General features: G+C 36.7%; 1 protein-coding gene across 1 annotated transcript; it reads left to right on the top strand.

The window, feature by feature from the left end:
* Positions 1-11,005: 11,005 nt before the first annotated feature.
* Positions 11,006-51,368, top strand: mapk13 (mitogen-activated protein kinase 13). Its single transcript, XM_028796542.2, has 12 exons — positions 11,006-11,299; positions 26,206-26,335; positions 26,694-26,752; positions 26,857-26,962; positions 29,328-29,357; positions 29,930-29,977; positions 32,968-33,082; positions 40,639-40,710; positions 44,217-44,296; positions 44,894-44,972; positions 49,306-49,479; positions 50,494-51,368. The coding sequence occupies exons 1-12, from the start codon at positions 11,181-11,183 to the stop codon at positions 50,571-50,573; spliced, it is 1,092 nt and encodes a 363-aa protein (XP_028652375.1). The 5' UTR covers positions 11,006-11,180; the 3' UTR covers positions 50,574-51,368.
* Positions 51,369-52,418: the final 1,050 nt, after the last annotated feature.

Here is a 52,418-nt window from a genome sequence, read left to right as displayed (position 1 = left end):
ATGGACGCACACAGGGGTTTTGTTAAAGAGGACAGCCTCATTGTATCCATTATTTCCAATCACTAAAATTTCAGTTTTATCTTTATTTAGCTTTAGAAAATTACTATTCATCCATTCAGAAATACAAGTAAGACATTGTGTTAGTGAATCAAGAGAATCGGGGTCATCATGTGCTATTGATAAGTTTAGTTGTGTGTCATTGGCATAGCTGTGGTAGCTCACGTTGTGCTCTGAGATAATCTGACCTAACAGAAGCATGTAAATCGAAAACAGCAGCGGACCCAGGATAGAGCCTTGTGGAACACCATATAGGACATCATGTGTCTTTGAGTTGTAATTACCACAACTAACAAAGAATTTTCTCCCTGCCAGGTAGGATTCAAACCAATTTAAGACACTGCCAGTGAGGCCCACCCATTGACTAAGGTGATTTCTAGGAATATTATGATCAGTGGTGTCAAATGCGGCACTCAGATCTAGGAGGATGAGAACAGATAAATGGCCTCTGTCTGCATTTACCCGCAAGTCATTTACTACTTTAACGAGTGCAGTTTCTGTGCTGTGATTTGTTCCAAAACCTGACTGAAATTTATCAAGAATAGCATGTTTATTGAGGTGCTCATTTAACTGTATAATGACTGCCTTCTCTGGAATTTTACTTAAGAAAGGCAGGTTAGAGATGGGTCTAAAATTTTCAAGAGCAGAGGGGTCAAGATTATTTTTCTTAAGTAGGGGTTTAACTACAGCAGTCTTAAGACAGTCTGGGAAGACCCCCGTATGTAATGACGAATTTACTATGTCAAGAATATTATCAATTAGCACGCCCGATACTTCTTTGAAAAAACTTGTTGGTATTTGGTCAAGGACGCAGGTGGAGGGTTTCAGTTGAGAAATTATTTTATGTAAATCAGGTAAGTCTGTCCTAGTGAAAGAATTTAATTTGTTTGTAACGGAGTACTGGGGCTTAGGAGGATCCTCAGTGTTGGGGAGATATACTGTGTTATTTCTAATATCATTAATTTTTAGATTGAAAAATACAGCAATAGCCTCACAGGTTTTACTGGAAGTACTTTGAAGGCATTCCTTTGAGTTACCTGGGTTTAACAGACGATCAATCGTCGAGAATAAGACTCTGGGATTACTAGCATTGTTATTTATAATCTTAGAGAAATAGCAGCGCCTCTCAAGACGAACTGTATTATTGTATTCTGTTATTTTAACTTTCAATATTTCATAGTGGATAGTTAAGTTTTCCTCCATTTACGCTCAGCTCTACGGCATGTTGTCTTTAAATCAAACACTCATTGGGTCTTCCATGTTATAACAATGATAGAAGATTTTTTAACTGTCTTTTCAGGTGCAACTATGTCTACAGCAGCTCTCACTTTAGTATTAAATCTTTCCACCTTACTATTTACATTATCCTCGCTATTATATTTGGCACTATAAACGGACTGATCGCTTAGAATGTAAGTTTTAAAGCTGCTGGTGAGTCAAAGAAGCGTTTTTTTAACAATATGCTTCTCATGAATGTTTTCTATCAATATTTATAGTAGAAGAAAATGGTCTGATAGACCCGTATCAATGGCCTGCTTTACATCAACTTTTAGTCCTTTAGTAAATACTAAGTCTAACGTATGACCTGCTTTATGTATAGGCTGATTAACGAGCTGTCTCAAATCAAAAGAGTCCAGGAGGTTCATGAATTCTTTTACAAACAACAAATCTTTTAATTCTCACAGATGCACCTCTTCATTGGGAAGAAACACTACTTTTCCCTGATGGCAACACGAATTAGACGATCTACAAGTCTCCAACTTAAAGTTTAAATCCAAACAATATATTCGATCTCTTTTCACTGTTCCGTTATTTCACTGAGTAATAATTTATTTGTTTGCGCTAACACAATCTTTACTATCATTTTTTTTGAGATTTTAGTACTTTCATTAACTCTAACCTGCTCTGCATGTGTATCGCTCCAACGTTTTTTGAATTCTTTACGACGTTCTACTTTGTCATGTACTCTTTGTCTTTTATTTCTGGCCCTGGGTGTGGTTAAATCTCTTGGCGCAAAGTCTCGTCTCGTGGGACGTGAAAGTATCTCTCTGAAAACGTTACGTCTCATTCCAGGCTAAAATGTCTCGTCTTGTCCCTGGATTTTTTTTTATTATAATAGAGAGATTTTATTAACACATTTTTCCTTTATTTACTCCTCTGCTGCACAGCTTAAAATTACAAATCAAACAATTCAAACAGACTACAATGAAACATTGTGCAAGGTATTGCACGGCTAAGTAGGAGGATTAAAGCTTTTTGGCCGAGCCATCCATCACCAGGATAGCTAGCCAATCCTGTCTGCATCACAAAAGTCTGGAGTCCCATGTGGATATTTGACATAAATAACGGCCCCTCTGAGGAACTAAGATAGGTGCGACGTTGAAGACTCAGATACAGTTTAATTTGCAAGTTGAAGAAAGCAACTCATGTATCAGCCCAAATGCTTCTTCAAAAGCAAACAACAACACCCTCCTTTGACACTGCTGCTAATTTTCATTAAGCTTTCTAAGACTATAGATATCCAGATTTTACTATACAGTAATCCCTCACTTATCGCGGGAGATAGGTTCCAAGGCCGACCGCGATAACTGAATTTCCGCGAAGTAGGGGCACCATATTTATTTAATTATTTAACGTCTATTTGGACGTTTTTAAACCTTCCCTGTATTGTTTACAACCCACCCTTTACTCTATTAATAACAGGGACAACTGCTAAACAATATGAAATCGGTAGATAAGTTTACACTTACTGTATAGCGAAGTACACGTAGCAGCTTGTAGGCGGTCATGACGTCGTCGACCTTGTTGCAAAGATTCCTAAAGCAGATTCCATCCAGACTACTGCCTTATCACGTCCACTTGCAACTCGTTTTGCGCCCTGGTTAAAGGACACTGCGGCCGTAGATCTTACATGCTTTTCCTCCTTTTTAAATAAAAAGAATCGTGGACTCATTGAAACTTTTACCTTTTCTGCAATCATTTGCATCTTCTGTTGGCGCTTGGACACGGCCCCTGAAGCAGTAGCACGTTAATGCTGAATGAGTGAGATGAGACTTCCTGGTTAATGCAGCACTCCGTCGCTGAGCCAATCAGCAGCACACAGAAAGTTAACTGTGTGCTCTGGTTGGGTAGCTTCTCAGCCATCCGCCAATAGCATCTCTTGTATGAAATCAACAGGGGAAACCAACTGAGGAAGCAAGTACCAGAAGTAAAAAGACCCATTGTCCGCAGAAACCCGCGAAGCAGTGAAAAATCTGCGTTATATATTTAGATATGTTTACATATAAAATCCGCAAAGTCCTGAATCTGCGAAAAGTGAACCGTGAAGTAGCGAGGGATTACTGTATTTTCTTCTATTGCTATTATTCTGTTTTAACTAATACTACTTTACTTTTAAATTTCTATACTTGGCCATTATATCTAGAGAGACTGAAGCAATAAAGTAAACACAGGGTATCTAGTGTGAGAAGATGGCCGCTGTCTTTCCCACAGGTTTTACCAGGCTAAGGGGGACACCTCAAGAAGAGTGAACCTTGCAAGAATTGGTAAGTTCTTTTAACGTAGACTTTCTAAGTTATTCATGGAGATCTAGTTTATGACATTTACAGCGGCTGTGGTGCATCTGTTAGCAAAGAAAGATTCACTGCTCTTGACTTTGCTCACGATGCTGTGATCTTCGTGAAGTCAATGGAGGCTCTAATTGGGGCACTCGAGAGACTGAGTGAGGAGTCTGAGTGTCCGGGCTTGTGAGTGTCCTGATAAAAACTGAGACCAGGCCTTTAATGGCCTCTTGGGGACAGCCATCAGCAGCTCAGCGTAGAGAATGTTGACCTCATCATTACTTTGGCAGTGACATTCATGTCTCTAGTGACTCCTCCTATGAAGTCAGTAGACAGATTGGGAGAGCATGGGGGGTCATAAGGTTGCTGGAAATGGGGTGTGTGGCGCTCCTGATATGTCTGCAAAAGGATGAAGGTCCAAGTCTTTAGAGTCCTGGTGTTTCCTGTCTTGCTATAAGGTTGCGAGACATGGACGCTAGCCAGTGACCTGAGACGAAGACTGGACTCCTTCGGTAGTGTGTCTCTCCTTGGGTACCGTTGGTTTGACTTTGTGTTGAATGAGTAGTTGCTCACAGAGTCCTGAATGAGGCACATTAACTGCATTGTGAGGGAGTGTCAGTTACGGCACTATGGCCACAAGACACGATTCCCTGAGGGTGATCCGGCTCACATGATCCTCATTGTTGAGGACCCAAGTGGCTGGTCCAGGCCAAGGGGTCGCCCATGTCAAACCTGGCTGCAGCAGATAGAGAGTCATTTCTGGAGGATGGGACTGGACCACGTGTCTGTTTGGGGGGTTGCCAGCCAGGATCCCGAACTGTTTCACCGTGTGGTGGGTGAGGCAACGCACTGTACCAGTGCATGCTCCCCAACCTGACCTGACCTGACCTGGCTAGGTTATTCTCTGGAACCAAGGTCTGTCAGTCTTAGGTCTAAGTTATATCTGGGGACACAGGTTGTCAGCCTTTGTGTGTCTTAAGGTATTCTCTGGGACCAAGGTAGCCTTAGATCTAGGTTATATGTCCAAGAAGCATTTATGTGTCTAGGTTATTCTCAGGGATCAAGTTGTGCCAGTGCTAGATCTATTGTTGGTTAGTTCCAGGGACAAAGTAAAAGTGTGCAAGTCTTCATGTGTCTAGGGTATTCTTGGGGACCAAGGTAGCCTTGGGTTAATGTGTCTATAGTGGTCTTGGGGATCAATAGGTGTAGGTTGTACCCAGGACACAGTGATGGTGTGTCTGCCTTTATTTGTCTTAAGTTATTCTCTGAATTCAAGGTAACCTTTGGTCAAGGTTCTTATCCGGGGATACACATGTGTTGTTCATGCTATCACTAGTGAGTCTTGTTGTGGAGCAATGATGAGTATCACGCATTATAGGCATCACTTGTCCTAAAGTGATTTGTGTGAGAGCAGACCAACCCTAACTTGGTGAACTCCAATCATCAACTGTAACACAGGATGTGTGTCTCTTTAGCCTGGTCACAGGTGTGTTTTATGGGTTACCTCTGATTCAGTGCTGACAGATTTTGTATGTCGTTTTGAACACATTTTACAAGCTGTTGTGACTGCCATATTTAATCCTTGTTCCAGCACAAATGGTTCATGTCTACATTGCTGTTTAAGCCTGATACTTGACAGACTGAGGGAGGCTTTAGTGAGTATGACCTAACCAAAAACTAACTGACAGGTATTTTGGTGACATCTGCCTTCGATCAGAATGTCAACTGATTCCACTGCCTACTTGTGAACGTTGACTTTCAGATTGATACTGATGAATTCTGATGGTGTAGCAAGCCTGTTGGATTTTTACAGGATACTTGCACAGATGTTTGGTGTAACTGTCACCTATGAGGCTGATCCTGAAGAAGAAGCCCAATACTAACAGGTTATTGAGGTGTGTTACATGTGTTAATATAGGGTGTCTAGTCTTTTAAAACCATGGTGGTATAAATCACTAAGTGATCATTGTAACAGTTGACAGCTCTTAATGGAGTGGAGGGCTTCAGGAACAGGGTGGGGCTAAACGGTTGAGTGACATCAGTGAATTTGAGAAAGAGGGCGGAGCTTTCATAGAAAATGTGTGAACAGAAATACCCTTCAGACTTTAGTAGTGTGCTTGTCTTAGACTCAGTGGATAGCAGGAAGGGATGATAGTTGGTAATACTGGGGTACCGACAGCATTCACCTTGCACTGTTTAACCATGACAACCATTAGGCTTCTGCCCTCTGTGATCCTAACTAACCTGAGCTGTTTTGCTTTTCTGTGTCATGGTTGCGATTTTATGCTGTTCCCTTACAATACAGAGTGCGGGCGCAGAGTGCTGTGAACAATTCTCAGTTAAAATAAAGTCTAGATTTCACAAATTATTAAATACAGTACCAGTGCACATAAAATTACAAATTTGTTAAAACACACAGAAAATAAACATAAATAGAAACCAACTATATCTGTCTATTAATTTATTGAATGAACTATGGTCAGTTGAGAGCAGAGAATGAGAAAATCAAAAATAAAATCACTTAATCCACATGATGAAATAACCGTTTAACAATGCACACACAGCTTCTGAATGTGCATGTGTGTCTCCTGACAAGTGGCTGTTTATTGTAAATTCCATAGCACCAGACTGGATTTCAGTGTTCAGCCAATTCTGCTGCACTTGATGGGACCCAGAAATATTAAGATTAACTTGATACACTGCCTAGTGACCTGTTTTTACTGCTAATTAACTCCTTTTAAATTAATTTTAACTGACTTGCTCTTGAAGACTCAGACCCCTTAATTGTTTCTTTTTTCCTTAATTAGCAGAAAAACAGTCATGAGATATAAAATGAGCCAAAACAGGACCAGCAAACTGTGTCTATCATTCAATATCTGAAAATAAAGAAAGATGAAGGTCTCAGGAATGTTGATCTGCTCAGGTCCCCTAAACATTTTAACAGAGCTCTTAGAAAAGAGAAAATCAACAATTTCAGAAATGTCTGCTATTGCACAATGAGAGCAGCAACAAGCCACAGAATTAAAGAACGGGTTTAATTAATGACAAGACTTAGCACCTAATAAAGCAACTGATTGGAGTGAAATTGGTTGGACTTTGAAGCCCTGACTTAGTTGGTTTTCTGTTGCTCACTCACTTCCCATTTCATTTCTGTTTGGGTGCCATTTAAGGAAAGAAATGAAGCAATTCAGAGGAACCGTGAAAAAATTCAGGGCAACAAATCTTTAAAAAGCAAGTCAATTAAAACAAAAGGTCACTAATTAAGAAAAGGGTTAGAATGAAAACCTGCAGCCCTCCAGGACCGGAGTTGGGGACCACTGCTCTAGAACAGGGGTGGGCAACATCGGTCCTGGAGGACCACAGTCGCGGCAGGTTTTTATTCCAACACAGTTGCTTAATAAGATGCACTAATTGCTCAAGTAACACTTTTCTGCTTCATTTTAGTTGTCTCGCTTGTTAAGATTTTGAATCCTTATTGCTTATTTTAGTCTTAAACATCTGTATTCTCAGTTCGGAATTGCACCTTATTAGCAATAAGATGTAAATGACAAAAGAAATCAGTAGGTCTCCATTTAGCTTGTTTCCTTTTACACCTGTGTGTATTATTGTGTACTATTTGGTTTAATTAAATACTTGGAAGGAAAGTGGAGAGAAAAAAGTGAAGGACTGAGACTTCAGATCATTTGGTTGATATCCTTAGAAAGGAAAAAAAAGTCTAGGATATGAGAATGACCTGACACAACTGGGTTGGATCAAAAACCTGCAGCCACTGCAGACCTCCTGGACCGACTTTGCCCAGTGCCCACTCCTGCGCTAGAAACTACTTAGATGCTCACCTGTAATAATAATAATAATTCTTTACATTTATATAGCACTTTTTTCACTGTTCAAAGTGCTTTACATAGTTAGTGGGGAGCCACTTCAACCACCACCAATGTGCAGCATCCACCTGGATGATGTGACGGCAGCCATTTTGCACAAGTACACTCACCACACATTAGCTGTTAGGTGGTGAGGTGGTGAAGTGGTGAGAGAGAGAGCGAATTAGAGACAGGGGATGATTAGGAGGGCCAGAATGACCAGGCCGTGGTTGGCAGTTTAGCCAGGACATCAGGATACACCTTATTTTTTATGATGGATGCCCAAACATTCAGGGAATGATGACCACAGAGGGTCAGGACCATGGTTTTACATCACATCTGAAGGACTGCACCATTTTTATAGCAGAGTGTCCCCCATTACTGCACAGGGGCAATGGAGTCCACGCACAAACCAATGGGTAAGCACCCCCTGCTGGCCTCACCAACAACCCAAGCTTTTTCTGGTTGGTCCTTCCATACAAGTATTGGCCGGGTCTAAACACACTTAGCTTCAGGTGGATGACCTCTTCTGAAGTGCGGGCAGCGTCCAGTGACATGTTATCTTTAAACCCAGGATTTTAATTTAAAGGCAGTAGGCATTTTAATGAATCTGGCATTTAGGGTTTAATTACAGTGGTTTGAAAAAAAAAATCACTTCCTTCAAAAATCTTAGGTATGTATTCTTTGTAGATCTGAGGATCTGAGTACAATCCTGGCAACTGAATTGCTCTATCAAGTCCATTTTATAAGATTTAAAGATCCATCCATCCATCCATTTTCCAACCCGCTGAATCCGAACACAGGGTCACGGGGGTCTGCTGGAGCCAATCCCAGCCAACACAGGGCACAAGGCAGGAACCAATCCCGGGCAGGGTGCCAACCCACCGCAGGACACACACAAACACACCCACACACCAAGCACACACTAGGGCCAATTTAGAATCGCCAATCCACCTAACCAGCATGTCTTTGGACTGTGGGAGGAAACTGGAGTGCCCGGAGGAAACCCACGCAGACAAGGGGAGATTTCAAGATTTAAAATGAAAAACAGTATTTTGGAGAAAAGTTATATTTTTTCCAATTTTAAATAATTAATGTTAAAAATATATAAATAACATATTTTTGAAATATAAGTATTACTTACAAAAAGTAGGCACTTAGTCAAATCCTGGTTCTAAGAGAGAGAGGTTTAACATTTAACTTTTAAATAGAATTGATTATTATAAGTATTCACTGGTTGTTTTTTTTTTTACTTCCATTTAAATGGAAGATTGTTAATGGGGTCAAAAATTTGCTATCAAGTTAAGTTCAGATTCTGATTCAATGATGTTTGAAATGCCAAGAAAAAAGTTGATTTTAGCAGTGTGTGTGTGTGTATGAATGGGTGTCTGGTGAAACCCACGTAGAACAACTTCTGAAAAAAACAGACAAGTTCCATCTTGTCTGTCTTGTCACAGGTTTCAGGCCTAATGGTTGTGGTCCAATGTGTTCCAGTGCTTATTTCCATATCCTTCAAAAGTGCTTTGACCTATGTCCACTGATAACTGCTGTAGAAATTATGCAATTTAACTGGGATTTTTGCAATCTGTTCTATTTATTCATGGGAGCAGACCTATTGATTTGCAAAATTTTTGCATGAGTAATTTTTCAGATACATACTTTTTTAAATATTAGCTGTGCTACCCGTCAAAGATGGGTTGAGATCTAAATAACGTTTGTAGTGCACAATGCAATGTATATGTTTCTGTTATATGCCATTTGGTATTGGATATGTAACAGCAGTGTTAATGTATGTGATGCACAATCTGTTGGAATGACAAATGAAATGCATTTTAAGGCTACAAACGTGTGTGATGTGCCATCTGTTACAAAGACAAATGCAATGAATATGTCTCTGTTATATGCATTTGGTATGGGATTCCTAAAAGCAGTGCGTCATCTGTTGGGATGACAAATGCAATGCATTTAATTGCTACAAATGTTTGTGATGTGCCGTCTGTTGGAATGATACAGACATAGCAACCAGAGCAATACACATCCTTTTATTGAGGTGGATAATCTGAACAATTTTCTGTGCTTATTTTTGTTTCTTTGCTGTTTTTGTAAGGTATGCTGTATTATTTGATGACCAGTAACGGCAGACTGCACGATAATGTGCAGTGAATACACTTGACTTATAGTTTTCATACTCTTTCTCTGTACGTTTAGCATTCAGAGGTTGATGAGCTTGCTGCTTCATGAGCAGCTCTTCTTTTCTCCACCCTAGCGGCCTGCTTCTTCTGTTGGCATCTTTTCGCATTAAAACTGATTAAGTCTGTTTTTGTGTTGCAATTACTTACTATGTTTTTCTTAATTTTTCACTTAACCTGGCACTTAAGTGTTAAATCTGCCTCAAGAATGATTTAAGATATGAACAGGTAAATGACTGCGAAGGTGGTAGGGATGAGAACAGCGCCCGTACACATGTGCCGCACAGCCGCCCTGCTGCTCACTGCCGAGAGTTGATTCTACAATAAAATAAAAGTAATAAAAATCATCACCCCAAAAGCAGACAGCAGAGGTCACGTAGTATATGCGTACGGAATTTCAGGTCAATAGGTCAAACGGTTTGTGAGCTACAGGGGATTTAAAATCCTGGACAGACAAACAGACAGCCACGGTAGCATATTATATAAGAAGATGGTTTCTTTGTACACTATGAAAGTTGATAGTGAAGAGTTCTCTATGACTCCAAAATCATTCTCATATGCAGTACTTTTAATTTTCAGACCCCTCATTGTGTATCAATATATAACATTTTTATTTCCAACGAGTAATACTTTGCATTTGCTTATGTAAAAATTAATCTGCCACAAATGTATCCAAAACAGTATGCTGTCCAAGTCCCACTGCGTTGATTCAACAGATTACAGATTATCTGACAATCCACCTACTTTGGTTTAATCTGCAAATTTAACCATTTTACCATTTTCATTTCTATCCAAATCATGTATTTGTATTAAAAACAGCAGTGACCTCAACACTGATCACTTTTAACATCACTTAATTCTGGTATGGTTCCTCACACCATCACCCTCTGTTTCCTTAGTTTCTATTCTAAATATATAGCCTAAAAAGAAAACTTCTAAGCACATTTCAAAAGTCAGTATGAAAAATGATTTTTAAAATACTCCAAAGTTATTCAGTGACTAAATCTTTGTTGATCAGTGTAATTAGTTAAATTACTGAGGGAAGCGCATTACGTGTTTTTGCACTAACATCTAGAGGTGCTATGTTCCACTGAGGCGTAATGCAGAAATACCTTTCAAAAAACGTGATAACGTTTCGTTACTTTGGAGGGGTTTGTCAAGCGACAATTAAATTCACCTACCACAGCTTAGCCTTTACTTCGTCCAGCCGTCCTCTTTTTTGGAAATCAAAATGTAGTCAATCTAATCGTGGATAAATATAAAATGAGAGAAGAAATGTCAATCACGTGTGAAGCGCTTCTACTTAGGACTTTTAAAACCACAACGTGACGGGCATGCGCAGACGAGGCATGCAGGTAGGCGGGAGAAGTCAAGCGAGTCCCGGCCGGCCCAGTTTCTTAGCGTAGACTGGTTACAGGGCCTGGTCTCCTTGCGTCTGCGGGGGTGTGCCACGCCTTCGGGTTTTCTTACTTTTTTCTAGTGTAAGTCTAATGCGACTCCATTAGACCGTCACAATGCACTCGAGCAAAAGGAAAAGTTTTCGGAGGGAAGAGATCAACAAGACGGTGTGGGAGGTTCCGGACAATTATGTGTGCCTCCGGCAAATCGGAACAGGAGCGTACGGCTCGGTGTGGTGAGTGTCGGTCTGTATACGCTGTACGCATAGCTGGAGAAATTCCCACGTATGGCAAAAAAAAAAAAAAAAACAACAAACTTAAGCCATATACTTGTGCAGTTAAGTAATGCTTTTGTGCAGTTATTTTGTTGTGTTATTCCCTGTAACCCCAATATTATTTTGTTTGATTGACAATCTGTGCAGCGCTTAGAGTCAGGCAGATATGAAGGGCGATACAGTAATAAAGACGAAGGGGCAGGCGTTGCCAGTTGGTGCGTTTTGATAAGATTGGGGCTGAACTTTTTTTTTTACTCCCAGAGCGACCACAGCTGGCAAAGCTTGCATTCAACATTGATGGTAAAATTGTACAACAGGATGCTAAGTCATGTGCAATATTTCATCCTTTACTACAACATACCTCTTACAGTATATTTGGGAACAGTGAGGAGGGGTTTTTGTAACTTTTTGAAGGAAGCAGCAATATCGAGTCGTCACAGCTCTAGAAGATTATTCGTGCCAAAATGAATTGAAATCCAACGTGTTAATTTACATGTAGATGATACATCTAATTTTGACAAAGTTTTATTGTGGCATGCGTAAAAACATATGTACCAAATGATCGGTTGCCTTTTACCATGGCACCCAAGTTTTGTGTCAGTTTAAAATGCAGTACAAACATGTATTGCATTTTAATTCCTGTCTACAGCTTGTGTGTCATACCCAAAAGCAAAACCTGTCGTTTAGAGCTGCCCCGAACGTATTGCATTTCGATTCAAGGCCAAGTATTAATCTTGCCCAAACTGAATGTAATCAAACTACCATCTCTGTTAAGAGGTGGGTCAAGGGTTGTGAACAGTTGGGGTGACAGGAGTTCCACTTCTAAACATTTCTGTGTTCTGGCGGCAAGCATACGTTTTGTCAATGTGATTTACCAAAAAAGTGAGAAGTATGTATTTGGCTTTGATGAAAAAATTTTCACTTGTATTGCTTTATTAAAATAGTAAGCTGTGCTTGCCCAATATCATATCCTGTGATAGTCCTAATTGATACTTCAAGAAGTTTACCAAATGCTGGTACTGTTATCCCCATTTGTAGGAATGTACAAGCCGTATTGGTGAATGTACGCCCCATTAGAAGATCTACATAATCGTATGCTGCAGCCCTTTTAGACATTAGCTCTTGACTACGTACTAAGGGTTTTGGTGTAGCAGTTGTAAATTCTTCTCCTTTTGCTACTTCTGTTTCACTGGCCCTTGCTATTAACCAGTTAACACTTAAAAAAACCATAAAATTGTCATGTGCTTCGCCAGCTTCTACCTGTTCAATGAGATGGCAGATCCCCTGCTTTAATGGCGGGTAAACACACTTGTGGTTGGAACGCCTCTTTCCCCAACTGTTGATGCTTCTTGACCCACATTTTGACGCTGGTCAGTCATTTGGTGACATTCCGTTTTGGCATGATTAATGTGTGCTCTCGAATCGAAATGCGATACACCCGGGGAACCCACTAAATGAAATGCAATATATTTTCTTTGCTTTTACTTATTACACAAGATCAATGGACATGGATTAAAATTAAAATTTTTTTTTTCCTTGTATTGCATTTTAACTTGTGTGCCATAGTGAAAAGCAATCTGTCATTGGGTTGATATGTTTTTAATAAACATCATAATAAATCCGTGCCAAAATGAAATGCAATCTAATGTACTAACTTCAATTTAATACGTACGCTTGTAGTACATTTAATTTTGGAATGGATAATTTTCCATACATAGCTCTTTAGCCATTAAGCACTCAAATTAATTCATCATTATAAAAATATTTACATACTATAGACTTTCACTTTTTTGGTGTTATGAAGTGGAAACATTAATGTGTTGGCAGTGAAGAGTTTTCTGCAGTCAATCAACCAATATGTTTGTAATGTCCAAGTCAAGTTAAATTTATTTTATAGCACTTTTAAAACAACTAAAAGTTGGCCAAAGAGCTTTGCAACAACAACCACCTTTATTTCTGTTGCACATTTTCATACAAATGATGTAGTTTAAAGTGTTTTACAAAATGACAAAAAAATAAGAGAGACAAATTAAAAGTAGATAACAGTAAAAATTTAATAAATGATACTCAAAAGTATTAGATAAATGTGTATTGATTTATTGTTATCTAACATAGATAAATGTAATAGAAGAAGTATATTCCATACATATAGATTTTTTTTTAAGTCTCTAAAGATGAGTCCAGATGGCCAGGGAGGACATTTTATTAAAATAAAAAAAAAAAAAAAAAGCTAAACTCCGGGGCAAGAAGCTGGAGGGAAAAGAAACAAAATCTGCTGGGATTCCAAGGTTAAAAACCACCCAGCCCTCACCTGGCATTCTACAGTTCAGGAATGTGTCCCCATTAACAGGATACTCTTGTGGAGCTCTTTTTCTTCCTTTTCCCAGCATCTCAGTTGGCTGCAGCTTACTTAAGCCAGGGGGCAGAGTGCCACCACCGAGTACTAATCACAAAAGTAGTGATTAGTGACCAGCCTATAAAGGAGCAAAGATAATTACATTTACTGAAAAGGACCAATTTTCTTCTCTCTCCTTCAGTATGAAGGAAAGCTAGTAATGCTAGTAATTTAAGTGATCAAGAGAAACCCAGATTAAAGAGGTATATGTTTATTACTGGTCTGATTTTTCTCAGATGGTAAAGTATTCCACATTTTTGGTGCATAAAAACAAAAAGTTGCCTCACCAGTTCTTTTATGCTTTATACTCTGAATACTGAGCAAGCCAATATTAGAGGATCTAAGCTTATAATTAGGAATGTATATGACAAGCAGTCCAAAATATAAGATGGTGCAAGATTGTTTAGAACCTTATATGCACCTAAAAATACTTTAAAATCAAACCTGAAGGGCACAGGCAGCCAATGGGGTGAAGCTACAACTGATCAGTTAAGCTCAGATTTTTTTTTTGGATAAAATTCTTGCTGTTGCATTTTGGACTAATTACAGCCCACCCATTTTCCCCCCACCCCACCCCCTTACACACACACACACACACACACACACACACACACACACACTATATTTTTTTTGGTAATCTCAATAGGAGTGCATTGCAATAATCTAGATGACTAAAGACAAAAGCATGTATTAACTTTTCAGCATCTTGCAATGAAATAAAAGATCTAACTTGTGTAATGTTCCTTAACTGAAATAATGCAGTCCTAGCAATATGCTTAATGTGCGATTTGAATTTTAGCTTGAAATCTAAAATGACACAGAAATTCTTTACTTCCAGCTTTATTTGTATAGGCCTTTGCTTTTCTGCATGCAACCAATAATTTAAATGTACGTTTATGTTTAAGAAAATTATTACTCATTGATTCAGTGATGCTGGTAAAGCACCAGGTCAGAAGATTCAGAACCTCAGTGTTATCTAGTGCTATTGACAAGTAAATCTGTGTATTGTTTGTAAAGCTGTGTTAATTCACTTTGTTTTTAAATGATCATCCCTAATGGGAGCATGTACTGGTAGAATGAGAATAAGGGGCACAAACATAAGTCCCTGTGGTACCCCATACATAATAGTGTAGATTTCTGATGTCTAATTGCTACAGCTGACAAAAAATTTTCTTCCTGTGATGTAAGAATCGTCACAGGGCACTGCCAGGAAGTCCAATCCATTGCCTAAGGTGATCAAAAAGCATAGTTTGATCAATGATGTCAAATGCTGCACTCAGGACTGACAGAAAAAAGAACTGATAAGATTATTTGAATCTGCATTAAGGTACAAGTCATCTGCTTTAACCAATGCAGTTTCTATACTATGATTTGGTCTGAGTCCTGATTGATGTTTATCCAGAATAGAATTTTTATTCAAGTATTCATGTTAATTGTTCAAAAAAAAATTTTTTTTCTAGAATTTTACTTAAAAAGGCAGGTTAGAGAGAGGCCTAAAATTGTTGAGGACAGAAACATCAAGATTATTTTTCTTAAGTAATAGCTTAACTACAGCAGTTTTTAGAGAGTCAGGAAAAAATGGCCATGTCGATTGAACAATTTAAGTATACCTAATACATTGACGATCACCAAATCAGATATTACTTTAAAAAAGCCTGTAGGGAATGGATCAAGCACACATGGAGTATGTTAACTGTGTAACTGTTCTACTAAAATCAGTTGGGCTTATTTTAGTAAAGGAGTTTAACGGACTGTGATCAGCTATGTTTGGGTTTGAGGTCTGTGCTGTACTGCATCTTATATACTTTCTCTGAAAAGAATGCTGCAAATCCTCGCATTTTGCCACTGATAGTTTAAGCATCCATTCAACAGCCTTTTATATTTTTTTAATTAAAATCAACACAAGGAATGAAGAGGAGTGAAAAACAGTAGAATTAAAGGATAAACAAAGGTGAAAGCAACACATAGCTAAGAACAATTCTGACTGTTAATAGCCATAAAAATACATATATATTTAGAAAATTAAAACAACAGAATTAAACCTAATTAAAAGTATGTTTTTAACTGTGATTTAAAGTAGTCAGTTGTGGAAGCTGAGGACCTACTAAAGTGAAGGCACGCTCACCTCCCATCTTTTAGCAAGTACATGGAACAGACCGCAATAATTGATTAGAGGATCTGAGAGAAATGGTGAATGAGTAGGGGCTGAGGAGATGAGCAAGATAGGCTGTTGTTAGACCCGTGTAGGACTTTGAACATAAACAATAAAATCTTAAGAGCACAGGGAGCCAATAAAGAGAAGCTAACACCGATTAAATGAGATTTGTTTTGTTAATGCTAATCAAGACTCTGGCAGCAGCATTTTGAATTTGTTGTTGTCGGGACATAGATAAATGGTAAATACCAGTCTAGAAGGATTTACAGTAGTCTAAACAGGGTGAAACAAAAGTGTGAATAAGCTTTTGCAGATCATTTAAAAGATAGCAACTTTAATGATGAACCTACTGTAAGCTGAAAAAAAAAAAATCTTCTTTTGACCACAGCTACTTTTTAACCAAAGACACAAAAATACTATACATCGTACAAACTGGAAAATTAACGAGAGTTTATGCAATTTATGAAACCCTGATTATTAGGGGTTTAAGATTAGCTTAACAAGATGCTAAATATAAAATTATATATTTGTTTAAACTGTTGTGTTAGAGTGACTTGTGGGCATGAAGAAGCTGCTATTAGACAGCACCTGCAAGGTTCTGAAAAAGAGCGTGAGCAAGGTGCCCAAGTAGTGGAAGGAAATAGCAGGAAGCATTGAATATATACTAAGTGTTCCAGAAGGGTAATGTGCATTGACACTGCTGAAGGAGCAAAGAGTAAGGATGTTGTGACCCAGTCGGGAAAATATAGTCTAGTGTTCCCCAGTAACACCAAGACTGGTGCCTCTTTTTGGGGAAGAGGAACCTTGCTGTTCTTTCCACCTCCTGTTATTCTGCGCATCTGTTGCCTACACTTTACCTGCAGACACTTTGTATGTTTCCACGTGTTGTATGTTGATTAGTACATGTCGGTAAGAACTTCCCTTTAACCTTGTCATTTGACACTATTGACTCTCTAAACTTTGGTCACTAGGAGATATTTTTGAACCACAAACCCCAGACACAACTGAAGCACCACAGACTCTGGTTCAAATATTTTTTTAGCTCTTTGAATATTCTCTGCTTCATTTTATTGAATTTAAAAATATTAGACTAAATTAGTTTTGAAATGGATGGATAGATACACAGAAAGGAGAGCATAATATAGGATACAGCAGAGGACAATATTCAAGACAGGTTAGCTACTTTATAAAATAAGTGGATTGATACCAAATCAATTACTTGTTTTGTATTGTCTGAAACTAATAAAAAAAAAATCCCCAAATCATTGTCAAAAAGTGGTATACAGTACAATTTTTCTGGATTTGATGATATAGGCAGTAAATAATAAAATTCATTACATTTATATAGCGCTTTTCTCACTCCTCAAACTGCTACCGCACAGGGAGAACCTGGAACATGAAGCCATGATTTCTTTACTGTGAGGTAGTAGCACTTCCACTGCGTCACCTGTAAACTCAGTGCTGCAAAGACTGAATTGTAAAATCTATCGAGTATAGCTCTAAATAGGACTGGCAATATACCAGTGAGGATCTATTAAATTACAAGGACAATTGACAGCATGTTTAAAAATTGAGGGTGTAAGCTTTGGTAAAACCTATAAATACATCATTAAGGGAGGCATGTACTAAGTTATGTGTCTTGTAGATTGGGTGTGGTAGATACATTCTATGTAATCTGATCCTGGAGTTCTAACTTAAGTGTGCAATATTAAATTGTATTAACCTTTTCTTGGTACAGAGTTGGTAGCAGCTTTGTAGCTTTAAGAAGACTATTTTTTCTGTGGGTCGTGCTCAATACATGAGAATCAACTTTTGTTGGAGTAATGTTTAAGGTTCTGTATGTTTGTAACACCTATAAATAAAAATGTATGTAATTTGGTAAAAAGAAACTGTTCAAATTTAGCCTTAAATGGTGGTGTTCACAGGAAACAATATACAGTACATTTACTCAGATTTGCCTCAGACCTACAGTAGAATGATTCTAAAAATCACGTGTAATATGTTCATTGTGATAAAGAAACATCCTAGATGTACAGTAAAACACCATTTATGTTTACTCAGAGGCTTCCCTCTGAATTCCCCAAAACATTGTACAATTTTGCAGACAAATAGAGACGGGATTAGTAATCGTGGGCAGAAGATGATACTAAAGAGGTAAGACTTGCTGTTTACCACAATCGAAAAGAAATAGCGTTTATATATAATATATACTGTATATGTTGTGTTTTGCTAGGTGCAGTTAAGTTTGGAAGTAACTGTTCATGGGATTTGCCTCAGACCCATTGCTGTCATTTGAGGAGAAATGAGTGCCCATTTTCTGCTACCAATTTATGGTAATTCAGTTGTTTCAGTTGAGAATTTGCCTTAAGAGGGGGTTTTGGGATCAGTGGGATACCTTTTGTTTATGAGTATAGGCATGCATAATTTGTTTTAAGACTAGTGCAGCCATCTGTTATGACTTCCATCAGTTTTTATTATTTTTTTTAATTTGGATTTTGTTTCATTTTTCTGGTGTTTTGTGTATTTTTTTTTTTTCATTCTTTGCAATCTTTTTGTTGCGATGTTGATGCTATTGTTCAATATCGGCATCACATTGGTTGCTGTAGGTGCCTCCCTAGAGCATAATTTCTGGAGAGCATCAATTTAATGACATATTAGATACTATTTTATTTAAAACAAAGAGAGGAAAGCACTAGTATAAAAATCAATGGCCTGGAAGAGTAAAGGACTGCTGTATCTTGTGAAAGAATTTTTTTGTTTTGTTTGATAAAGATTTTCGTTTCCCAATTGTTTTGGCGGATCATGAAAATATACAGTGTAGGCAGACATGAAGTTCAATCAATATCTAATATGTCACTGTGGTCTGTCTGTTTAATAAGCTAACCTGCTTAGGAAGTATCATTCTTAGATATACAGAAAATGTTATTTGTACTTATTATTATGATGCATTACTTGCTTCTTCTCGTCATTGTTATTATTTTTTATATAAATAACAATGTTATCTTAAAGTTTTAAAGAGCATCATACCCTGGCACATGAATACCCCATAAGTGCTGGAGCCTAGATATGCCTGAGCACCATAACGTCTAACCTTCTCAACCTTGGAACTTTTGAATTTCAGCCCTTCATAATTCTCTCCTCTCTAAATGTCTGTGCACTGTGATTGCACCTGGAGAAGACAGTGGCAGGAGCACTGAGAGCACCTCAACTAACAGAGAGATTAGATTCCTTTATTGTCATTGCACAGAATTAATTGCCAATCTTATTGCGATATTTACACATTAAAAGAATATGTATATATACATACACACACACACACACACACATCTATACCTGCTTACAGTATATACACATGCAGACATACATATAAACCCATTTAAAAATAGCTAATAAGGTATTGCATGACCGGATATTATACAGATCAATAAAAAATTACTAATGAAATTTAGGATGTGTCTCAATGTTCTGTTAGTATTATAGTGCTTTAGTGATGAAAATCACCTTTGATCAAAATAGATTATTATTGGGTCTATTTATGTTGTTCAGTTTGCGTATAGCTCCAGGATGAAAACCGTTCTTAAATATGTCCTTACTATAATAGAATTATAATGTCTGCCTGAGGGCAGCAGGTCAAACAGGTGATGTCCCAGGTGGGCTTTGTCTTTTAATATATTGGTTGCTCGACTGAGACAGTAACTCCTGAACAGATCCTCCAGTGAGAGCAAAGGCCAACCAATAATCCTTTAGGCAGTGTTAACGTCCCATTGAAGGGCTTTCATGTCCGATACTGTGCAACTGGCAAACCTTACAGAAATACCATATGTCATCATATTTTCGATAGAGCAGTGGTAGAAGGATACCAGTATTTTCTTTTGCAGGTTGTTTTTTAATGAGATCAAACAGAAAATGAGTCTCTACTGTGCCTTTTTTACTACTGGACTGGTGTCAGTTGTACAGTACTAAATCATAGTACAGATTCAGCATGACCAGGAACCCTTTAAACACAATCCCCACTAATGTATAGTGGGGCAGGCTCTGTGTTGTTGTTCCTGAAATCTATTATGAGTTCCTTTTGGTTTTTATAGAATTCAGAACTAGACTGTTCTCCGAGCACCGCCTTGCTAGTCTCTGGACTTCATTCCTGTAGACAGTCTCCTCTCCTCCGAAGATTAGTCCAACCACAGTCATGTTGTCTGCAAACTTGATGATGACATTGGTAGAATAGGTCGAGACAGAGTCATGGGTGTAAAAGGCATAATGGAGAGGACTTGGTACACAGCCCTGGGGGCCACAAGTGCAGAGTGTGATAGTATTGGAAAGATTTGGACCTAATCTAACATTCTGGGGATAATTTGTCAAAAAGTCCTTAATCCCGTGGCAGATGGTTTAGGAAAGTCCAAAGTCAGCAAGTTTGTTAATCCATCTACAGTATCTGGGAGGAGAGAGAAGTATCTTAACCGCTGCAGCTGGAGTCATTCTTGCAAAACAGATTGGGGTTTTCCCAGCAGAATCTTACCAGTGAACTGAATTATTATTATTTATAGGTTAAATATAAAATTATTATTTGTGCCATGCTTTTTGTTGTTGTGGTTTTTATTTCACAGTAGTGGTTTTGACACAGTATTGTAACCGGAACTGCCTTTCCACAGTGCATTAGCCAACATTACACCTGGTCCATTCATGGAGCTAACACTCTGAGCTGGATACACTGAGTCAGTAAACCCCAGCTCTCTTACAGTTTTTGTTTAGAGTTTGTGTCTTCTACCTTAGTCACTTAGGGAAATTGTATTTATTTATTTTTTTTGTAATACTTGTTCTTTCTTGTTGGACACCTTTTCAGGACAAGATTTTAGTAGTTTAATCCAATGCATGCTTTTAAGACAACGCTGAAATTCAAGCAGTATAGCAATTAAGTAGTCCGGTTCATCTCAATTACTATAAAATTTCTAATTGTACCTCTGTGAAATACAACAATGCTTAAATTGAATAAACTATGCCTTTAATAACCCAATCTCATCCTGTGAATTGACAGAACATTTTCTAGATGTCTAGCTAGTCCTTTTAGTACTTTTAATTCAAGATGGGTATGTAAGGTCAAAGTTTGCTTATGTCTTATTTTAAATTTATTTTATTAGAAGTATTATAGAAACCTTTTTTTTTTTTTTTTTTTTTTTTTACAAAGAGTTATTCCTTTCTCAGACCTTTTATGGTTCCCAACTTCCACTTATAAGCTCAGCAAACTATACAATAATTATAAAAAGAAAACCTAACAAAACAATTCTGAAAGTTAAACACCTTTTAGTATGTACACAGACATAGTATCCCTGCACGTTTTTAAATACTGTGTAGTTTCTTAAATTGTAGATATTTCTGGTCCAATATTCTGTCTTGTTCAAACTGTCTACTAAATAGTTTGCAGTTTATCATGGTACAGGCGAACTGATGATTCCACATTATGAAGGTCTGACAATGCCTCTCGGTGATGTATCAAAGCATCATGCTGGGAAGAGAAAGAATAAGGAGGACTTACGAAACAAATTCTGAAATTGTTAAATAATATGAACAACCTCAACAGAATTTATAACAATGGTATGCTGTTGATTTTATAGGTTGAGATCGATGGGGATTCTAATATTGACAGGTATATCCTTCGTTATTGGTAATTCTTTTTTGTAGACAAAGTCTTAAAATCAGCCTGAAGTTTCAACAATTTCTTTAAAAGACTGAAAGTTGTTGATCATTCTTATTAAGCATCAAGTGTTCAGATGATGTATTTTTCACTAGAGACTGTCTAAAACCTTTTTTTTATGGTAAAAGATGAAAGCGGGCTGAGTACTTTAAAACACTTGATGTCTTTGTTAAAGCTAAAAATGAGACAAATTCACATTTTAGTTGTGCTATTCCTAGTTAAGTGTAAAATGTACTATATGTATTTAAAACAAAAAGGGATTTGTGTCTTTTGTATTTCAATAAAAAAAGAAAGTTTACAATATAAAATTCCCACCCATTATTCCCATCATGAATAATGTAGATTGTGTCTTTCTTAATCCAATTAAAGGGGTAACCAGGGAACCACAGCCTATGTCACAAGTGTATAATTTTCATATATTTAATTACCCTAAGTGCTTAACAATATTGCTAAAGTTAAAATTTAACAAACATTAAACAGTGCATAATCTTAAACAACATACAAATAATTAAATATACCAGAGCCATTGTAAAGCACATGTTGGTCTGAGGTTTGAAATTCTAGAATCAAGCAGATTGAAAAAGCAAAGGTTCAAATATTGCATTGTTATACTTTTCAGTTCTGGGAAATATCTTGAGGGAAAATGTTTATAAATGGTTACAAAACCTATATGTAAAACCACTTAGAATATTCTGACCAAAAGAAACAAAAAACTGTAATACCTCTTGAAAAAAGGGAAACCTTAGATCAGGGAGTAAGGTTTAATGTTACAATACCTCTGAAACACATTGTGCAGTCTTCTGGACTGTGACCAATAGTGCACCCGCCTATTTAGCTTATAATAGATTAGATTTTTCATAATTTCAGTGCAGTTGCCAATACTGAGGAAGGATTGGCATCCCAGCTAGGTCTCTGCATTTGACACAATACTGCTAAGAGTAAATGGGTTAGGGAAATAAATTTGAACAATATTTTTATAAATCATTTGTATTTTGTACTCGAGTCCTGTTTTGATATTTATATTATACTATATTTGTAAATTTCACTCTTCGCGGTTGTGTTTTTTGCTTCTCTTGGTTATCAGCTGGAAAGATATGCTCAGGACAGAACTGGCAAAAATCCTTACATTTTTTAGTACCATCTTATTTAGTAAAGAGTTGCATGGTGTCAAAGCCTATCTTTGCAACAGTTAGGACAAATAATTAAATTCAAATCTTTGTCATGAGTGCCAGTACCATATACAATGAAATGCATACTTGCATACGCCTCCGCAGAAAAGAAACAAACACCAGAGACAAATATAGAATAAATTCAAAACGTGACAACAAGTGCATGTACAAGGTAACAGCAGTAGTAGCATTGGAGGCGACAAGATTACTGATTGATCATGTGTCTAATTGCAGTTGGGGGAAACACTGTTCCTGAATCTGGAGGTGTGTGTTCGGATGGACTTTAGATGTTTCCCAAATGGGAGGAGAGTGAAAAGTGGCAATGCAGGATGGTTATAGTCCCACCTGTTACTGTTTACCTTCTTAAGACAGCGTGTGGTGTAGATGCCATGGATCTTAGGGAGTTTAGTATCTGTGATCTGCTGTGCTGTTTTCACCACACGCTGCAGAGCTCTGTGATCCTGAATTGAGCAACTGCTATACCATGACGTAATGCATCCTGTGAGGATGGATTCCACAGCATACCTGTAGAATCTGCATAGGATTATGGGTGACATCCGGGCCTTCCTCAGTTTCCCGAGGAAGTAAAAGCATTGTTGGACTTTCTTAATTACTACTGCAGTGTGACTTGACCATTTAAGGTCACCAGTGAGGGTCACCCCAAGGAACCTGAAGCTGCTAACCTGCTCCACAGCTGCCCCTCTGATGTAAATTTGGACAATGCTCTCTCACCTGCTTGCAGAAATCTACAATCGGTCCCTTAGTTTTGCTAACACTGAGGGTGAGGTTATTGTCCTGGCACCATTTTGCCAGGAATCTGACCTCCTCTCTGTAAGCCATCTCGTTGTCCTTGCTGATCAGAATGATTACATTGCTGTTGTAGGCAAACTTAAGGATAATATTACAGTTGTACTTTGCCTCGCAGTCACAGGTAAGGAGAGAGTAAAGCAGGGGACTCCGCATGCTGCCCTGTGGGGTGCCAGTGTTGATGATGGTGGATGAAGATTTTCCACTAATACAAACATACTGATGTTTGACAGTACTGAAATCATGTACCCAGTTACACAGTGTAGAACTAAGCCCCGGATTCAGGAGTTTAGCAATGAGCTGGGATAAGATGACAGTGTTAAATGCAGATTTGTAATTCACAAACCGCAGCCTGCCATACCAGTTCTTGTTCTCTAGGTGAGACAGAGTAGTGTGAAGTGCTATGGTAATGGCATCCTCAGTGGACCTGTTGCAACAGTAGGCCAACTGGAGGCGGTCCAAACTGTCAGAGATGATATCCTTAATGTGTTCCAGCACCAGCCTCACAAAGCACTTCATGGCTATGGGAGCAAGTGCTACTGGTACAGGAATGATGGCTGTATAAAATGAACTATAAGCAGTTTCAGTCATGGAAGTCATTTGGTTGAGCACAGTTGTGCAGCTCTTTTTTTTTTTTTTTTTTTTAATATATATAAATACTTGAACACATTTTATCAAATGTTGCGTCATAAGAACTTGGAGGGTTTTAAGAACATTGTGGCCTTTCTATGTTGAGTACTTTGGTTTTACAAAATTATATACAGTCATATGAAAAAGTTTAGGAACCCCTCTCAGCCTGCATAATAATTATCTTTCAACAAAAAAGATAACAGTGGTATGTCTTTAATTTCCTAGGAACATCTAAGTACTGGGGTGTTTTCCAAACAAAGATTTTTAGTGAAGCAGTATTTAGTTGTATGAAATTAAATCAAATGTGAAAAACTGTGCAAAAATTTGGGTCCCCTTGTAATTTTGCTGATTTGAATGCATGTAACTGCTCAATACTGATTACTTGCAACACCAAATTGGTTGGATTAGCTCATTAAGCCTTGAACTTCATAGACTGGTGTGTCCAATCATGAGAAAAGGTATTTAAGGTGCTCAATTGCAAGTTGTGCTTCCCTTTGACTCTCCTCTGAAGAGTGACATCATGGGATCCTCAAAGCAACTCTCAAAAGATCTGAAAACAAAGATTGTTCAGTCTCATGGTTTAGGGGAAGGCTACAAAAAGCTATCTCAGAGGTTTCAACTGTAAGGAATGTAATCAGGAAATGGAAGGCCACAGTCACAGTTGCTGTTAAACCCAGGTCTGGTGGGCCAAGAAAAATACAGGAGCGGCATATGTGCAGAATTGAGAATGGTTACAGACAACCCACAGATCACCTCCAAAGACCTACAAGAATATCTTGTTGCTGATGGTGTATCTGTACATTTGGTACATCTGTATGGCAGGGTGATGAGAAAGAAGCCCTTTCTGCACTCGCACCACAAACAGAGTCGCTTGTTGTATGCAAGTGCTCATTTAGACAAGCCAGATTCATTTTGGAACAAAGTACTTTGGACTGATGAGACAAAAATTGAGTTACAGTATTTGGTCATAACAAAAAGCACTTTGCATGATGGAAGAACAACACCGCATTCCAAGAAAAATGCCTGCTACCTAGTGTCAAATTTGCTGGTGGTTCCGTCATGCTGTGTGGCTAGTTCAGGGACTGGGGCCCTTGTTAAAGTCGAGGCTTAGATAAATTCAACCCAATACCAACAAATTCTTCAGGATAATATTCAAGCATCGGTCACAAAGTTGAATTTACGCAGGGGTTGGATATTCCAACAAGACAATGACCCAAAACGCAGTTCGAAATCTACAAAGGCATTCATGCAGAGGGAGAAGTACAATGTTCTGGAATGGCCGTCACAGTCCCCTGACTTGATTATCATCGAAAATCAATGGGATGATTTGAAGCAGGCTGTCCATGCTCGGCAGCCATCAAATTTAACTGAACTGAACTGGAGAGATTTTGTATGGAAGAATGGTCAAAAATACCTCCATCCAGAATCCAGACACTCATCAAAGGCTATAGGAGGTGTCAAGAGGCTGTTAGATTTGCAAAAGGAGGCTCAACTAAGTATTAATGTAATATCTCTGTTGGGGTGCCCAAATTTATGCACCTGTCTAATTTTGTTATGATGCATATTTTCTGTTAATCCAATAAACTTAATGTCACTGCTGAAATACCACCGTTTCCATAAGGCATGTCATATATTAAAAGGAAGTTGCAACGTTGAAAGCTCAGCCAATGATAAACAAAAATCCAAAGAATTAAGAGGGGTTCCCAAACTTTTTCATATGACAGTAGAAAGGCACCAAAGTGGTGTACCACCAGTTATCTTGGTTCATTTCTTTCTGTTTGTGTCTCTGCATTTTAGGTATGAGTGAGTGATTTGGAATGGACATCTAGGATCTTACTTGCCTTGCATCCATTGCTACCAGAATAGGGTTTGTTTCAATGCATAGTGGAAAACATTTCTAAAATAAAATAAGTAGATGGATGACATTTTGAGAAGCAGATTAGTTGATCTGAAATGGAATGTTTTCCTAACCTCTGTTTTCATCTCACAATCACGTTTATCAGTTTTTTTCTGTACCACCAGCTCTGCAGTTAATACGATTACTAATGAAAAGGTGGCTATAAAGAAACTACATCGTCCGTTCCAGTCAGAAACATTTGCCAAGAGAGCCTACCGGGAGCTGTGTCTTTTAAAGCACATGAAGCATGAAAATGTAAGTGACATTTTCTTATCTTTGACCTGACATCACATACACTACACAAAGGAGTATCTTGCACATTAATGCCTTTGTAACGGGTTGCATTAGTGAAGTTTTGAGAGACGGGTATATTTTTGTCTAGACTATTTTATGAATTTTATAAAAATTCCAGATAAGTTGTAGGAAATGTTTAGGCATGCAAAGTATTAATCATCCTAGTATCATAAGATGTCTTAGAATTGAAATTAATACATCTTCACAAGAAAACATTACACTTTTGCTAAATTACTGTAAGCAGCTGAGTGTATTGACATACTGAAGTGTTTCAATCCTGAACTGTCAATAAGCAGAAATTATTTTTATCATTCCATAGGTGATTGGACTTTTAGATGTCTTCACACCAGCCAGCCGTCTAGATGATTTTCATGATTTGTAAGATTTTTTTTTTTTTAATATAAGTTTTTACATTTGATCAACTTCTGCTAGTATCTGCAAGAACTTCTTTGGTGAACTGTATTATTTTATTTCTTTGCAAGTTACCTTGTTATGCCTTTCATGCATACCGACCTGTTGAAAATCATGGGACTTCTCTCAGAAGAACGGATTCAATACCTGGTGTACCAAATCTTGAAAGGACTCAAGGTGAGCTGTTCTAGATATGTGCTGGAATAATGGACCAACTAGATCTTTGGGAATCTGATTTTTATGATCCTAAAAGTGTAGATTTGATTTGAGTTTGATGTTATGATTGTGGTACTGAAGAGGCACAGGTACCAATCACTGCAATCTGGAAAAAAAGGCCAGAACCCAAAATATGCAAAATGAGGCTTTATTTTATAAAATAAGAGACAAAGAATATGAGGATTAAAGAATTTACTAGGCATGGTGTGCACCTACTGTATATCAGGTATAATTGCTATTAGGCTTATCCATACTGTATGTACATTTACATATTTTTCAGATTTCTTTCTAATAAATTTTCATATGAGTAGTGATTTGGCATTCTACCAATATTATAGAGAGACACAATCAACTAATTGCTTCCCTCTATCTCAGAGAGGTAGTTGTGGTGCAGATGTTTTGTGTTTCATTAAAACATCCGCTTTGTCTCATTCATTGTATGACTGTTTTGAAATAGGGGTGTAGAAGGGTCCATACATTCATCATCTATTTAACCTACAGAATCCTGTTCAGGTCTATGGAAATGGTATTTTGTGTGCCCACATTAAGTGGTTATTCATTTACTTTCTTTTGTGCTGAAAATATGCTGTTTAATAAACGAGTTCTGATTCATCACTTCAACATGTTTTACTTACAGTGGATGAGTTCTATAAAATGTTTGGGTTTAAGATCAACATAAAACATAGTATTCTATCAGTGTTTTAGTTCCTGCTATGAACATTTTATATTCACTTTGTCAGATCACACTACATTTTAGGGATTATGATTATCCAGCGCTTTAAATTTTACTGAACTTCTGGATTTTATTAATCATATTGTTAGTGGCTTATCTTTACACTTTTAATGTTTTGATAAAATTAGCAATTAAAATCGATATTCTTTCCACATTCTTAAAACACACCAATCTGTCTATCTTTCAGAGACTACAAGAAGAATCATAGCTAAATTTGTTACCCTTCCTTATTTGTCTGTTACATAGGTATTACTGTAAAGATGTACACTATTAAAATAACTATACTTCCATGACTACTTTTAGGTAACTTCAAATAGTGCTGAGAAACTGATCTCAGAATCAGATTTTTCTAGTAAAAAATGGAAGCCAGTTATAAAAAGAAGACCGTTATCCTCTGTCAGAGTCAGTCTGACAAATTCAGTTAAGTATTTTACACTGAGAAATACTGTTTTTATTTAGGTTCTCAGAAATCTACGATTGCACTCTACCAGCAAGAGAAGCCTTCTAAGTGCCTACATGTTTTGTTTTCAGCTTATACCCTACTGAATTATATTTATTTATTGAATACATTTGGGTCTATTATCACTCCTCATCCTTTAACAGACCAGTTTTATTTACTGCCGATGAATGCCATGTAACCAATATAAGCACTTTAGTGTGTAAGTTTTGTTTAACTACTAGCTTACTACCTAATTTTTATTAACGGAAAATACTTATCTACACACTATTTTAAAACAAGAACAGCATGTACTATAATATTTTAAAAATAGGAAACCTCATTTACTCAGTGAAAACACTGAATTTGCAGTGTTTGGCAGCCTTTTATTAACATTATCCTTAATTTACTCTTAAAGCGAAGTGCTAATAACAATCAGCAGGTCTAATCTTTTAAGCTGGCTTACTAACTTATAACTTCAGATAATATCATTGTTTCATGTTTTTCTTTTTTGTGCTGGGGATAAAGTATTTGAGGCAATATACTGTAGTAACACAGTGGTTAGTATTTTTCCTCTTGTATCCAGTGTTCTGGATTTGAATCATGTGCCTGGAAATCTGTCCAAGTAGAGTTTGCAGGTTTTCCTTATGTCTCTGTGGGTTTTCCACCCACATTTGCAAATACGTGTGTATTGGGTTAGTTGGAAGTTTCAACTTGTGTGAAATGAAAGGGGACCTGCAGTGGACTGCTGCTCTGTCCAGGGCTATTTTCTGCCGTGTGTCAATTGCAGTGTTGTTGTGTTAGGCTCCAGGCCCACATTACCCAAGATAAATTAAGCTTCTTTAAGGGCCATATGTTGGAGGAAGGCCTGAATGGGGCCAATGTACTGTTAAAATGAACTTAAAAGTTCATGAAGAAATTGAATAACTTATTATTATAACACAGTGTACAGTTTTTTTATTAAAGGTTATTAAAAGAGAGTGGTTTATGGATAAAAATAGGAGGAGAAGCCTCTAGTTTTGGTAGAAGATTCACAAAAGTCATGTACACCTTTGCCAGAGAGACAAACATGTCTACTAGAAAACATTGTAGAATAAACTCATTTTTAAAGAAAGTTTTGGGTTTTGTATTGATTTTAATTATTTCCCTTTTTACAGTACATCCACTCGGCAGGAATTATCCACAGGGTAAGGAGTGGTAACTTTCTTTTTATGTTGTCATATACAAGGAATGTACTTAAAGAAGCAAAGAGATTAAATTGTTGCTTAACAAACATGCTGGAGGACATAAGAAACAAAATGTTCCCCAGAAGTAATTACCCTTGCCTATTCCAAACAGATACAGTTTTAACAATGGCAAGTATAGTTTGGCTGTTTCCTTGTTGCTTTGCTTTAGAATTGACAATCTTTACGCAGGTATTTCAGAGGTTTCCAGGAATTCAAGTTGATATCCTTTAAAGATATAGCCCCTTCACAATATTGTGGCATAATTAGAAACTTTGTTGGTATCGGACACTTGAATTCTGAATTTAAACTAGAAATCTAGATGTAAAGCACAAGGTCAATGCAGGGAACTCTTTCCTAGATGATTATTATTATAGTTAATTCACTGATCAGCTCTTCTTAAAATAAGGGCCCTGGGCTTACGTCTCTTCTACTGACTGGACCTGTATGTATGCACACTACATAGATAACACCTTTTATGGAAATGTGTATTCTGCCCCCAGATGTCTTTTTAACATTCAGCTTGTTTTATGTAGGATCTGAAGCCAGGAAACCTTGGCGTTAATGAAGACTGTGAACTTAAGGTAATGCATGCTGTTTGGGTGTAGTGGCCTTACAATGTAATAAAAATATGATCACACTTCAGCAGTGGTGATTTCCTAAATTGGCAATAAAAACCTTTATTTATATAGTGGGTCAGAATATTTCTATGTATCATTTTAATCTGAAACTTGACAGCAATGCAGCTATAATGTACACTAGATATAGAAATATTCAACCACCCTACCCTTAATTGTTTACATGTTATTATATATATTTGTGTACTTGATTCAAATTTTCTAGCCATGGATAACTCTTGAGCAAGGCCCTTAACCTGCAATTGCTGAGCGCTTTGAGTAGTGAGAAAAGCGCTATATAAATGCAATGAATTATTATTATATTACACTCTTGTATTACAAATTAGAGATGTCACAATGCCAGAATTTTTCTATTTGATACCAATACCAGTGAAAATTTTATAATACTTGATACCTTTCGATACCACGGAAAAAACAGAAATCCCGTTCAGTGGCTTATTATAACAGTACCTCCATAACTGAAGTGAGCAATATTGTGCCTTTTTCTGTAATAGAGTATTAAATATATAAATACTATACTGTCCTTCAAACTTGTTTTACATTAATCCTTTAATTCAGAACTACTGTTAAACAGCTTTTGTTCTGCAGTTCTTTATATTTCTTATGAGTGGTTAGATTTTGTTATTGCTTATACCTGTGTACAAATCCAGAATTAGAAAATTACTTGGGTTGTTGTTACCTGTAAATTTATAACTGTGAGACAGCATTACATTCCTCAATGTACTATTTAAATATATGATGTATGCTTTTACTTATGGGTTATACCAATGAATAGTTTTCCTCCAAAAAATAAATGAATGGCACAAACTTAGTGTTTGTAGAGTCATATTTATCAATGAAGTATGGTATTTTGCATGTCTAGCTGTGTTATGCGATACCGTTAAGACTCTACATGTTATATTAATAGGGAGATGTTCCTTGTCTTTAAAAGCATTCCATCCATTATCCAACCTGCTATATCCTAACTACAGGGTCACGGGGGGTCTGCTGGAGGCAATCCCAGCTAACACAGGGCACAAGGCAGGAAACAAACCCCGGGCAGGGCGCGTACACACAAAACCACACACACCAACACACCAAGCACACACTAGGGACAGTTTAGAATCACCAGTGCACCTAACCTGTATGTCTTTGAACTGTGGGAGGAAACCAGAGCACCTGGAGGAAACCCACACAGACACGGGGAGAACATGCAAACCTGGGTCTCCTAACTGTGAGGCAGCAGTGCTACCCACTGCGCCACCGTGCCGCCCTCTTTCAAAGCATTGAAATACTAAATGCAATGGAGTAGCTTGTGTCATTACAGGTGTAGACAAGCCAAAAAGTCTCTTGATTTGAATCTTGCCTTGAAGTTTACTAGCTACAACTGTTGCTATTGCTTCCAGTCCTCCCATATCCTTCACTCCTGTGTGCTTAAGTGTAGATGCATACAAGATGACCTCAACACCCCTGCAACCATGAACTGTATATGCTGGTTAGAAAATGGGCAGGCACTTTACCTGACACACATTTTGTACTAACTGTTAATCTAAATAACTTGAACTACACTGACCACAACTTCAGTTGATTTTAAAATTATCCTTTTCTTATACTTATTTTTTGGACTCCTCCAGCATTACATATTGTATTAATCTCTAGCCCATTTAAAAATACAAGGCAGGAGGCAGAGCCTTTATTTATAGGGACCCCACACTCTGAAATGATCCATCTGCAAAAGACAGAGGGGGCTTATGAGTTCCAGTGGAATACATAACCGCTTGTTATTTTAGCATACCATACCCTTATGAGATCTAATGCTAAGGCTGTTCATACTGCATTTTATTGTAAATCATTTTGATTGTTTTTTACTATGTCTTTCCTAGTGTGTTTAGTTTTTCTATACCTGTCGGTATACTTGACGTGACCAGCATTTTAAGCCTTTTCCTCTTGGTGTAAATGTGTTGCACAAAATAAATGACCCCATCCCTGTATTGAATTATGGAGGGCATTTGCCTGGTTTGTATTACACTGCAGAGCAACTGTAATAAGTCTGGGCTATCATAGTTAGAATCTGGAACTTCAGTTTGTTTTTCTGTACTGTTTCATTATGTAGATGCAAATAAGAATTGTACTGGGGAAATATATACAGTTTTCCAAAAATATATGCATGTGTATTTATATGTACAGTATGTACTACATGCTGTGGTTAAGCTTCACATTGCAGGCTTATTTCTGTTTTTGTTGCATGTAAGTTTGATTTATTTTAGTGATAATGTGTTTGTAATAGTGTTTATCTTGCTGGACCAGTATGTAGAAGTTTGCTTTGTAAGAGAGAATTGAATCAAATTGAATTTAGAACATTTGCAAGTAGTATTTTACTGTTCTTGTAATCTGCTTGTTTCCAAGCCTGAACAGCTTCATTATTTACAGCTACATTGTAAGTTTCACATATCATTACTTCTGTCCAGTCTTTCACACATCCATTTTTGTAAACGGATTAATACTATTTAGATTTGCCAGAGGCCAGTGCGAATTCTGGCAGTAGTGGACATATGGTGGGGGGAAAAACTCTAGATGAGGCACTAGTCGACTACAGAACACATCTGCACTTTGTCATACTTTACACATTCCAAAATTTAAACAGTAAAACTTGTACAAAATTTAGAGCATAAATGTATCAACACTGTTTTAAAAATTGCTATTGGATTTTCACATTGAATTTATTTTTTGGGGGGAATGGGCACTGTAGCTCAACCTTACTACCAAAACCTTTTGGTATTTTTTTAAACCGTTAACAGTTCTAAAATGTTTTGGAGTGTGAGCCCAAATGTCAAATATGTGATCTTTCCCATTATGATCGAGAAACTGCAGAGCTGTAGTTCTTTTTGTTGTAAAGGCCCAAAATTGAAGACTTAGTAGAGTACATGACATCAAGGTCTGGCATGTGTCCTTCATAGATACTTGATTTTGGCCTGGCAAGGCATGCAGATGCTCAGATGACTGGTTATGTAGTGACAAGATGGTATCGGGCTCCAGAAGTGATTTTGAACTGGATGCACTACACTCAAACAGGTAAGTGTTGCCTACTTTTTACATTTTCTTGAGAAAGTAAGAGAGGAGCTGTGTCAGAGTATATCTGCAGAAGGAGGAAAAGCGTATTAATAGAAGGTTATTTTTATTCAGTTTGGAAATGCCCTATTCCATTCTTATCTTTAATACATTTGCACATCATACATAAGTAACCTAGTATTCAAATTTCTGTATGTCAATGATTATTCAAGTATTTAATTGATCCAAATGGTGCATATTTATAGTGGAGCAGAAAACTGGTATGAAACTGTACAAATGTAGATTAAAAATAACATTCAAAAACTGACATGCAACTATACAAATGTGGCTTCGAAGTAGCAAGCAAATTTTGTTGCATTTTTCCACCTTAAGATAGGGATTTGAGTGGTTGATGTAATGAAAAGACATGCCGAGATGGAAACAGTGTTTTGTCTGTCATTAAGCAGTGATAGAAATATTTTGCATGGGAGAAGCATTGTTATGTGAATATATGTTACTACTGGACTAGTTTACTATTACCAGCAGTTCTACTTGGTCCAACAACTAAATTCGCTTCTGGAAAATAAAGTCAAAAATATCCACTTAAGTTGCTAAGTTATCATAATCGTTTTTAAATTTTGTTCTTCCTGCAAATAACAATTTGCAATTCTTTCATTTTGCAGATGTATCCCAAAACAATGTTATATGCAAACATTTAACATTAATGAGTCATGGGTGTAATGAGAAATAAACTTTCCTTTGTGAAACAGTTGGCATTTTTCTTAATTTGAAATATGTCCAGTCCAGACATACTTTGATGTCTATGTTCTTGCTCACTTGTTCTGTTAAGCTCATGTATAATGGCAGGAAATGTGGTAAAAGTGCTTTTGATTTTATTATTGTATCACCAGAGGTACTTACTTTTTAGAGGTCTAGTGTATAACCCATGTTACCAATAATAAAACTGTTGTATTATATCAGCTTAAAATAATTTTCTTGATAAATAGGTATTTAGTATATATTAAAGGTGAAAGTCAAATCATAGAATTCTGTGACGGCATTTCATTGATTACGCTTTCACTAAAAAAAATAAAGTGTAAGTCAGTCTTGGTTGATTGATACAAAGTTGATGCAGAACCACAGCTGGAAATGAGTCCATTGGAACATGTTAAATACCTATTCTATAAAAAGCTGCTTGTGTTTGAACTTCAGTTTCAACTTAAAGACTTTGAGGAGTAATAATGACTAGCCAACCCATGACGTAGCATACGCCGCATAATTATGTATTGATGGGTGAACACTTCCTGAAAGACACAGTTGTCCAAATGGGGTTGGTTTTGAGGATACGACTGTAGGTGAATGAAAAGATGTAACTCTGGAGATGGCAACATACAATACAGTGTTTTACACGCTGCATACAGCGATTCACATTGAAGCATAGACACTGCTAAGACCATGGGATACCCCTCGCAAACTGTTTTACATGCTGCATACAGCGATTCACATTCGCGACAAACATGCCTCTTCTTAGATGGTCCTGCCATGTCCACCCTCGCTTTCGAAGCATACACACCGCCTGGTCATGTGCCCGCTCACAAGAGCAACTCCCGGAGACCCGCCCACCAACTCTAAGACCATGGCGTGTAAAACAGTTTGTGATGGTGGACGCGGTCGCGCGTCATAACCAAAAAGAATAATGAAAACTCAACGTGGCTCAGAGGTGTATGTGGAGTGTAGCAGAGACGAACGTGAATGATGCCCTGTTTTGTGAGTTGCTGCGTCCGAATTGGTGGCGTGGCTCTGCGAGTTGTCGTCGTATCCAATGGTCTTAGAGTTGGTGGGCGTGGCTCTGTCCTGCGTGCTTCCATGGGTGTCTTGCTTGCGCTGGCGACGGCTTAGTGAATTATATGTATAGATGATGATAATAGGTGGGAGACTCAAGCTACAAAGTATAACCCATGATGCAGCATCATTTTTTCTAATGGCTGTTCATTTTGAAACCACTTTGATGAGACTGACAAAAAATGGTGATAAAAGAAGAGGGAGAACAATCCAGATTTTTGGAAGTCTTTTCCACATAGAAACTCTTCCCCCATTGTTTCAACATCTGTAGAACAAGGAGTAGGTATCTCAGCCTCTTAAGAAAACACAGATAGCCCTTGTTTTGAATACAATGCAATACAATTTATTTTTGTATAGCCCAAAATCACACAAGAAGTGCGCAAGTGGGCTTTAACAGACCCCCAGCCCTGACTCTCTAAGAAGACAAGGAAACTCCTAAAAAATCCCTAGTAAGGAAAAAATGGAAGAAACCTTGGGAAAGGCAGTTCAAAGAGAGACCCCTTTCCAGGTAGGTTGGGCATGCAGAGGGTGTCAAAAGGAAGGGGAAAAATACAATACACAGAACAAAACACAAGTAATCCTCAATACAGTATAATAGTAAAATTAAAATAAAAATGAATGCTGAGAGAGGAAGAAACTTGGAAAAAATACAGCTGAATAATAGGCTCATCCCCACTGGAAATTGTAAAGGATTTCCATAAACATTTTTATAGTGTATGCAACATTTGGATAGCCACAGCATGTCATGCTAGAATATCCATTCTAAAAGAATTGAAATTCGAAATGCCCATTTCTAGTACTACAACGTAGCTCCCTTATATAGTGGTCTTATGCACATAGCTGCTGGGACAGACTCCTGCTCCTCCAACCCTGAACTACATTGTACAGTTTTGAAAATGGATAGGTTAATGGACATTTTATATTGTATTTCTCTTGCAATTGGGCTATGAGGCAACATGTTGCAATTAGTACGGTAGTTAACTGCATTTGAATTTGAACACCGTATCTTATCCAGTATGTAGTGTCTCAATAAAACAGTCGACTGAGCTTCTGCACAGTAACATTACAATGGATCCTTCATGTGAGATATCAAATTTGCAAATGAATAATGACATTGCAATGGTGTAATGATTATTGGCACCATCAGCATTTTTGATGCACACTGAACATGTGAATTTCACTACCATCTGAAAATCTTTGTTGATTGTGTGCATCCATTTATGGAAGCAGTGTATCCATCTCCAGTATAGTACTCTGTCACAAGGCTTGGAAAGTCCTGATACGTTTACTCAAAATGACTGAATTCCGCTTAATTGTGGGCAACATGGGAAACCCTCTTTCTGCTGCAGTTTGTCTTTGTGAGTTGACATTCTAATAAATTTAGGCTGATAGCAAATGAGGCAAAAGCTATTTGTTAGATAGGCCTACCATAATAAAGTCTCCACTCATATTTACTAAATGTTTGAAGTCTGTCAATCCCAAACACTCTGTTAACTACAAGAAGGTCTTAACAGAAGGATGGGATGATTGCATCGTGTACAAATGAAACCCTTAACTTCAACTGGAAAATTGTAGTAGAAGATTAAATAGTAGCCTACTGAAACATGCAAGGAAATGCATGTAATCCAGTGATTTCAGACTCTGAATTTCTCTGGTGTGTAAGTTAGTGGAGGTGTGTGCATGAAAGTGACTAAGTAATGGTTTTCTTTCCACGGTTGGGCCCAGCTGTGTACTTGCTGAGGCTGTCATGAACATCAGGTCTCTTTGACCTGGTTGTGACTAATGTGAGTTCAGAAAAGGATTGAAGATGGATCTAATTGGTGAGGAAGAGTTGCAGGGAAAATGCCATATAAGAAACTATAAAATATCTAAAGTGATAAGTATTAATAATAACAAACATTTATTTATTGCCTTTCTCAGACTTAAGGATGCTTTACAGAGTATTTAAATACAAAAGAAACTAGAAATGCATAGCAATAACAAAACAGAACAGAAAAAAAATTAAACTTTGCAAGCGTTAAAAATTTAAGACTGAACAAAAATATTGTTTAAACAAAAAGGCTTTCAAATTAATTTTCAATGAACAACGCTAAGTCATGCAAATGTTGAGGTTAGGAATTCCAGATGCAAGGTTGTGGGGGAGGGGGTTGAAATTGTAGTCTGTGAGAACATTTGTGCCCAGTACCAGAGAACCTAAGGGCATATGGAGGATTATAGTGATGAAACAGTTGAACAAAGTATAATGGAGCTAGAAAATGTTAAACCTTGTCAGAAATTAGTTTTTATTTGATACATAAGGTAACAGGCAGCCAGTGCAGGTGGTACTAAACAAAGCTGATGTGTTGTGTGCACTTGATGTATGTGAGAACTATAGCAGCTGTAGTCTGGATATGTAGCAGTCTAGGGACTGTTTTAACAGGAATCCCAGCAAACAGGCAGATAGAATAGTCAAGATGAGGCATAAGGAAAGTATGCAGAAATGTGTCCTCATTTCTCCTAAAATACAATGGGTGAAGACAAGCAATATTGGTGATAAATGGTTGGTTTTCATAAGTGAGCTTATATGAGGCTCACAGATAAGTGATGAGTGAAAATGAATAATTAAGTTATGCATAACTTGTAAACGTTAAACTAATGCACCATCAATGTTAATATTGGAGTATGAAATCTTGGAGGCAACTGACATGGGACTAACTAAAAACCACTTCAGTCCTATTAGCATTCAGTTTAAGAAGATTAGATAGATAGATAGATAGATAGATAGATAGATAGATACTTTATTAATCCCAATGGGAAATTCACATTCTTCAGCAGCAGCATACTGATACAATAAATAATATTAAATTAAAGAATGATAATAATACAGGTGAAAAAAACAGACAATAACTATGTATAATGTTAAATATTAACGTTTACCCCCCCTGGTGGAATTAAAGAGTCGCATAGTTTGGGGGAGGAACGATCTCCTCAATCTGTCTGTGGAGCAGGACAGTGACAGCAGTCTGTCGCTGAAGCTGCTCTTCTGTCTGGAGATGATACTATTAAGTGGATGCAGTGGATTCTCCATAATTGATAGGAGCCTTCTGAGTGCCCTTCGCTCTGCCACAGATGTTAAACTGTCCAGCTCCATGCCAACAATAGAGCCTGCCTTCCTCACCAGTTTGTCCAGGCGTGAGGCGTCTTTCCTCTTAATGCTGCCTCCCCAGCACACCACTGCGTAGAAGAGGGCGCTCGCCACAACTGTTTGATAGAACATCTGCAGCATCTTATTGCAGATGTTGAAGGAAGCCAGCCTTCTAAGGAAGTATAACCGGCTTTGTCCTTTCTTGCACAGCGCATCAGTATTGGCAGTCCAGTCTAATTTATCATCCAGCTGCACTCCCAGATATTTATAGGTCTGCACCATCTGCACACAGTCACCTTTGATGATCACTGGGTCTATGAGGGGTCTGGGCCTCCTAAAATCCACCACCAGCTCCTTGGTTTTGCTGGTGTTCAGGTGTAGGTGGTTTGAGTCGGACCATTTAACAAAGTCATTGATTAGGATTCAACCAAGTCTTTAGATCAGAAATGCATTCCAGCAAAGAACAAAATGGCATATCCATGGTAGACCTGCTATTAAAGTAGATCTGAGTGTCATCAACATAATAAGAAAGCTGAGGCCATGTTGGAGAATCCATTTGTCATAAAGGAAGCATGTATATTAGAAAAGGGAAAGGGACTAAACCAATTGCGTACCTTGGGTAGAATAGGGTTTGCATTTTTCAATTGTAACAAATGATTTCTATCAAATAGATAAGATTTAAACCAAGACAGAACCGTGCCTGCTATGCCACTTGAGGAAAGGAGATTCATTTGTAGTGTCAAAGGCTGCACTAAAATCAAGGAGTAGGAGAATGCGGAGTGCCCCATCATCAACAGATACAAGGAGATCATTAAGGACTTTCAGGAGACCAGTCTTCGCACTGTATAACATGGGAAAAGCAAACGGTTCATAAATCTCTTGTTTATCTAAACGGGCCTGAAGTTGTTTAGTGGCAACCACTTTCAGTACCTTAGATGGACCATGGTGCAATCAAGACAGGTTAGACCAAGGCTAGGTTTCTTAAGAATAGGTGTAATAGGAGCAGTTTTAAAGGAAGATGGCACATAGCTAGAAGGTGTATTAATGATGTAAGAAATGGGACCTGCAATAACTGAGGTATAATATTTGAGAAGAAAGAGCAGGATCGAGTTGTGGAGAGGAAAATTTTGACTTTGAAATTAACAGAAATCAGTGAGGGCAAAATCAGTCCAAAACGGCTTGGAAACCTTAGAAAACTTGTCATAGGAAAATGAAAAGCAGCAAAGCAGCAGCAGAACTTCTTATAAATGTTATTAATTCAGGCCACAAAAGTGTTAAAACACTTCACATTGCTTGACAAAATTGCACATACAATCATATACAGACAGAGTATGCATGGATACTGCCTTCATGCAAGAGCCATTTCTCTATAGCTCAGTAAAATCCATTAATTTAAAATGCAGTATTGGTTCTGTAAGATTCTAATTTGCTTCAACTGCTAATGTGCTGAATTTCAAATGTAAAGTTGCTCCTTGATTATCTCGTATCACCCTGTGTATCAATTTTTATATATGATGCAGGGGATTCAAAACATGTCTTGCACAGCACAATTTTTTTTGGAAGATGTCAACCCATTATGGTTAGCCTGCGGTTTAAAGGGGCAATTGGGATAGCTGTCACTAGAATGTGTGAATTAAAAATCATATTACTCTACAGCAGTCTAAATGAACATGAACATATGCCTCTATCAAATGGTATGATAATGACATTCTCCTTCTCTCCTGTAATGCAGTTTGTAATTGCATACTGTGTATGTTAGTTGGAGTGTAAGAGAATTTTAATGCTGTTTCAAACTGTGAGTTTCAGGTACAGTATTTTTCAGTGTCCATGTCGTTTCAGGATTTCACATGTGTTTATCTTTTTTCTAGTGTATTATTAAAATCAACATCTGCACTAACAGACACTTTCTTCACATTACAACTAAAATGCAGGGTCGGTAAGGTTATTAGTTTTACTTAGAAAGAAAATGTAGAGATAAGTTATGAATATTTCACAAAAGTAATGTTATACTATGTAATGCAAGTAGTGCATTGTACTACAGTAATTTGTCACACAATTATGCTTCGCAAATCTCTGAGGACTCAGACGTATGGACTTTGTATAACAGAATAATATACTAAATATTCCAGGCTCTTTTTTTAGTAAAAATACATTTAGTTTGCTTAAATATTTTCAGGTGTAATATTTTAAATTCGGGGTTGTTTGTTTAGGATTTGTTTCAAAGTAGATAGTACATAATTCAGAAAAGTCAGAATACTTGTGGTATTAGTCTTGGCTGTATTATTTAGAACTAATTGACAAAAAGAAAAAATGTGTTTGGAATAAATACATTCTCAGTGTGCAAGCAGACCATTCAGGTTTCATCCCTTCCTTGCACCCATCACTGCTGCCATAAGTTCTTGATCACAGAACCCTAAATTTTTTAATTAGGTAGATTTAGAGAGGTGATGGAATTGTAAGTCATCCTGTATTCTGGGTCATCAAATTTCCGAATTTATTTTTTGAAATCATGTTTTTGCTTTAAAGAAAATCGTTAATGTTCTAGAATTTGTGCTAATTATTAGTTCAAACCTGAGATTTTTTGCCACTTTCCTGTACTGTTTTTCTTTCTCAGTTGACATCTGGTCTGTTGGCTGCATCATGGCTGAGATGATTAATGGCAGGACTCTATTTAAAGGAAATGATTGTATCCTTTTATTTCCTGCTTTATTCTGCATTACACCACTTTGCTGTAGTTTTACTTATTAACAAGTTTTAATACATGGTGTGAATGAGTTGCGAGTTGTAACGGGATTTACAAAGTTTATTTAATACAAGAGGGTGAACAGTGTTGTTTCTTTTTTTTTTTTGTTATTGCAGAATCAAAATACATTTTCTATATATTATATTTTTATGTTGATTATATATGTAACTTTTTTTAGTGATAAAGTGCAATGGAATATTGTGGACTTTTCACATGCAGTTTGTTATAACTAAATAAAGTGTCTTGATTTGATCAGAGTCCAGTCCCTTTGCAAAGACACTCCAAACATATCCACTGAGGTTATGGATTTTGTTGATGTGGTTTTTTGAAGCAGTCAATATGTAGTTTCACAATTAATGACCGATCAAAAACTATTCAACTGAAAACTACACATAATTGTGAATTACCAGTAAATTGATTAGTGGTGTTTGCTCCAATTATAACACTTCTTCTTCTTTCAGCTACTCCCGTTAGGGGCTGCCACAGTGGATCATGTTCTTCCATATCTTTCTGTCCTCTGCATCATGTTCTGTTACACCCATCATCTGCATGTCCTCTCTCACCACATCCATAAACTCTAATTCTAACTCTAACACTAAAAAAAAAAATTGTGTACATGTGGTGTTATTTGAGAGGCATTGTCTTTCTGATCTCCACCTTACCTCTATTCAAAGTAAAAGGCTGATGGGAATCCCTGCAATTCTTCCAGTGGTCCAAATACAAATATTATAGGAAGAACTGATTAGGTTGCATGTGGAATTTTCTACTACTTCGTGAATCTACAAATTGATTGTGATCGTAAATGAAGACAACCAATTTGTAGGTTCACAAAGGAGTAGCTTTTCATATTTTTGACTCTCCAGATTTCAAATCAGTTGTGGAATACCCATGACTCCCAGATCATTATATAAAATTAGATTGGGCATTGAAAGAATTAAAGTCCTTGTGGTTCTAAATTTATTGATTCCCGTTTTTCAACCTGTAATTCCTCCCACCTTGCATTGTTACAAATAAGAAGTACTTCCTTCAGAGTTTAAAGAGGTATTTAGTAAAGAAAGAAATTGATTATCTTCTCATTGGCCTTAGGTTACAATTTATTTGCATAATCATAAGACACCTTCCTAAGATAAAAACTGTATTCTCTTCAAACCAGAAACTAACTAAATGGAGGAATATATACTAAAGATATGGAAAAGGTTTTAATCTGAAAGTACCATTGGGACAAATGTTTTGTAGAAAAAAGAGGTCATTAAGACCTTATGTTGAAGATTGAGATTTGTACAAATAAAAATTACATTTTTCCTCTGATCTCTTCTTGCTCAAATCACTGGATCCACAATACTCAGCAAGTAGTTTTAATTAATATTCACAAAGGTGACGAATGGAAGATGGCATTTAATACTACCCCTGTACATTATAAATATTCAGTAATTCCTTTTGGATTGACAAACACATTTGGTAGTATTTCGGATTAACGATGATATTCAATTTTTTTTCTTCATCTTTTGAATCTGTTTATGGGTATGGACTTTGTATTTTTTTTTGCCTTCATTCTTTGTCATCAGTTGTTTATCTGACTAAATACCCTTGAAATTTTAGACAAAAATGGCAAGTCCCTTGGGAAAACTTGAAGGCGAAAACTACTACCAAAAACGTATTTGATAAAAATGAGAGTACTTTCTGAGTATAAATTAGGGCAGAAGGTGAGGCTTACAATGTGGGATATCTGACAGCAAGTTCAGTTGTGGAAATTTCTCTGTACAACTGGACCCTATTATGCCATCAAAAAAGTGGGTCTAGTTTCTTTTCGTTTGGCCTTTCCAATCCATTTCAAAATTCATCCAATATTTAATGTGCCCTGACTTAAATCTGTATCAGCCTCATCATTATCTAAACTTACTCCATCCTCATCCAAATCGTTGCTATGGTGGTTGCTACCATGTGATCAGTGATATCATGATGTGTGACATCATTACACGGTGTCTATTTTAAGATGGTTTCACAGTTGATTTAATATCCTAGCTTTTAAATGACAAAATTCCTTGTGTATGCTATTGTTTGTTTTTTGTACAGAGCCATCTAAATATTAATTTAGTTTTCACTCTTGCTTTAACAGTCGACAAATTACTTTTTGTCTTTGATTTTATTCATTGGCAATTTGATCCCTGTTAATGGAATCTCTACCTGTCCCCTGGTCTTCTCCTTCACTAATAATGTAGTTCAGAATGCTTTTCAGTCTGCTCAGTGCATTGTGCTTTCAAATCTAATGTTTTTACTTCCTACTTGAAATTTACTATCATTAAATGTAAAGTATTACATCTACCACATATCTGCCCAAACCTGTATGTTGTCCAGGTCTACATGCAAAAGATTTAGCTGATTCTGCATTATTCATCATTCTGCTTAGTTTATTGTGATCTGCTAACTGAACAAACTTGTTATTTATATTCTTTTCCTGATTGTTTTTACAAAAAGAGTGGTGACCCCAGAAGTGATGCCTGAGGGACTCCAGTTTTAACATTATTGAATTATTTGACTCTTCCTGCCTACCTGAAGATTTTTGCAGACTATGTGCACTCCTTCATCATAACAGTATTTCCTGATGGCAGTGGCCTCTTTCAAAAGGGTAATGTGTCCTGCCATACTGCAAAAATGTTCAGGAATGCTTTGAGGGACAGGATAAAGAGCTCTAGGTGTTGACTTGGACTACAAATTCCCCAGATCTTAATCCAATTGAGCATCTGTGGGATGTGCAAGAAACAAGTCTGATCCATGGGGGCCTCACCTCACAACTTAAAAGACTTAAAGGATTTGCAGCTAATGTCTTGGTACCAGTTATGTTTATGACCACTAAAGGAAATTGGAAGTAATACATTTTATTACATGTTCTTGAAATTAATATACTTGGGATTAAGGATATTTTCCTGTTTACTTTTTTGCTTAATGCAACCATTATGGGTGGTGTTTTCATGCAAATAAGGAAGCAAAATAGCATGAAAATATGTTTCTGAAGCTCTTTAGCAATATAAATAAGATCTTAGCAATGGAAATACAATTTACTAACAAACTGAATATTTAGCTGTTATGTAGGGTTCATGGATCTAGCATCCTGAGCTTTGAATTTCATGTCTGGTCCCTCCTTTTGGACACTGCACGTTCTCCCCATATGAACATGGTGTTTCATTGCAAAACCCCAAAGGGTATAAAGTGACAGCATATTTGTAAAAATTCTGGGAATTATCTTACACTAAGCCATGGTCCACACCAGAATGAATTAAGCTTGTGTGTATGTATTTACAGTATATGTGTGTACTATATATGTATGTATAAAAAATAATATATATATGACTTTCATTGGAACTTTTTTTTGTTTGCTTGCACCATAATGTGCATCAACTCTTGTCTGTCATTATTTGTGTGTATTGTGCGTCCTTGACTGCTTTGGCAAGACATGGATCAGCTCAGCCAAATCATGCGAGTGACGGGGGTTCCAGATACAGATTTCATTCAGAAGTTGGAGAGTCCTGAGGTAACTGTGAACTTTACTAAAGAGTCATTTCTATATTACCAAAAATGTGCTTGCAAGTTTTCATCAATGAAGATACTTTGCGGAACACAACAGGTTAATGAAACATGGTGTGTTGTGTATATCATGCAGTGAAAGCCCCAGGAAAAATCATCTAATTGTACTTTTATGTCGTGGGGCATTTTTGTGTATCTACATGCAAAGTACCTTTGGGATGGATGCATTTATACTCTACCAACCTAAAGCAAAGAAAAGGTGCTTGAAAAATGATAATCTGCCAATATTACCTCTTTCAGCTGAAGAAAAAGTTGCCCTATTGTTCGGAGTGCATGAATTCCTAGTTACACACCAGTAAACCAATTTTTTACCAACCAAAAACATGGTAATTACCAGAAAAAGAAGATACTGGTGGTCTGCACCCTATTCTATTTTTACATCCCTTTAACCTGCACCGTTATCATTCCATCAGCAGTAAATACATTGTCAAAGATGGGCATTGTTTTTGGTGTTTCATTATGTGTATATGTTGGTATCAGTTGATCCTGGCATAATTTATATTTTTATTTACTTTTTTGCCCATGGCATGGATATTCTTAACAGGCAAAAAACTATATCAAATCTTTGCCATCATTTCCAAGGAAGGATTTTACTCAACTTTTCCCCAGGGCCAGTCCTGCTGGTAAGTCCTGACTTAAACTTCTCTGCTTTTACAATAGAGATTACATCTTAAACATGTCTATGTATGATTTTTATCAATATAAGTAAGTAGTCATGGCTATACAGTTTGATGAGAACGATTTTAAGATGGTGTTGTTACACATCTTTGTTTCATTCTAGGGATAACTGTTGTTCAAGCTAATTTAAATGTTTACATTCAACATTCTTATTTGTTAAAATATATTGTTAAATTTGCATAGGAAAACTTACCTTGAAAAATTACCTTGAAATGCCTGATTGCACATTTGCTTTATGGCATGTTTTTCACTTAGTTACAGATGATGGCACTATTTAATGTACACATTAGATCATTTTGCATCCACAAATCAAATAGACACTTCATGAATGGGGTACTAAAAGTAGCTAAGATTTAGAAGTGTTGTAAGTGAAAGGGTGAAGATGATTGATACAAACTGCAAAGCCATACTGTAGTGCAAAGACAGCACATATGTGTTACCACATATAAAATAACCAGTATCACATAGGGTGTTTACAATGATGGAGGCATGTTATAAATCAAAGTGCTTGATGGTGAGAATTTTCAACAGCTTACCTTTAATCCGGGTACCACATTTCATCTAGAGGCATTGTCACTATTTGTGTTAAAAAGTACTTTGCCAAGAGAAGACAAAGGCTGAAAACTTACAGCCATATTCAGTAAACTCACACTAACTGACTTTATTATTATAATGTGCCATTACATAGATGAAGAATGACAGATGAATCTGGTGCTACTTGCAGTTTTCATACAGCTTAGGCAGTTTGTGCTTGAAGATTGTTTTCTTTAAATCTGACTATCACCGCACAGTTTGTGGTTCTTGGTGAATTAATTAAATAGTTGGAAAACAGCATAATGACATTTTTTTAAATAAATATACTTAGGATAAATGGTTTAAAAAATAATGAACCTGGGACAAAAATACTGAAATGTAACTAGAAAGAAAACATTGTGAATCTAGCTAGGCTCATGTGGTTCCAATTTATACTACTGTGATTGCCACATAAATTTATTACCAACCTCACAACCTGAAAGAAGGGATTTAATAAGTAAGTACCAGACAATTGGCAAAATTATCCAGCTTTCCTACTCTTGAGTAGCTTTTTCTTGGATGGAAAGAAAACTGATTTCCTTAGCCCGGAGTAGACTAAAGAGTTCTTAATAAATCTTCTTAAAAAAAAAAAAAAAAAAAAAATTTATATATAATCCTGTTCTTGTGATATACCATTTGCTAGAACAGTTTTTAATACACAGTTTTTACAATTTTGGATTTATGTAGCATTTGTAATTTAATGAAGAAACCCATGGCTAGTAGCTATGTTAAACATCAGTTACCCATTGCAGGTACCTAGCATTACCCAGTGGGTTTACTGAACACAATTACAGTTGGGTCCATAAATATTTGGACCAGAGACAACTTTTTTCTAATTTTTGTTCTGTACATTACCACAATGAATTTTAAATGAAACAAGTCCGATGCAGTTGAAGTGTAGACTTTCAGCTTTAATTCAGTGGGGTGAACAAAACAATTGCATAAAAATGTGAGGTAACTAAAGCATTCTTTTAGATACCCAACTGTATCTTGACTTCTTCTAAGGCTACAACCACACTACTATGTTTTTCTTTAAAAGCTCAGACTTTAGTCTCTGTTTTTACCTTTTGTCCACACTACAAAGAATAAGTACAAAAGATAGTTTTTGTTTAAGAAAACAGTTTTTAAGTGAAAACTTAGTAATGTGGACTTGGCCTCAGATTTGATAATGATCACATATAGTGTGTTCCAGAGGTGTAGTCTTGTTTACAAAAGAATACTCTGTTCGAAAATTTTGAGAGAAAATTTTTTTTATGAAAGGACAGATTAGCTTTTTGAAGTTAGTTTTTTTTTTCCACAGTAATGAAAGACTATAATTTCCCCCAGAAACTTTGTTGTTTTTAGAGCTTCATTTTCTAAATTATATACAGTACTTTTAATTGCCAGTAGGTGTAAAATGGGGGATAATGGGGTGCGTAGGTTCACATGTGAAATAATAACCATAAAATGTAACAAATACTGCATGTCAACTTCAACCTGACAAAGCTCCTAATTTACACTTCTTTTAAATTTGAAATGTATGCTTACCCCAACCAAGTTAAATTGGAAAGTATTTTGTTACAGGTTTTTGGTGTGGCCATTAACAAGGGAAGAATATCTTTGTTTTCTGTGTTCGCAATGACATTATAGATAGAGTTTTTGTGTAATTAACAGTGAACCTGAAGAGCACAACAGAAATGCTTTGAAGGAGTTTGTGGTATTCAGTCACAAATGATCCAGACATAAACATGTGCCTTTATCTATTTAGCACAAAATAACTTCAAATGGTATGGTATGTATTTATCATTTGTCCACATCCAAGACATTATTTCCAGGTAGTAACATAACTAATAGATCTTACTATTTCTGTTACTGTTACAGTACTCTGAATGCGTCCACTGTTTCCACATTAATATGTGTTGGCAAGAGGTACAGCATTTGGCAAACCTCTACACTGACTAAAATCACGCTATATTCAGAGTTGAGATTAATTAATTGCAAGTGGCACTCCATCTTATTTGCCATCTTTGCTGTAATTGTGCAATGATCCATCTTCAGTGATCAAGTCAATTCATTTTTTGAATCATGTCTTTTCCAAATTGAAACAAGTAAGCTTGTTAATTAGAAACCTGGCATAAATTGAAATGAGATTCGTGATGCTTTCATATGTTTACAGGATATCTAATGTATTAATGTGCAAAAGTGGTATGTGTTTTATAGTTGCGATTCAATTATAATATAGTTATAAGGACCATAAGTCTGTATTATGAGGAGGATTTGTTGGTTGCTGGTGTAGACACTACTACAGAGTTACCAGTTCAATCCTGGCAATAGCTTTTTGTGTAATTGTAAAGGAGTCACTTAACTGGTCAGCACTCCAATTGCTGAAATATTGTAAAGGTCACTTATAAGTCATCTTAAAGTGAAAACTAAATATGAAAATAGATAATGAATAGAAATCTAAGGGCTTTGAGGTGAAATATGTTGCAAGTAACTGTCATTATTCTGTTGTTCTTTCTACCCCCCCTTGTGTCATTTTGCTTGACTTCTCATTGCATCCATAATGGCTTACATGGTACAACACCCTACTACCACCCCTCTTGTAGAAATGCAGAGCAGTGGGAGATGGGAGCCATTCCTGTCTGCATAGGATATTAAGCAGAAATTGTAAATCGCATTCCATTGTCTGAAAAGTGACTGTTAAGCTGAAATTTTTGTACCAGGTAGTGTTGACACGTTTGATTTTTACCATTTCAGGCATATATTTGAAAAGATATCTGTAATTATTTTCACACTTCTTTTCTAGGTCACTTGTTTTGTCAGTATACAGATTTTTTTCATATTTTTAGCAAAATGCATCTGTATTGTAAGACAATTTCTCTCTCATAATAATCCATGGAGAATCTAACTTGGAGATCTGAGACAGAGACACAGTGAGGGAATGGGAAAGGCTGCAACCAGAAAGATTGACACGTCAGACAAACAAACTATGAGGCCGAACCAAGCATTGAAGTCAGAAACAAAAAGATTTTCATACCTGGAACCGCATCTATCACTTGGCCTACTTGTGTTTTAAAGTAACTACATTAGAATGTTTTGTAGAGTTTATCCACCGAGAGAGAGTGCATCATGGCTTCACTGACATTTTTGTAGCAGCAGTTCTGTTAGTGTCACAAACATGTCACAAATGGTCACATTGTGCAAATAAATGAACAAAATAAAAAGTAAAATCTGTCAAATATAAAGGTTATGAAACACTAATGTATGAATTGTACAAGGTATAAAAAAAAAAAAAACATTAACCCAAGAAGCCAAATAACTAATGCTATTATCACATTCTGGAATGAGACATTTTTTATCCATACTCCGAATAATACATATATACAGCCATGCTAACATTTATTTTTAAAATAGTAAGACAGTGGTACATTTGACAAAATATTAATTTTCATACTGGCACTTCATAGAGAAATACTAAATACACATTAGTATGAACAGTGTAGTTTAATTAACCATTTTAATAAGTATTTCAGCTTTATTTTTCTGAAAGGCCCTCCACATATTTTGAGGGAATGAATGAGCATAAGAATGATGTGTATCATGTGAAAATGCGTTGTTTTTTTTTTTTCTTCCTATCAGTTTGATATACAATAAACTATTTAGGCCATGTAATGGAATATTTTTTGAAAAAATCCAATGCCAAGGAACGGTGTCTTTAATTTTTAGCTGTAGACCTCCTTGAAAAGATGCTCGTTTTGGATGCAGAGAAGAGGTTGACTGCTTCTAAGGCTTTGGAACACCCCTACTTTGAACCCTATAGAGATCCAGAAGAGGAAATTGAGGCTGAACCATATGATGATAGCCGTGACAATGCAAACTTAACTGCAAATGAATGGCGAAGTAAGTTCCAAATCATTTTCTCAGTCTGTTATTGAAGATGAATTAAGGCTAATGACTGAATTTGAGGATTTTGTAATGACTGCAGATATTTTTATGTGCACAAGCATAACAAACATAATCTTGTTCAGGTATCTTCTCAGTTCACATTGAGATATCACATTGTACTGGGTGGAAATACATCCTGTTCTGGAACATGGCAACATGTGTAATTGTTTGTTTGATCTTTAATGTTATGTAATATTTTAAGTAAGAAATTACATTTTTACATGAAACTGAATTAATTTGTTGCTGTTAAACAGAATTCATTGTATTTTTCAGAGAATACACTAGTTGTAATCGCAATAAAAAGTGAAATCTTTAACTGTAGTACAAAATACATTTTCAATAGCAAATAGACTATTCAGTCCAATTGTGTGCATAGCTAATAGATTAGTTATCCCAATATCTCATTTTAGATATACACACACAGTAAGACTTGAGAATTTATTCCAGATTCAGTTGATTACACGTAGACTGGACTTGTTCTACATGTTTTACTGTTTGGTTGGAAAAGTTTTAATGGTTTGGTTTTGTCAATGCATTGGCACACTATTTTAAGATTATACCCATTTAATTTGTAAGCTATATCTGACCTTTTCCAGATTTGCACTTAAATTGCTTGCCGCTACTAATGCTACTGTGTTCTACGTAATTTGTCATGCAGGAATACACACTCAAGTACAAATGTGGTCCTACAAGTCCATTTTACCATTTGAGCATAACTTATCTTGATTTGTATTTAGCAGTATACCTGCAGGTAGAGCAAGATTAGGAGATATTTAAGATACTCAATTGAACTCTTTTTATAATAGAGCATATACTGTAGCTCAGTCAACATGGCCTTTAGAAACTTTAACAAAATACCAGTAATTTAAAAATGAATTTCCTTGGATACAAGTGACCACGCTAAGCTTAAACTGAAGATGCAGTGCTGAGACGTGTCAAATGAAAATGGTCTGTCTTCTTTTGTTACAGAGCTCACATATTTAGAAGTGATCAGCTTCCAACCATTCCCCCGAAGAGATTCTAGAAAGAGGAACTTGCCTCCTCTCTGATGCAGCCTGGTGGAAGATGCTCACTCTACTGAGCTATCTGGATTTTATTGTCCTGCATCTGCCACATTGTACTTGTTGTTTTTGCAGTTGAAGAACACTATATGGTTTGTGCCATCTCCTTGCAGACTTTGGGACTCCTTTGGTAACCTCAGTAGAAATACAGGTTATCAAATATGGAGGGACTGATAAAGTTGCTTTACACAACAACATTGGATTTTGTTTGATCTAGTACTTAGTTCCAGCTTTCTGGTTAAGTGTCTAATAGACTAAGACAGAAGGTCATGATGTTAATGTCTACTTAAATGCTTTCTCTGGCCACTTTGTAAAATATTTTTGGAAACCTTTTCTCATTTAAAAATCCCTCATTGTGTTGAAACATAATTCTTGCTGCATAGGGATGCAGTGTATTGTTGAATGGATTTAATCTGACAACTGCAGAAGAGGCAGGACAGACGAGAACAACTGTCTGATTGGCTAGTTTTATGTGTATTTATTTAGTAGATGTTTGTATTCGGACCAGCTTATATATCACAACTGTATGAAGATAAATGCCATGATAAACATGTGAAAAGCAATCAAAGATGAAGCATAGTGAAATTTATAAGTTTAAGCTAACCAGGTATGGTACATACTATACAAAAAAGAAAAGAAAAACCTAATCGGTTTCAGTCTGCAAATGAGGTGTCAAGTACAGGAATTTATGTGAAATAAGAAATTCCTCTTCATACTTTTTATATTAAGATAATGTCAGAAGAGGTCCATAATTGAGGTGCAGTGAGAATCTTAACACTAAAATTGTGTAAGTTAGTGTCTTCTCTGTTGATTTGCTTTCCAGTGATTATTGTTGTACCTTACTTTGTAAATAAGTGAATCCTTTTCTTCTGATCCTTGTTCTCACAGGACAGGACAGGACTGATGAGGAGGCAGTTTTAAATTTGGCAGAGATGAGTTGATTATTATTTTTAGTGATTATTCTCAATAACTGTACTTTAAGCAACTTTTGTCAGTTTCATGACAGTAAAATCAGCAAGGTTCTTGTGGATGATCAAAAAAATTAGCCTTTTTAAATCTTTTAAACTTTTTCAAACAGTACAAGGGGACACTTGTATGTTTCAGAAGGTTCCATATCAAGCAAGCATGTCAATGTCAATTTATTTATATAGCACATTTAAGACAATATAGGAATGCTGTGGCCAAAGTGCTTTACAATAAAAGAAGAAAAAAAAATACAATTAACATAAATAACATAACTAGAAATAAAATAAATGAACATAAATAATAAACAGAAGTAAGATTACATAATCACAATGAGGAAACCATCAGTATTACTGAAGGTCACGGAAAGCAAGTGAATAGAAATGGGTCTTTAATCTTGTTTTGAACAGTTCAATTGTAGACGACTCCTTTATGTAATGAGGTAAAGAGTTCCACAGGCGAGGAGCAGCAGCTGCAAAATTGTTATTTTTATGAACTGCAGTGCACGGTTGTTTCATTGTAATTATATTCAACTTCCACTAAACTTTTTTTTTTTTTTTTTTTTTTTTTTTTTTAATTATAGCGGAGAGATTCTGTAGAAAGCTCTGTGCATGTATACAGGGGATTCAACAGAGGTGCACTGCCTAGCTCCAGCATGCCCATTCCCATTTTCCTTGAGAGTGTGTATTTCAAATTAGGTTTATAGGGTCAGTGTCACATGTATTATACATGTACCAATCAACATGCAACAAGTTGACACCCTCTGGTGCCATTATTAAATCTTTCTTGCTTACTTTTATTACTACATTGCCTGAACTTAGGTAGCAGCTGTTCATATTCAAAATTCTTTGGTTATGGTAGGTATAATCT

Source organism: Erpetoichthys calabaricus, chromosome 3, assembly GCF_900747795.2.
Source record: "Erpetoichthys calabaricus chromosome 3, fErpCal1.3, whole genome shotgun sequence".
Classification (NCBI taxonomy): Eukaryota; Metazoa; Chordata; class Cladistia; order Polypteriformes; family Polypteridae; genus Erpetoichthys; species Erpetoichthys calabaricus.
Note: the sequence above shows the minus strand (reverse complement) of the source record. Positions and strands in the feature narration are given on the sequence as shown.

Bases quoted from the DNA above. Each gene is read 5' to 3' on its own strand.
- mapk13 (XM_028796542.2), top strand. From the start codon at position 11,181: ATGCACTCGAGCAAAAGGAAAAGTTTTCGGAGGGAAGAGATCAACAAG. The intron at 26,336-26,693 runs GTAAGTGACATT...ATCATTCCATAG, and splicing joins AGCACATGAAGCATGAAAAT to GTGATTGGACTTTTAGATGT. The intron at 49,480-50,493 runs GTAAGTTCCAAA...CTTTTGTTACAG, and splicing joins AACTGCAAATGAATGGCGAA to AGCTCACATATTTAGAAGTG.